This window comes from Gossypium hirsutum, chromosome D03 (assembly GCF_007990345.1).
Source record: "Gossypium hirsutum isolate 1008001.06 chromosome D03, Gossypium_hirsutum_v2.1, whole genome shotgun sequence".
Taxonomy (NCBI): Eukaryota; Viridiplantae; Streptophyta; class Magnoliopsida; order Malvales; family Malvaceae; genus Gossypium; species Gossypium hirsutum.
The window spans coordinates 3,246,647-3,318,735 of record NC_053439.1 but is presented as its reverse complement, the minus strand read 5'-3'; the positions used below and the strand labels follow the sequence as shown (position 1 = coordinate 3,318,735).

The 72,089-nt window shown below is 31.8% G+C and overlaps 2 protein-coding genes across 2 annotated transcripts; one reads left to right on the top strand and one right to left on the bottom strand.

The window, feature by feature from the left end:
- The first annotated feature begins 39,428 nt into the window (after positions 1-39,428).
- Positions 39,429-42,313, top strand: LOC107932601 (growth-regulating factor 1). Its single transcript, XM_016864659.2, has 4 exons — positions 39,429-40,117; positions 40,416-40,619; positions 40,807-41,140; positions 41,438-42,313. The coding sequence occupies exons 1-4, from the start codon at positions 39,736-39,738 to the stop codon at positions 42,201-42,203; spliced, it is 1,686 nt and encodes a 561-aa protein (XP_016720148.1). The 5' UTR covers positions 39,429-39,735; the 3' UTR covers positions 42,204-42,313.
- A 9,886-nt stretch (positions 42,314-52,199) lies between these two features.
- Positions 52,200-53,200, bottom strand: LOC107932548 (basic leucine zipper 4). Its single transcript, XM_016864593.2, has one exon. The coding sequence runs from the start codon at positions 53,086-53,088 to the stop codon at positions 52,525-52,527; it is 564 nt and encodes a 187-aa protein (XP_016720082.1). The 5' UTR covers positions 53,089-53,200; the 3' UTR covers positions 52,200-52,524.
- Between the last annotated feature and the right edge of the window lie 18,889 nt (positions 53,201-72,089).

The window sequence follows — 72,089 nt, the reverse complement described above, 5'->3', positions numbered from 1 at the left end:
AATGTGCAAATTGTATACATGAACTTTGATTTTGTGCAATTTTATACATGAAATTTTGATTTGATCCAATTCTTGTAAATTATTAACATAATTATTGATATAACATCATTTTATATTTATATATTGCATACATGAATAATTATATTTATCCAATATAAAAATAAATTGATTTTTTTATTTCTTTAAATGTGTATGATTAAATCAAAATTAAAGTTTCAAGTATACATTTGAACCACAATTAGAGTTTCATGTGTATAATTCCACCAAATTAAAGTTCATATATACAATTACACATTAAATCAAAATTCATATATAATTTTGAAATTTATCCAACATAAATTGACCTATTCATAAACTGTTTCTTTTACCATTAAATCAAAGCCTCATTTAGTATTTATATCATTTTTTTATAAATGCATTTATTACATAATTTTGTTCTTTACTTACATATTAGGTGTGTCGTACTCTAGTATTTATTACAAATATCGTATTCATATTATGTTTTTGTATTTGATCTAAAATCTTATTTTCAAGGTTAAAAAAAATTAAAATTATTAACGAGTGGTTGGAACAAATAAGAATAGACTTCTTCCCAAATATTTGAACTAAATTTAAATATTGAAACTGATGTTATTACGAGAGCTTTACTTGAATATCACATTTTACTATAAAAAAATGGGGACAGAAAATCAAAATTCCTAATTAAAATATAACGGCACGTGAAGAAGAGCTGGACCCCACGAGCTTGAGCACGTTCATGAAAGCGATTCTTGCTTCCAATGCGAAGATGTACTACCTTAAGTGAAATGTCGTAAAGGCCCTTTAAAGTATTGGACTTTCTTTTACTCCATTCTTGACCAGAATATTTCAGAACTCGTCAAAAATAAAAAATAAATTAAGATTTTGATATAATGATAATTATAAATATTATATTGTGAAAAAATATTATGTAAAAAATATATTTTTAAAAGAAATTTATATAAAATTTAAGTTATAATAGTAAAGTTGGTGTCTAAAGTTTATATCGCTATTCTTTTAGAAAATATTTTCATATTAATATTTTATTATTTTATAAAAATAATATATTTTTAATTATTTTTTTAATTGAGCATTCACATTTAATTAGAATTATTAATATAGTAAAATACACTTTTAACTATCTCCGATTTAATGTTAAATATGCTTACCCTTTATGGTTTAAAAATACATATCTATCCTTCAATTTTGGAAAAAAAAATCTCATAAATCCTTTAAAATTTAGAATTCCTAAGAGTTTTTTTTTTAAAAAAATACCATTATTATTTATTTATTCATTTACCTTTTCTATTATTAAATAATGAAAATTTAATTATAAAAGTAAATATATTTGATTTCTTTTATAAAATATATATTTAAATTTAATTAGAATTAGAATTAAATATTTTAAATATATATTTAATTTGAGTTATAGAATAACCTTGCGAAGAATTCATTGAATTATTTTGAAGGTTTTAATATAAAATAAATTGATTACAATATAAAAATTAAAAAGTAAATCCATCTCAAACTTAAAAGTTATAATTAACAAAATTAAAATTTAACACATATTTGCATAAAAAATATTTAAAAAGGTAAAAAAAACTATTAATTTATAAAAATAAACTTATGGCTAAAGTTAAATACTCTAAGAACCTTGAGATATTATAGAGGCTCATTTTGTATAATCAATACGTGGGTTTTCAGTTCATATTTATGTTAGTTTATGTCTTACTAGATGTAGGTTTTATATAGATTTATTTTTATTGAAGTCTGCTTAGCGATTGGATTCAACTTTACGATGATTAATCCTAATTATAAATTATTTAAATGTATTTTTTTGCTGAATTTGTAACTTTAAAAAAATTTATACATATTAATTGAAAAAATATATATTATTTTTAACACAAAATTATATTAGAATATAATACAATTTACAATTAAAATATTGAATATAATTGTCGAAACCTTTTTTTTAAATCGACCTTTTATTTAGAAACGAAATGGGAGTTGCCACCAATCCTTTTTTTTGAGGTGTGATCGGTTCACCTCATAATTTGATCATTTTAATAAACGCTTTGATTTACTAAAACAACGATTTTGGTCTACAAAATTTAGGAAATGGGTTCGGGAGTTGGTTACGCACGAGGAAGGATTAGCACCCTCGTAACACCCACAATTGGTACATTGTTGATTAATTAGTGTCTTAGTGTCATGAATTGAAAATTTGAAAAGAGTTTAAAACAAGATCCTTTTTGTGTTAAGGCACTATCTAACTAAAGTAATTTTTGCAAAAAGGGTTTATTTCAAGTTAATCGAGAAAAAAAGATCATGTCCCATAAGTTAGGACACAATGCCTCAAATCCTCGAAAACGAGAATAAACACCAATTGATCGTTATTTAAATCTCATTTTTATTTATTTTAAAGTAAACATTCGACTATCTCGGTTTTAGAAGGAAGTCATATTCCGTAAATTAGGAACACGACTTTTCTAAATTCAAAATAATGAACGTTTGCCTCGGTTTAAAAATTTTCCTTTTTATGCATTGCTGAAAAAAATAAACGTAACACTTAAGATGATATGTTTTGAAATTTACTCGGCCGTTATATACAAATGGATAAATGATTTAAACTTAATGTACAGTATAGTGATAATAAAATAATTTAAAATGGTTATGTGGGTAGAATGATAAATAATAAGTAAAATAAAAGAATATAATAATAACATAATTATAATTATAATATTAATATTAATAATCATATTGGTAATAATAATTAAATGAAGTAATTTAAAGTAAATAAAAAAAATAAAAGCTGCATGATTAAAAAGATAAATGGGCATAACATGAAAGTGCTAAAGAAAATAAGAGAAATAATAAAATAACAAGAACACGCTAAAAAAATAAAAATAAAATAATAAATGACAACAAAAATGTACCAATAAAAGCATGTATATACAATCTAATTCTTAAGTATGTATAAAAAATGAGTAATAAGTAAATAAATAAATAAATAGATAATAAAAATAATAAAATAAATAAACGAATGAATGCTCGATGAAAAGAAAATAAAAAAAATCAATTTTAAATATAAACAAAAAGTAAAGGAATAATAAATAAGCAAATAGGTAAATAAAATAATTAAAATAAATAAAGGATTTAATCGTAACTTAAATTAAATTAATAGGATAAATTGGGGTAAAATAAATAAATAAAAGACTAAAATGAAAAGCGCGAAAACAAACGAGGACCAAATAAGTAATTATCCCAATCCTCAGGACACCCGTCCCTTCTCTAGGAGATCATCGAATCGAGGACTCAATTGAAAACAAGGTAAACTTAAATGGCAAATTTTATAAAAAGAATATAGTAAAATTAGGACTAAATTAAAACAACTCAGGAGGCGAAAGGACTAAAGTCGTAGATATCCCTCTGAGAAAAAAACACGTGGATCTTACCCACTTTCAGGTCGAGTCTCGGGTTTAAGTCTAAAAAACATCATTTTGATGTCTGAAAATCGGCCCAAAACGGTGTTGTTTAGTGCCACATATTTAAACTATAAATTAAAAAAACATTTCTCCCTTCAATTTAAAAAAAATTGAAACCCCTTTTTTTTCTTTCAAAGTCTCCCCACGTCCGGCACCAAGGTCTAGCGAGTCCTTGCGGCGGTCGCTGGCAATGGGCTCCGTCGTTTTCGGTGGCTAAAAAATGTAAAAAAACCCTCTTTTTTTGGGCTATTCGGCTCCCAAAACTCAGATCAGGGGTTAACTCTTCCAAAATGAACATCAAAAACCTCAAAATCCTTATAAACCTTTCGTTTTCTGGGTTTCCAAAACCTTTTCGTGTGAAAGAAGTCATCTTTCATCCGAGATGACAGACCTCGGCCACTCACAGCGGTGGAATACAAGAAGTTAGGTGCGTTTCAACTCTTTTTTCTTTTTTGTTTTTGATACATAAAAATAGATTTAAAAAAAATAAATAGAAAGAGTCACATTCTAAATGTTGCTATTCTGTTCTATTTTTTATTACTTTATTTTGATGTGTAAAAAATTACATGGATTGTTGTGGCTTTTATAGCTGATTTACATGTTATATTTTTCTATTTTTTGCTACTGTTTAGCCACTATTCTTTGCTCTCTTTTTTTGCTTTTGTGGTCCTTTTTCTTTCTCTTTTCTTGCAGGTACCAGCACGGTCAACGGCGACGGAGAGGCAAACCTTTGGCTATTTTAGTGAAATTGTAACAGCCCAATTTTCAGTAGTGTCAGAACAGTGATTTGAGATCACTAAATTCGATGAAGAAGTTAGAAATATTTTTGAATTAGTGAATTTTGTGATTTAAAAGAAATTATTAGGTAAATTGGGTCGAAAACGAGGTATCGAGACCTCGATATTATAAACTGAGCCGTAAATATTTTTATAAATATTTACGGAGTGTCAATAGGATAATATTAAAGTTTCGTTAAGAAATTTTAATGTTTCGATAGTTAATTATGAAAAAGGATTAAATTGCAATAGGGATAAAAGTTTAATTATAGATTAAAGAAAAGTTAAAAGGACCAAATAGGCAATTATGCCTTTTTCCAAAGTTGAGGCGGCATAAGTATAAAAATCTGAGATTTTTATGTGTTAAAAAATATTATTATATTATAGTAATGATTATGTTTTTATATTATATTATCATTAATATATTATATTATATTATATATATACATAAAACAAAAGAAAGAATAGAAAAAAAGAAAGAAAAGAAACAGAATAGAAGAGACGAAACAGAGAAAGAAACAGAGAGCAAAACGGGCAGAGAAGGAAGGAAAGAAAGAAAGAAAGAAAGAAAAAGAAAAAGGGAAATTTAAGGTTTTAAGGTTCCAAGCTCAATTGATCAAGAAGAACGAAATTCGGGAGTAGATCGGGGAAAAGAAAAAGTAAAGGACTAAATTGTAAAGTTTAGTCACATTTTGTATCAAGGTAAGTTTACAGTAAATAAATGCAATATTCTTTTATTTTACATTATTATTGTCAATTTCCAGCATTTATATATTTATGTTATGAAAATATTTAAAGTCGAATTTAAGGTGAAGTGACAGAGGAAAAGTGTTAGAAAGCCCCGGTTGAACCCTAGGAATGTTAGGATATTAGGGTTGACAGGACAGAACAGAAATGAGCCATGTAAGTCCATATTAGAAATATGGCTTTGGAGACAGGATTGAGCCATGTAAGTCCATATTATATATGGCATTGGAGACAGGAATAATTCATGTAAGTCCATGTCAAAGACATGGCATTGGCAGGGTATTGATAGACAAGAATGACCCTAGTATCCTTAGTATTCCGAGTGGTTCAACGGGTCAGAATACGAGTTAAATTACAGTGAATTAACAGCAAAGGAAAAGTAGATTATATTTATGAAAACGGAAAGGTCAGGTAAGAAAGAAGGTAAGGGAATAAAGAAGAAGATAGAAATTGAGAAGTAAAGAAATTTATGATGTTAGATGATATTATGCATAATTATCCATTATGTTGAATGTTGTGATTTATTTGCTTGTAAGCTTACTAAGCCTAGTGCTTAATCTCTTTATTTTCTTCTTCTTATAGTACTTATCTAGCCACTTGGGGATCGAAGGAAACGTCGGAGGCCGATCACACTATCAAAGAAATAACTCGGTATAATTAGACGTTTTGTTTTGTGTATGGCATGTATAGAAACTTAGCTACTTTTGGTATAATATGAACAATGAGTGATGTGTAAGTAGTTGATGATGTATGGTTATTAAAATGATTAAGGATGAAGGTGTTTGTTGTTATGAAAGATTAGGTGATAAATTATGCATGGAAATCATGAAAGGATAAAATTTTGCAAAGAAACAGAATTTAGGCAGCACAGTGATGTGAATTTGAAAAATCACCCAAGATAGTATAAAATGAATTAGAGGGTGAATGATATATGGAATTAAAGCTTGTTGAGTCTATTTTCATGGAAAAATAACGGTGTAGAAAAAAGAAATTTATATTTTAAGATATGTGAATTTTAGTAAGATAGGGTCAGAACTGTTTTTTGGAGTCCCCTATTCTGAGTTTAGAAAATAATTACAAATTGTACAAAAATGGTTATGAGTTGAAATTTACATGCTTAGATTCCTTAATGAGTCTATTTTCTATAGAAACAAGTAAGAACTTCATATGAAAATCCTATTGCGAGAAAACTTATTTTTAGTGACTAGAGGTCAGGGCAGTCTGGTGGTGACACAGGGGAGACTTTAACTAATAAACTGTACAGATTTGCTGCGAATAATGAAATAAATTTTCAAACCTAGTTTTTATGCTCTGAACTGGTAAGATAAGCTAAGTAATGCCTCGTGCTCGACTCCAGAAACGGTCTCGGGTAAGGGGTGTTACAGAAATGGTGGCATAATGGGTGTGTCAGGCCTCGGGACGAGGCGCCTTGAGTGGCGCGCGTGCTAAGGGAGGAGAGGTGCAAAGGGACTTAGTGATTTTTTGTTTTCTGAAATTTTTTAAGTTGTTGGGCCAGTGGGCCGTTACGGTTTTCTTTCATTTTGGGCCATTTGGGCCTTTTTTGTAATTGGATTTGTAATTATTTATTTTTATTTGGTTTGGTTTGGGCCCGGGCAAAAATTTCCTATTACAACTGCCCCTCTTTGCTCGTTGACGTGTAACGAGAATGGAGTAAATACCTCAAAAAGGGCCAATTTTGCCTAGTCTTGCCGGATCTCGACTTTTTTGATGTTTCTCTTTTCCAAGTAGTCTCATTTTAACCCACAACAACTTCAGAGTTATAGGGTTTGTCACTCTAATCTGCTCCACTACAACTTTAGGGAAATAAGACTCATAGCTTCAATCTACTCCACTGCAATTTCAAGGTGATAAGATTTGTAACTCGTAGCTTTAATCTGTTCCACTGTAACTTCAGGGAGATAAGACCTGTAACTTGTAGCTTTAATTTGTTCCACTGCAACTTCAGGGAAATAAGATTCGCTATCTTTAATCTGCTTGGCTGCAACTTTAGGGAGATAAGACTCGTAGCTTCAATCTACTCTACTGCAACTTCAGAGAGATAATACTCGTAGCTTCAATCTACTCCACTGCAACTTTAGGGAGATAATATTTTTAGCTCTAATTTGCTCCACTGCAAATTCAAGAAGATAAGATTTGCTGCGATGACTTCAATCCGTCCCACTGCAACTTTAGGGGTATAGGATTTTTGATTTCACTGATCTGTTACGCCGTTCTCTAGGGAACATGACTTGTAGAATCCATTACATGGGTCTATATTTATGCCAAGAAATTAGGATGTCATGATCAGAATCAATCAAATGCTCATAACTAGATGTATATGAATAATATTTGCATGAATGCAGAATGCCATTTTTTTATAATGATTCCCTTTTTAATATTTAGGTCGACATTGTTTTTTTTTGTCAAGGTTCTGCCATTGATGTATTGTTATGCCTTCTTGTTCAAATCTGGTATCTTTGACAGGAAATTCGAAGAACTAATCGTAATTTAACTATTCGTTCCCTGATATTTCTAACCCTAAAATTTGGTTAGTTCTAACTAGTGATCCTGTTTCAAGTCATTGTACTATTTAGAAGCATCTCAGAGCAATAGCAAAAATCCTTTTACTTGAATATTATTAGTCCATTAATCATTATTTCAAATAAAAATGCTTGAAAAAGATCGTAACAATTGACAAGATTGGAATTTATTGGGAGCAAAGCTCGAAATGAATAGATTAATCAAAATAGCAAACTTTTCTAAAATACAAAATGAGTAAGATGAAAATAGGTGCCTCAGATATCGTAGTATGAGCTTCTCCGCACAAACTTCTCAAGGACCATTTTGAGCTTGCTATGTGTTTAGTAGATCTATAGTACTTTGTTGATGCCCCGATATGTAAAGTTTCTCCTCCTTGTTTTGTCTGAGGGAACAATACTACCACATACCCCATCTTTAATCAAAATTTGAGTTGCCTTTTTGGGGTTTTCAACCCAAGACCCTTTTGGTCTCAACATTCTTTTATCATTCTTGGTTGCTTGATCAGGGTATTTATGATTCTTCACATATCGCAGTATATCGTGGTACCAAGAGTGGTCATCATTTTATTCTTCCTCGATGTTGTAACAATTGGCTGGAGCCTCATAGATACTTATCTCGATAGGTTTTACATCCTCTTGTTTGTTCACTTTGACCATGGAAGCTAAAGTAGTCAGGGTGTCAGCAATTTGATTTTCATCTTGCGGGAGGTAGCAGGGGTGATGTCATCAAACTCCTTAATTAATTCAAGGACCAGCCTTTGATAATTGGTCAACTTCAGGTCTCTTGTCTCCTATTTTCCTTTGATTTGATAGATTACTAATGCAAAATCCCATATACCTCTAGTACTTTGATCTTGCGTTCTATGTAACAGTCCGATTTTGGGTCTAGTAGGAACAATGATTTCGGGACTACAAATCCGATTTTGGGTCTAGTAGGAACAATTATTTTAATATTAATTTTGGTATTTAAAGCATGTGATTATATATGTGTAAAAGTTACGTAAAGAAATTTTACTGTTTGAATGCTTAATTCGATAAAAAGGACTAAATCGCGTAAAGCATAAAAGTTGTGTTCTATAAGCTAAAAGTGTCTAATAGCTATAAAACATTAAAGTTTAAGTTCTTATATGGTAATTAAACCATTAATGGTGATAGCGGAATGTGTTGGCTTGGTATTTTTGAAATTAGTAATATTTTATAAGGTTATAAAGGTAAAATAATTAATAATGATAAAATAACATAAGAATTATATGTCCATCTTCTTCACAAAAACACTTCAACTGATTCTAACATGGAGAAACCATAGCTAGGGTTTGACCATGCTTATTTTGCTTGATTGGTAAGATATTTTGTCCCATTTTTAATTATTTCTATATTTTTGAGATCGTTGCTTCGTGTTCTAGCTAGCCCATGCCCTAATTTTTGAATTGGTTGATGAATTTGTGAGTTGCCATTGATGATAGCTCGATGTTTTTGAATGTTGATGATGGAAAATGAATAATTGTTGATAGATTAATATGTTTTGTAAAGTGATTTTTGACAAAAATGTCAAATAAGGATTAAATTGTGAAATATGCAAATTGAGTGGTTGAAATGTGAAATAGTGAAAGTTTTGGGCTGCTAGGGGCACTATAGTAATTTTGTTAAGCTTGGGTTATATTGGATTGTGTGAATTTTGTGTATTTGTGAAATAGTGACTAAATTGAATAAATGTGAAACTTTAGGGGCTAAAGTGAAAAAATGTCTAAATAGGTATTTTTGGATGAAATTGAATGAATAGGTGATTAAATGAGTTAAATTTGAATTCATATAGATCAAAAAAGAAAGAAATCAGATTTAGATTGGGGGAAATCAAAAGTTGACGAGTAGTTGATCCGATCCGTTCGTTTCCGTACAAGGCAAGTTCATAAGCAAATTAATGTTTTTGAATTTAAATGTATATGTTTTATACATTGCCGAATTTGATTTGTATATATATACATTGCCGAATTTGAATTGTTTATAAATATACATTGTCGAATTTGATTTGTATATGATTATACATTGCTGAATTTGATTCGTATATGGATATATATTACTAAATTGATTTGAGCATTGGATGACTGATTCCGTGCATGAATTGATTTAATTACGAAGTCGAATGCTCCGAATGAACCTTAGTAAATGTATTAGATATTGATGTCATGATATTAGGACTTCCGATGTGTGATTTCGTGTAAGACCATGTTTGGGCTATTGACATCGATTTGAGATTTCGTGTAAGACCATAGCTGGGCTATTGGCATCGTTACAAGATTTCCATGTAAGACCATGTCTGGGACATGGCATTGGTACGATACATTATGTATGAATTTTCCCAAGTACCCTTAGTGTTTTAAGTGGTTCAACGAGTAATCCAAAGATTATGTCAAAGAAAAGACAATGTATGATCATGTTGAAAGGATACAGGTATGTACGAAAAATTTAGGAGTAATGAACTCGATGTATATTGGACATTTTGGCAAGAATGTAAATGAGTAAGTCATACTTATGAGAATGATCTTGTGATGACCTTGTGACTATAGGTCTATACTTTTGAGGTATAAATATGTGGTAAATTTGATTGATGAATGTGTGAGTCTTTTAGGCCAAATTAAATTGAGACATGATATGTTTAAGCCTTTTTTGTTGATGTATAGGTGAAATTGGCCAATGAATGACATGTGAATATATGATAATGATTAGCTATTGGAATGGTTAGTTATGGATACGCTTTGGTGTTATATGTGTCGAAATAAATGTTAATACAAAGAAATCATGAAAGAGTAAAATTTGCAATAAACAGTTTTGGACAGCAGCAGTTGTATAACTTTGAAAAATCACCAAAAATTATGAAAATTGCATTAGAGATTGAATAAGACATGAAATTAAATCTTATTAAGTCTAGTTTCACATAGAAGAAATGGTGTAAGTAAAAGAATCTCATATTATGAGATATTTGAAATTTTGTGAGATAAGGTCAGAGTGATTTTGGAATCCCCTATTCTAACTTTGGAAAATCATTAAAATTGTATAAAAATAATTATGGGTTATAATTTATATGATTAAAATTTTTAATGAGTCTATTTTCAAGAGAAACAAACAGGAGCATCATCTGAATTCCGTACTAAGAGATAATTAATTTTTAGAGAACAAAGGTCGAAACTGTCAGATAGCAGAACAAAGACGACTTTGAAGAATTAACTGTACTTATTGACTAAACCAAAATTTTTGAAAATTTTATGGTAAGAAGATATATGAGTCTAGTTTCGGGAAAATCAAGCAGATCTTAATTTGAAGTTCTGTAACATAAGATATAAATAATTTAGTGATTATGACTCAAGTAGACAACTTGATGTGAACATGAGTAAATAGTGGAACTATGTGCAATTATGATTGTATTATCTTGAGAACATATTGTGAGGATTTGTAAAAGTATGTTAACATATTTCTTATTATTTACATACCAACTTACTAAGCTATATAGCTTACTCCCTTTCTTTCTTTTTCCTATAGTGTCACAGATACTAGCTCAGGTTGGAGATCGTCCGAGATTCTATCACACTATCAAGCTATTGATCGATATCAACATATTCAAACATTTTAAGTTTATGGCATGTATAGGGACTCAATCATTTTGTGTATGAGTTATTATGTTTTGGAAAAATGTTTTGGCTTGTAATGGTTAAATGTTTGATTTATGTGTAGCCACGTAACTTGGCTTATATTGGCTAATTGGTTGTAAGCCTATATATATATTAATTATATGTCAAAATCTTGTGATGTGAGTTGTGTTTGCATGATACATGATGAGTTGTGGGACCCTCATTTGTTGATAACATCATAAGTAGAGAGTTACATGGGCGTGTCCCGAGCAACATAGTATGTGACCCTCCAAAACATGAAAATTTTCTTAGTGTTTCAAAGTTTTCGGTTTAGTTTCGAACCACTTCCAACGTATGTTTAGGGCCTCATAGGCCCTTATAAGGGACGATATGTATGTGTATAAATAGTTTTAAATTGAATGAAATTTTATGGCCCGATTTTGTATGGTTACTTGTGTTTAAGACCGATAATGCCTCATATCCTATCCCAGCGTCGGACATGGGTAAGGGGTGTTACAATGGCTGTAAGGATACCCATGATGCATGCTTCGTATTCTACCATATTATTTGTGCAATCAAAATCCAATTTACTAGTAAAAGGATAATGATCTCCATTTGGGGATACCAAGACTGCCTTGATTCCGTTACCCATAGCGTTTGATGCTCCGTCGAAATTTAGTTTCCACAGATGTCCTTCTTGAGCATCTTCTTCAGTGGTTGCAACATACATCAAATCTTCATTCGGGAAATCAAAGTTCAAAGGCTTGTAATCTTCTAGAGCTCTACTGGCTAGAAAATATACTATTGCGTTCCATTTTACTGCATTCTTATTCACATAGACTATATCAAATTCGAAAAGCAGAATCTATTATGTATTTTAGAGGGTCTATTTTTTGAGATTAGCCAAGTTGTATGGTACAGCATGTACTGTCTTAGTCTCCGGGTGGTTTAGATTAAGGCGTAACACAACTTTTTAATTGGAATATATCTTGTCTCACATGCAGTAAACTTCTTACTGAGGTAATATATCGTTCTTTCTTTTCTCCATGACTCATCATGTTGGCCAAGCACGCATCCCATGAAATTCCCAAATACTGCCAAATACAGTATTAGTAGCTTATTTGGACTAGGTGGCATCAGTACTAGGGCACTGGACAAGTAATGTTTGACCTTGTCAAAAGTCTTCTGGCACTCTTCATCCCACACGCATAGATCGTGTTTCTTAAGGAAACGAAATATGGAGTCGCATTTCTCAATTAGTTGTGAAATAAACCGGGCGATGTAATTTAGTCTTTCTAAAAAACCTCGAACTTCTTTTTGAGTACACGGTAGAGGCAACTCCTATATAGCCTTAACTTTCTCTGGGTCACTCTCGATCCCCTTTTCGCTAACTACGAATCCTAGCAATTTTCTCGATCTAATCCCGAAAGTATATTTTGCTGGATTGAGATTTAACTAGAATTTTCTCAACCTCAAGAACAATTTCCTCAGGACTTGTATATGTTCCTTTTCTGTTCAATATTTTGTGATCATATCATCGACATAGACCTCGATTTCCTTGTGCATCATATCATGAAACAAAGTTACCATGGCCCTTTGATACATTGCTCCCTCATTTTTCAATTCGAATAGCATCACTTTATAGCAAAATGTCCCCCACATGGATACGAATATGGTTTTTTCCATGTCTTCAAGATACATCTTTATTTGGTTGTAACCGGAGAAGCCATCCATGAATGAGAACAGTGAATAACTTGTCGTATTGTCCACTAGGGTGTCTATATGAGGCAACGGGAAATTGTACTTCAGGCTGGATTTGTTTAAATCCCTGTAGTCTACACACATTCATATTTTCCCATCTTTCTTAGGGATAGGAATTATATTAGCTACCCATTCCAAGTATTTAACCACTTGTAGGAAATCAACATCGATTTGCTTCTTGAACTCTTCTTTTATTTTTAATAGGACGTCGGGTCTCATCCTTCAGAGTTTCTGTTGAACTAGCTTGCATCCTTCCTTAATGGGGAGCCGATGTACCACGATATCAGTATTTAGCCCAGACATGTCTTGATACGACCATGCGAAGACATCTTTGAATTCTTAGCGTAACTCAATTAGGACTCGCTTTGTCTCTACGACGATGCAAACTCTGATATTCACCTCTTTCTTTTCTTGTTTGTCTCCTAAGCTCACAATTTCTATTGACTCTTTGTAAGGTAGCATTTTTTCTCATATTGTTCTACCATCCTTAACAAATTGGGAGATAGGTTACAATCTCGATCATCTTCAAAATCTTGAGGTTCCTCTGGACACATATCTTGCTCAAAAGGAGATTTTGAGTCAGTAGCAGCGTTGCTCATATCATTGATATCTGGAGACCTATTATAGGAACGAAGGAAGACCCAAAGAACAAATGGATCTAAGAATAATTATCTTTTTGGTATGAGTATGAATAAAATGGAAAAAAATAAAAGAATATTTGCCAAAATGAGACACAAAAATGTATTTTATTGAAATAAGGATATTGGACATATGCCTATTTCACAAAAGGATTCTTATTGCTCCCAGGCTTAGAGTAATAAATATGTTTTGAAGATTACTCTGAATTAGTTCTAAAGATTATAGGGATCTTTTCTGCGGTCCAATTGTTCAGAACACTTCTGGGGATATAAGGACAAATGTCTGATAAGTTTTCCCTAATTCCTTATTCAGATATAGTGTTGATGCTTAGATTTCCCAACATTTCTTTAGTAGTTTCTTTTCTTGACGTCTTTCGTTTAGGATAAATGTTTTCTTCTGACATGAACGTTTTGGATATATGGGGAAAGGTCATCGGTTCCCACTTGACCTCTTCCCCACTCAGTCGCGCTCTTCTTCTTTCTTGCTTCTTCTCCAACTCCTTCTTTCTTTGCCTTACCTCTAGCTTGTATCCTAAGTCAAAGCGATCTCGTTTTTACATAAGTATTGGTGCATTGACTCTCCCTTGGAAGTATTTCTCGAGTCTTCTTCCACGTAACTCTTATTTCCCAACCGTCAACTACAGGCTCATCTTTGTGGTTTTTCATATTCTCGATACTGGGATCTTGTTTCATTCGATAATTAAAGTTGCAGTAACAAATTCTAGTGATCGAAAGGAACATTTTATTACCTCATCATCCGCTCCTATGTATGATGTGTTTCTGGTTACAGATGCAGTGATATCCTCTTTGGCGTTTATCGTCACTAGTCAACCCTCTTTTACCAATTTTAGTTTTTGGTGTAGTGATGATAGCATTGCCCCAGTTGAGTGAATCCAAGGTCTACCCAGCAAGCAATTATAAGAGGGCTTGATATCCATCACCAAAAAGTCTACCTCATATGTGTTCAAACCAATTAGGAGAGGTATTTAAATCCTTCCCATTACCCTCATTTCCGTATCATCGAATGTTCTCACTATATTTTGACACATCTTCATGTGAGAGTTATCCACTGGTAATTTATTCAATGTGGATAGAAGCAAGACGTTCAGTGTAGATCCATTATCGATTAACACCCCTAGCAACGTGTATCATTTGCAATGTGTGGTGATGTGTAGAGCCTTCGTGGATCTCATGCCCCCTGGTGGTATCTCATCGTCATTGAAAAAGATAAAATTGTCGACACTCAGATTGTTAACCAGACGGTCTAGCTTATTCACAGAGATATCATCAGCGACATAAGTTTCATTTAACATCTTCATCAACGCGCTACAATGTGTCTCTGAGCTCAAGAGCAAGGCTAGTATTGATATACGAACTGGTTATTTGTGTAACTGTTCTAGAACACTATACTCACTATGTTTCAAGAATTTTAAGAATTTCTTAGCCTTATTCTTAGTTACCGGCTCATTAACAGGTGATTCAAGTCTAGCCGACTTTTCTTTCTTGTGCTCAACTGCTAAGGTTTTTTCTTTAACAGGCTTGATTTTTGTATTTGCAGGATTATAGTGCCTCCCACTGAACATGTAGAAGCCAACATCCTGGCCCTCTTCTGAAGTGCTAACTATGTGCTCCTATCTTGGGATCATCACGTTGCAATCATAATTCTATGGAACCTTTTTGTTATCCCTATAGGTAAAAGCCATGGGTTTCTAAATTATGACTTTTGGCACAGTTTGTGTTCCCGCCTTATTACTTCTTGGTCGTGAAATGATCACCACTGGGTGATTAACCTTGTAAAGCTTATCTATCGATCCCTCCTCTTAGGCGCACACATCTCCTCCTTCTAAGCCCTTTACTTCTTCAGAAAATTTGATTTTTTTGTTATCCATTAGACTTTGCACTACAGCTCTGAATTCAGTGCACTATTAGATTTCATGACATTCTTCAGCGTGAAACCCACAGTAGCTCTCCATCCCTTTGGGAACCTCCTCCGAATCCTGAACGATTAATCTCACGTCTATTTTTTTTTCCAAAACTCATTTCAGTGGGGTTTTTACTTCTGCAACATTGGTTTTGGTTCTCCTTTCTTCACTCTCAATTATCGGTTTACCCATTGATCTGAATGACCGAATAACGTATTTCCTGCCACATTAGGTCCTGGTGGATCATCGAACCTTACAATTCCCATCTTGATGAACCTTTTAATTAGCTTTTTGAATACAGTGTAGTTCTCAATTGAGTGTCTCGTTATTCCTGCGTGGTACTCGTATTGAACATTCACATCCTACCATTTTGGGAACGGAGGTTGCATAGGTTTCAAGTAAAACGGGGATACTACATGCGCATCAAACAGATTCTAATATAACTCCCTATATGTCACCGAGATGGGTGTGAACTAGATTTTTTTGTGTTTGGCCTTGAGTTAGGTTCTTGCCTTGAGGGGCCTTGATGGCTGGTTGTTACGGTCCTTGGTTGGCCTATAGTGACCAGTTTTGAATAACTTTTATTATACACACTTGCATTATTCATTTCATTTTTCTTCTTCCTCGGGGCTGATCTTTTGACATTTTCACCCGCGTCTATTTTCTCGCTCTTTACCACGTTTTCAATTATCTCACTGGACATTACTATATCTGAGAAGCTCTTGGTAGCGCTTCCCAACATATGGTTAATAAACGGGGCTTTTAGAGAATTTATGAAAAGTAATGTTGTTTTCTTCTCTAGAAAAGGTGGTTGGACTTGTGTTGCCACCTCTCTCCATTTCTATATCTGAGCGTACTGCTTGAAGCTTTCACTTTGCTTCGTTTCTATATTTTACAGCATAATTCTGTTAGGTGTCATGTCGGTCACATGGTTGTATTATTTCATGAAAGCCTGTGTCAAATCTTTCTATGAGTTAATTTTGGCACAGCTCAGCTGGTTGTACCACTTGGCAGCTGACCCGATCAGATTATCTTAGAAGCAGTGGATTAACAATTATTCGTTATTGACGTATCCTATCATTATTCAACAGAACATTGTAATATGAGCTTCAGGACAACTAGTCTCGTTATACTTTTCGAATTATGGTGTCTTAAATTTTGGTGAGAGTACTAGATCTAGGACTAAACTTTAATCCTTAACATAAACCCCGTAATGGTAATCAGCATTATTCATAGCTTTGAATTTTTATTTCAACCACTTACACCAATATTCTAGTTGTTTTGGAAGTTCTACCCTTATTTTATCCATTTCTGCCATGTCGTCTAAATCAGGAACAACTGGGTTGGTCAGATTATCCCCGGGATTGGAACCTGGACCTGTTGGGTAGTTCACCAGTGCTGAGGTTCCGACTTGATATTGTTGAGGTTTGATGGTAACTGGTACCCTTCATGGATATGTATCTGGTTGAGCCTGGACATTTATCGGGGTAAATCCTAAGAGATAGGTAGGGTCTTCATTATCATCGCCCGAGTTAACAATAGTACTTTTCCCTTTCTTGATCCCTCCAGCCAACAACTGTGTCAACTAACTTATCATACTTCGTTGGGATTCTTGTATTTGATCCCTCATGTCTTGTTTTACTTTAGCTAATTGTTCATGCAGCTTCGCTTAAAACTGATCTTACATGTCCTTCTGAATTTGTTCTAATCTCTCTAACTTTTAATCCATTGCTTTGGTTTTACCGCAAGTACTGTAACAATATTCAGTTACTAGATTCTTGTTAGTTTCCAAGGTAACTATCATAATTTTGATTAATTAGGGTTTTTTTTGTGAAATTTAATGCATATGATGAAATGTAATGCTGATGAATGAAATGAATGAAAAAAAAAGACATTGATTCTTATTCAATTCTATTAGAATAACTTTACTTGAAAACAAATCTCTTTACATAAAACAGATATTTTACATATACGGTCTTGTCTTAATACTCAAAGCCTTGACTTTCCTAATATGCCAAGCTAATTCTCAACCCCGATCTGATTCTGACTCGTATCTCAAGCTTAGCATGTCAGCCTGAACTGCTAGGGTTTGCAATTGATCGACTACTTCCCGTACTTGAGTCATAGCTTCGCCCATGATGTGATCTCTATCCCTAATCTGACATTGAGAGCGTTGGAGTTACTTTTTCGAATGTTCATTGTCTCAAACTCTTATATCTGACCCTTAAACTATTCGATTTTATTTAGGCTTGCTTTTAACTCAATTGCAAAATTGCGACTACGATATTGATGCAGTGACCTTTCTAATTCTGCTATCCGGGTTCTTAATTCAACCTTTTCATCTCAGATTTCTAACAAATCTTTTTCTAGAGCATTTCCTCGAACTCGAGCATCTTGAAATTTCTTTTACCACTGATCAGCCCTAATTTTTTCTTCTTTGATCTCTTGCTACCATTGTTTCGATGTTTTTCCCAACCCGACAGTTCTTATTGACAAACGCAACTTCTTATAATCTATTTTTAGACTGTCCAAATCTTCCCTAGCCTTGTTCTTTCCTTTTCTCATTTTATCGGCTTCTAACTTCTAGACGTTGACATCTAATCCTAGCTGTATCTTTTCCTGTTCCAACTGTTCTATATTTTTCCCCAGCTCTGATGTCCTCTTTTCAAAATCTTACTTTATGATCTCTAACTCAGATGGGATCACTTGTAGGTGTCCCTCTATTGTCTGAATGTTTTCTTGACTTGACACAGAGACATTTTCATTGACTCTTTGACCCTACCACCAATCATATTTGGGGGTCATCATCGAATTTGCGGCAAATCTTTTCATTTTGTGGGGTTGGTTTCAAGCGTTCGATATTTCACGAACTTTTTTTTTGTAATTATCACCCTTATATGCAAACTCACACTGAGCCAATCCTTGCGTTGTCTGTATAAACTGCCTTGACCTATACTGCCTTAATACAAGTAGAGGGGCGTATCTAATAGCTCTCCATATCTTGAGTAGAATGACCGAATTGAAGTCTCCACATCGATACTAAATCTCATCATGAATCATCCAAGGAGCTCCCCATTCAACGTTTTCGTCTTGAAGACTTTAGAGAATTGTCATCCACTTTTCTTTTGAAATGTTGTCTTGCCTTGGCGTAGCCACGAGTTCTTTCAATGGAGAGTAGTTCTCGAAGGATACTCGATAAGAGACATTTTTTACATTCTAAAAGTGGTTATAGAACCAAGCTAACAAGAGTTGTGCACACTCGATAAATCTTCATTCACCTACTCTCAGGCATGCATTCAAAGATCTAAAAGTTTCGGCCCAAATTATCGGGATGGGCATGGCCCTTTTGCCAAGCTGGTTGAATAGATCTGAAACTGCCTCATCTATGTGCCCGGGTACTTTGGGAAAAATAGCCAACTCGTAGATATTCAAGGAGAAGAAGTCAACTTTTTTCTTCGTATTTGGATGTGCCAAGATCAAATCCTACAAACATTTCCAAGGGATGCATTTACTATCACCTTTTTGTTTAATTTAGGTCGCGACCCATTCCTCACTCATCCCCGTAATGCTCATTAGCTTCTTTAAGAAAGTCGAAATGTTGGGGGCTCTAGAATAAGCTTTGTCAACTTGAATCCTAGGGTAACGGTGTAGAGTTGTGTATTCTTCTACGGTAGGCACCAAGTCTACGTTCCCAAAAGTGAAACAGCTATAGGTGGAATTCCAATACTGGGCAAGTGCTCGGAATAAGTGCTTATACATCTTGACATCGAGTAAATAAGACAAATCACCATAGTTAAAGTAGAATAACTGCTTGGTTTCATCATCCCATTGGTCCCATACCTCTTTCAACTCTTGGAGGTTATTCTGAGTCACACTTATGCGAGTGAAATCTCATAATTCTGACATATATCCCTCTGTTAGGCGATCACCCTTCTCTTATTGTGTTTTCTCAAACCATATCCAGACGGCCGCATTGTCTTCCACTTTATCAAAAAATCTCTTTTCCATGACAAGCTCTCTATTTAGCAACTGAACTCGAATCAACACCCTTTTTCTACGATGAAAATGCAATGCAATCACAACCAAAACAAAACGAAACAAGTTAGTACATTTCATACAAATCTAGAATTCAAAGTAATAAATAATAAATAAAACACCTAATTGGGTGACCATTAAAGGTTCGCTATGGTTCTACCTAGGGTAGGCTCTTAGGACTCATTATTTGCAGTTCGGTTCTAGAACCAAGGGTACCTGAACCAACAGATTCCTCGATCCTCACCCATTATAGGCTCATACAGACTGAGTTCGGTTTAGGAGAATACATTTCCCTATGGCTATACAGAGGTGAAAATCTCACAAAGACATAGGTACGGCTGTATCCCGAAAGTGATCCACAATCCTATACGGAAGTGAAGACCACACGAAGGAATAGCTTCTCACTCACACTTAAGAAGGGCAAAATCGAACGATTATGTAATGCAATATGCGAAAATATACCAAGAGACTCAAACTAATAAAGTGAACATATTATTATGTAACAAAATGATGAAGACCACAAAAATGATAGATAAAATGCAACGAATGAATTGTGAATTTAAACCAAATTATCAATTTTCGACAAAAAGACCAAAAGTAATCAACTCGTAGCTTGACTCTTTTATTTTGTCCTCAGTAGAGTCGCCAAGCTGTCGAAACCTTTTTTTTGAAATTTACTTTTTATTTAGAAACAAAATGGGAGTCGCCACCAATCTTTTTTTATGAGGTGTGATCGGATCACCTCGTAATTTGATCGATTTAATAAACAGTTTGATTTACTAAAACAACGATTTTGGTCTACAAAATTTAAGAAATGGGTTCGGGAGTCAATTACGCACGAGGAATGATTAGCACCCTCGTAACGCCCAAAATTGGTACCTAGTTGATTAATTAATATATTAGTGTCGTGAATTGAAAAATTGAAAAGAGTTTAAAACACGATCCTTTTTGTATTAAGGCATTACCTAACTAAAGTAATTTTCACAAAAAAAGGGTTTATTTCAGGTTAATCGAGAAAAAGGATCATGTCACGTAAGTTAGGACACAATGCCTCAAATCCTCGAAAACGAGAATAAACACCAATTGATCGTTATTTAAATCTCATTTTTATTTATTTTAAAGTAAACATTCGACTATCTCGGTTTTAAAAGGAAGTCATATTCTGTAAATTAGGAACACGACTTTTCTAAATTCAAAATAATGAACGTTTGCCTCGGTTTAAAAATTTTCCTTTTTATGCATCGAGTGAAAAAAACAAACATAACACTTAAGGTGATGTGTTTTGAAATTTACTCGGACGTGGTATACAAATGGTTAAATGGTTTAAACTTAATGTATAGTATAGTGATAATGAAACAATTTAAAATGGTTATGCGGGTAGAATGATAAATAATGAGTAAAATAAAAGAATATAATAATAACATAATATTAATATTAATATTAATACTCATATTAGTAATAATAATTAAATGAAGTAATTTAAAGTAAATAAAAAAATAGAAGATGCATGATTAAAAAGATAAATGGACATGACATGAAAGTGCTAAAGATAATAAGAGAAATAATAAAATAACGAGAACACACTAAAAAAAAAATAAGTGACAACAAAAATGTACCAATAAAAGCATGTATATACAATCTAATTCTTAAGTAGGTATAGAAAAAGAGTAATAGGTAAATAAATAAATAAATAGATAATAAAAAAAATAAATAAATTAAATAGATGAATGAATGAATGCTCGATGAAAAGAAAATTAAAAAAAAACCAATTTTAAATATAAACGAAAAGTAAAGGAATAAGCAAATAAGCAAATAAGTAAACAAAATGATTAAAATAAATAAAGGACTTAATCGTAACTTAAATTAAATTAATAGGATAAATTGGGGTAAAATAAACAAATAAAAGACTAAAATGAAAAGCGCGAAACAAATGAGGACCAACTAAGCAATTATCCCAATCCTCAGGACACGCGTCCCTTCTCCAGGAGATCAATGAACCAAGGACTCAATTGAAAGCGAGGTAAACTTAAATGGCAAAATTTCTAAAAAGAAAAATAGTGAACTTAGGACTAAATTAAAACAACTCAGAAGGCGGAAGGACTATAGTCGTAGATATCCCCCTAAGAAAAAAACACGAATCTTAACCACTTTCGGGTCGAGTCTCGGGTTTAAGTTTAAACGACGTTGTTTGACGTTTGAAAATCAGCCCAAAACGGTGTCATTCAGTACCACCTATTTAAACTAAAAAATTTTAAAAAAAAACACACATTTCTCCCTTCAATTTTTTTAACTCTTTTTTTTTTCTCTCAAAGTCTCTCCACGTTTGGCACCGAAGTCCAGCAAGTCCTTACAGCGGCCATCGGTCATCGGCGACGGGCTTCGCCATTCCTGGTGGTCGAAAAACGCAATAAAACCTCTCTGTTTTGGGCCTTTCGGCTCCCAAAACCCAGATGAGAGGTTAACTATTCCAAAATAAACTTCAAAAACCTCAAAAATCCCTAAAAACCTTTCGTTTTATGGGTTTCCAAAACCCTTTCGTCCGAAAGAAGCCATCTTTCATCGGAGATGACGGACCTCGACCACTCACGGTGACAGAATACGAGGATTCAGGTGCGTTTCAACCTTTTTTTTTTGATATATAAAAATTGATTTAAAAAAATAAATAGAAAGAGTCACCTTCAAAATGTTGCTATTCTGTTCTCTTTTTGATTACTTTTTTTTTGTGTAAAAAATTACATGGATTGTTGCGGCTTTTATAGCCGATTTATAGGTTATATTTTACTATTTTTTGCTACTATTTAGCCACGGTTCTTTGCTATTTTTTTGCGTCCGTGGTCCTTTTTATTTCTCTTTTCTTGCAGGTATCAGCGCGGTCAACAGCGACGGAGAGGCAGACTTTTGGCTATTTTGATGAAACAACAACAGAATGGGTATGTCAGGCCTCGGGACGAGGTGCCTCGAGCGGCGCGCGTGCAGAAGGAGGAGCGGTGCAGAGAGACTTAGAGTTTTTTGTTTTCTGAAAAATATTTATGTTGTTGGGCCAACGAGCCGTTAGGGTTTTCTTTCATTTTGGGCCAATGGGCCTCTTTTGTAATTAAATTTGTAATTATTTATTTTTATTTAGTTTAGTTTAGGCCTGGGCAAAAATATCTATTACAATAACAAAAATATGTATAACTACATGGAATGGATTTTTTTTCTACCACGCATCAATCATTAAATAAAACCAGAAAAAGAAAGTTGTTCTGTACTGGATAACTTATGACATATATAAATGTAATATATATATATATATATATATGTATGAACTGAGTTAGAAATAAAAGGAGAATAGTAAAAGTGATATGAGATCCAACATATTTATTTTTCCATGAATTGTTTTTAATTTCCCAACACTCTTCAATTTATTTATCATAAAGCATGGTACATGTAAATAAATTGGGTTAGAAATAGGTTTTTATTTGTCTTTTTTTTTGTGTCAAATTTAGTAAGATTTTTAATGTGGTTTTTGTCGGTGGCTGGAGGATTTTAAAGGGTTTTATTACCCAATCTTTAAGGTATTTTACAACTAAATTAATATACTATAAATTAGCAGTAATGTTATATTAAATACAATAATTAGTAATTTTATTTATCAAATTTATAGGTATAGTGACCTTTATTTTCTTTAACCCAAGCCTAAGTTATGACTGACTCGAAAATTCATATTAAATTTAAATAAAATATTTTTAATAAAAAAATTACATTGGTCAAGCAGGATTTTCAAAATTTGTGTTAAATAAGTCTTCATGTATTGCATTTACAACGCAAAGGAAAATATATATATAAAATAATCATTTTATATAAATACAATATTAAAAAATTATTAATTAAATAATAAAATAATTGGATTTCTCTCCTCTTAAGTTGATCGTCGAAAGGTGGAATCCTTCACGATGTGCTAAGCGGTTTAAGTTTAAGAACTGGTGGTTAGTCGAGGATGGATTCTCTGAGGTTGTTGCTCGCGGGTGGCGTGAATGTGGGCAGACGAGTGTGTTGGATAAGCTGCAATACTGTGCTGCTCGTTTCTTGAAATGGCAACGTTCTCTAGGGAGTAATTTTGGCAGTCGTTTGAAGGGAGTCAAACGTCATATTGAGTAGGTGCTTCCGACGGGAGGTAATGATGGTCGCCTTTGGTAATTACGGAACGAGTTGAACAATCTGTTGCTACAGGAATCTGTTTATCGGGGTAAGTAGGGGGATTCCGATTGAATTGAGTGTAATTTTTTTTGATTTAATCAAGTTGATAAGTCATATTTTATCAAAATCTTGATAGAGTATAATTAATTTCATTTTGAGCACGTAAATTTGAAACCATGTATATTTGATAACTTTTTTAAAACAAAATAATAAGAAAATAGATTTTAGTACGATAAACTTGAATAATTAATTAACTTATTTAGGTTTCAAAAGTAATATATTTGAATTGTTTTAAAAATATAAATTTTAGAATTTTTATAAATATTTTGAATTTTTGAAAATTATTTTGAATTATTTTGTAATTTTTATTGAGAGAGAGATCAATTTGTTCGTTTTCAAAATTGATAGGGACCAAAAGAGTATTTACACCAATCTGTTATTCGAATTATTCGAGTTATTCAAATTGTAAAATTCACTTGACTTGAACTCGAAACTTGAATTACTTATTTGAGTTGACTCAAATAACTTGAACAACTCAATTCAATTAACTCAAAATTCAATTTTTTTTTCGAATTTTTAGAATCGAATCGAGTTTTGCTCACCCCTAAGCGTCAATGCTCAAAATTGTTTTGGATGCATTATGAGAGATCCATTTCCGAGTATTTTCACACTCAGACTTTCAAAAGACAAAGGACTAATCACATCGCGATGCTACTTGACGACTTAAAGGTGCTGTGTACAGACAAGATGGGCATGGATAATATTGTTCTGTCGTACTTTGAGAATCTATTTCCTAGTTTGGGCACATTGTCTCTTGATGCTTTTTCTAATTTCAGTTCGGTTGTGTGTAATGAGTACAAGGAGTTATTAGTGGCACTGTTTTCTGTTGATGACTATATTGGATTTTATGCCCTAAGTGTAGTATATTCGTTTTGTAAACTTGTAATTTTTTTCAAACATATAGGTTAATACAATAATTCATGAATTACATTAATATACTTTGTATAATGTCCTCGTGTGGTTTTTGCATGCAAAGAAAAATAGAAGCAAATATTGACTCACTGGTTGTCTAATATTTAAACTAATATAGTATTACGTGGTTGGATCATAATATGGAAAGGCAACTTATCTTGAACATGTCCCTAGTTTAATTGGAAATGAGGAAACTGATTGAAAAACTAATATGACATCTATCAAGTTCAATTGAGGAAATGTCTTGTCTTAAGTACTAAAGCAGATGACTCCCAAAAGATAGAGATAAAGATGTGACTGACTGGACTGACTGGACTGACTAGACTGACAGTATGTTGGACTAGATCTAAGAAGAATAAATCTTGAATTTTTAATGGATTTATTCACTTGTGACGTTCAAAGTATGACATACCTTAATCTTTAATGGATGACGGACTATGTATGCGTGACTCACATACTTTGATGTAAGTAAAAGCTTGAGTTCAAATAAATAAAGAACCGAAAGCTAGTGCATTGGGTATACAACTTTTGTAGTATGTAGCATCATTCACAATAGTGGAATTTATAGCCCGAGATATGGGCAAATGATATACTCTCATTGGTAGTACATGGTTGATGAAAAGTAAACGTGGTATTGGGTCATTTTTCTTCGTGATGAAACTATTTGATATTAATTGACTTTTCATTAAAGAAGATATAATGATTACTATGAAATAAAACAATATCATATTGAGAGAACGGATTTATCCCAAAGAGATTAAGGATATTCTATGAGGGTAACACACTTATGACAATGTTATTGAACGAGCATTGGTTGAGTTGCTTTTGTAAGGGTATGTTGTTGGGGAGAGCTCATTCACAAAGTCATTCCACTATGGTATCATTCAAGCCCTAGTCATTTGAGTTTATAATTAATATGTGAAAAACTAGAACTTAATTATAAATCATTTAAGCCCTAATCGCATATGTCCAATCAGTCCCTCCACTAGGTCGATGAAACTAGAAATGAATTGCATATTTAATCAAATGAACAGAAATGGATAGAAATGGTGAAAATGGAGAAATGAGAAACATTTGGAAATTAATATAGTTTTCTCCTAAATGAAAATGAAAATGACTTGGAAATGAATTTATTGTTTTCGAATTAAATAAAGTTCGAAAATGGAAATAAATCATTTGGTCACAGTGAACCTATTAAATGTAGAAATATTAAATATATTTTCTCATAGATTATTTTACGATATAGTCATCATGATTTTAAAGGAATTAGAATTGGATTGAGAAAATTATTTAATTTAGAAATTAATCTATTTAAATTAATTTGGGATATTTATTTTGGGAAATAGAAAAAAAATATCAAGTTGATTTGAATTATCAAGTACTGGGTTAAAAGTCCAGGAAGTACTTGTAATTGTACTAGATATGGAAGAGGCCCAAAAGCCCCTCATGTTAAAGAGATCGGCGACAATTCATTTTTTTCTATTTGAAATAAATTTCTATAATTCAACAAGAGTTTTACTACTTACCCCTATAAATAAATGGCACTGGTAGGGATAAATACACAACTTTAAGATATTGTTACTCTGCCAGAAAATAGTCAGAGATTATTCTCTAAGTATTAAATCTATTTTCCAAAATAAAAATTCAGTTGGTTTCTATTGAGAAGAGATTTTGTTTTCACACTGAAAGTAAAGTTTCCTTATCTCTTTGTGCTTGTGGATTGAAGGAGGAAGAGTAAGACTCTCAAAGCTTTTGTATAATCTAAGGTTGTGAGTTTCTAAGGACTGACCACCATTAGATTAATCGATGAATGGTTGTCATTGCTTAGCTGTCAAGTTAAGGAAGCTTTGGCGTTTGGACAAGCTAACCTATTAAGGATGAGGAAGAAAGGTGAGTTTTTGCGCCATGCCTTATGGTTGGCAATGCGGTTGTGAGAACTTGACTATTAGTTGCGCATCATTTATTAGTATGTAGCTGTGGAATGGTTAATTGGTATGATGCATGCATAATGATAATTTTCGTGGTATGCATGATCATTGTATGCTTGGTATGGAAGAGAAACCATTAATGGAGATTAGATGAAGTTAGGATAGGAAAAAAAATAATTTTGTTAGATACTGTCATATGGTGTTGCTCTGTACAATCCGTGATGGTGAAGCTTCGGGCCTTGCGGAGGGGACACTATGGTGTTCAAGCATTAAGGTTAGGATGGTGAAATGGAAGAATGGGAGGAGAAAGAGGAGAAATGTTAGAATTCCGTTAAGATCCTATCATCCAGAATTGTTGGGAGCAAACCGTGATGTGCGATGCTTCGAGCCTTGCCGGAGGGACACTTTGGTGTTAAAGCATCAAGGTTGATATAATATATGATGATATTGATGACTATTAGGTTCCATAGAGCAACAGCACGACGGCGGTAAGGTCATATAGGGTGACACCTAAAAAATGTATAAGGTGTAAGACCATAGCTGGACTATGGCAACTAGTATGGTCCGCTGGGACAGTAAACATAGGGTAGTTCGTCGGGACAACATACTTGTGGAACTTCCGCTAGTGCAGAAGGAGTGGTAACGTCCATCTGGACAAGATTCATGAGAACATCTGCCAGGACATTCAATTTGGGATAAAATAGTGTAAGACCATAACTAGGGTATGACATCATGAAGAATTACCGAGAAGGTGAACACGAGAATCATAAGACGTAAGACCCTAGTTCGTCTACAGCAACCATTGGAGTCCGTCTGGACATTTTACAAGAGACTATACTATTGTAAGATATTAGCTCGGTTAGGGTGATTGGTAAATATCCCTTCTCATATATGTTTCAGAACGTCCCCAATCAAATGTGGATTGCCAAGCACTAGAATTTGATGTCATTCCCCAGTAAGTATGTCCAGAATTGAACATCGACCCACCGAGGTGCATGTCTCATCCACTAACGAAGTGTCTTGTAAGGGTCGTGTATTCCATCCTGCCACAAAAAACAGACGATTTCGTGTCCTGCCTCCCACTAATGGAGTGTCAGGTAGGGGTCATATTCCTCTTGAACAGTAGTAGATGTTGAAGTCGCAAGTGCATTATTTGGCCTTGAAAATTCCACATATAACTCAAGATAGGGTGATCCACTAGTGAGGTGCATTTGCAACATTACCTTCAAGCCACGATTACCTTTGATATCAAATGAGTCATATGTCACAGGATCAGTTAAAGCACAAAATTGATTCTTAATAGACGAAACTCTCATTGGCATTGTTCTGAAGAATTTATGCCTAATTCTTTTATAAAGTTCTGTCAATTCTATGTTCTGGTTAAAAACCAGTCGCGTTGTTTTCTCCGATAAAAAAATAACGCCGTTCTCGGTGTAACGAACCTCACTATCGTAGTAAATAACAAAACTAATACATCAATTCATTTTCAATCAAATTATCTGTCAAAAGAAATTCAGAACAAAAAACATTATGCAAAAATATAATGATTCGTATGAATATTAACATGATAAATCAACTTATACCTTCTCAACTTCTTCAATTTCTATTCTTCTGAACTTTTTCAATTTCTCTTATTGTAACTTATGCAATAAGAGAATAAAATTTGGGTCATTTATAGCCTAAGGGATAGTGGGATGCACTCTCACCAGTATTACTAAAAAGAGCGTCCAGCTGGGAGCATTTTTAGTACTTTTGCTGACAGTGCATCCTGCTTGGAGCATTTTTCAACCCGAACTATCAAAATTTTCGGGAATCCCGAGATATTTTTTCAAAACCATCTTCTTTAAATTATTTTTTCAAAATCATTAGTACAAAAAAAACGTCCAGCTGAAAGCTTTTTCTGTATTATTACTGACTATGCATCTTACTTAGAGTGTTTTTTCAAAAAAAAAAATCTTGTCAAAATAATTTTTTAGAACACAACACTTCAAATTTATTTTTTCTTATCCCATCTTGTCAAATTTATTTCTTCTAGAACAATACTTAGCAATTAAAAAATTAAACCCTAAAACCATAAACCATAGTCCCTAAACCTTAAGCCCTAATTTATTTATTTTTTCTCTTAAACCTTAAACAAAACATAAACCATAAACCTAAGCCATAATTTGCAAATAACCCAAAAACGCTAATCAAACATAGGGAAAAGCGCGTCCCTATCAGCGCTTTTTACTAAAGCACGTCTACATTAGTGCGCTTTTGCCTAACACAAGGAAAAACGTGTCAAGTTGTAAATAATTTCAGAAATGGGCCTTTATTGGTACTATGCCCTAATTTTATAATTTCTCTAAACTTTTGGGGTCAAGTTGTAAATAACAAGAATATCTTTAGAAATTTTCTGAAATAATTTATTTAGAGAATTTTCTCTCCACAACTTTTCTTAAATACAAATGTATGTGAGTAATGACTCAAACTTTTTATATAGGGAGAGTTTAGAGAGAGTTCAACTAGGATTAGAATTAACCACATTAATCTTAAATTACTAAAACATTATCTAGATAAATATTAAATTAAATTTAATATATCATATTAATATTAAATTAATAAAATACTATCTAGATAAATATTAAATTCATTAAAACAACATTATATTTGAAAAAGTTAATTTGAAATAAAGTTACCTGGTAGAGTCCCACTAAGAGTCTAATTTTCCACTACTCTACGACCAAAGAACCACTACAGTCGACCATCTGTTGGTCACCGGATCGTCGCCATTGCAGCCTTTGAGCCTGGTAGTGCCATCGCCGGCGCGACTCCCCCAGCACCCTAAACCGTTGTCGTTTTGCCTGAATGGGTCTAGCCGGTTTGATTGTTATCGGTTCGGTCCGAGCCAGTGACGACCTGACCGGTCTAGTCCAGCCACTGGTAGGACCATCAACCCAGTTTCATACACATGGCCAACCGATTTTTGGGTTTAAGTCCTGGGTTTTGGTTCTTGGGTTCAATTTTCGATCTTGGGTCCAATTTTCAAATTCAATTACCCACTAAGCCAATTGTTTTACTTGAAAATTAATTTCCAAAAATATCATATTAATTTTAATTAATTTGATTAATTTAATTTTACTTGAACAAAATTAATTTTCTCAAAAATCACTAAGATTTTCCAAATTAATTTTTTAAGAAAATTATTTAATCAAATTCTTTAGTTGAACAATTCTCACGACCACCTAATTTAATTTCACATCAAATAAATCGACTTAATTAAATTATTTTCAAAGTCATAGAATTTGTAATACCCCAAAAATTTCTATAGTAAGGAAAGTAAGATAATATCTATGATATAGTAAAATAAGGAAATAAAATGATAAAAAGGGTAATTTTGAGTTATGTCAACATTGGGAAGTGTATTATGACATATTAATTCAAGAAAGGATTAAATTGCAAAAGTGAGAAAAGTTTTGTTGCCCAAGAGTAAATACTCAAAATTTGAGGGGTTAAAGTGTAAATATGAAAAATTTGAAGGACCAAAGGTGTAAATATTTTAAGGGTGGAACAATCTAGAAACTAAGGAAAATGGATGAATTAGGACCAAATTGAAAAGGTGAAGAATTTTGAGGGACTAAATTGTAATTTTACCAAATTAAGTGATGCCTCAAGGATGGAATTTTAAAAGATTATAAAGGGAAAAATGGTCAATTAGAAGAGAGAGAAATCTAGAAGGAAATGATGAGGTTGGTGATATTTTAGATTAATTAATTAATTAAATATTATTTTATTAATATTTTAATTTGATTTTTAAATGATATTTTATTATTTTATTATTAATTTATTTAGTATATATATATGTGGAAAGAAAGATGAAAAAGCCACCATCCCACCATCTTTCCATGCATTTCACGTTAGAAAGGAAGAGAAGAAAGAAAGTTTTGCTTTCTTTACAATTTGGTCCTTCTACCAAAAATTTATCATTTTCACCTAAAAATCAAAAGAATTTTCATATCCCTCAAGAGAGAAAGATAACAAGGAGACTATGGGGAGCTAAAATATCAAGTTAGATTCAAGAAATAGAAGCTGGAGGAGAGAGAAAATCAAGTTAAAGGTTGAAACCAATAGGACAAGGTAAGAACATCAAGATTTAAATATATTTTTAAGTTTAATATTATTGAAAAAGCATGGAAATGATGTTATAGTAGAGTTTTCTTATATAAGGTCTTATGTTCTTGATATATTAGTGAAGGGAAATAAGTGAAAGTGATGGGAAATATTATAGAGAAAAGGAATAAGGGAGCTATAAACTTAGTAATCAACATCTTGCACTAAAACAGTTTTGAACAGCAGTAGTAGGTTAACTTTTAAAAATCACCATAAATATTAGAAATCGAATTAGAGGATGATAAAAATATGAAATTAAATCTTATTAAGTCTAGTTTCTTATAGAAGAAACATTTCAAGTAATGGAATTATAAATCATGAGATAAAATAAATTTTGTGAGACAAGGTCAGAATAAATTTGGGTTCCCCTGTTCTGACTTTGTAAAATCATAAAAAATTGGAGAAAAATAATTAGGGGCTTAAATTTATATGTTTAAATACTTAATGAGTATATTTTCAATAGAAACAAACGATAACATCATTTGAATCCCGTACGAGGAGATAATTATTTTTTAGTGAAGAAGGGTCGAAACTGTCAGACAGTAGAATAGAGGTGACTTTAAATAATAAACTATACTTATTTGCTAAACCAAAAATTTTGAAAATTTTATGGAATTAATAAATGTGAGTCTAGTTTGATATAAAATTTTCAGATCTCAATTCGGAGTTCTGTAGCTTAAAATATAATTAATTTAGTTACTATGACTCATGTGAACAGCTTGTTATGAGTAAACAAGTAAATAATGTTATTATATATATCAATGATGTGGAATGGAGTGGAGGAGGAGGAAAAATATATGTAAATATTTAGCTAATATGAGTTTATATTAAAATAGCTAATTTACATGTTATAGGTTCAGGGACTAATTGAATAAAAGTAAATTTTTAGGGTAATTTTGTAAAAATGTCAAAAATGACCAGATTGCATGAAATGAATTGTTTTATTATTTAAGTTAATAAATTGAATGAAATATTAACTTAGATCAAGATCGGGTAGAAAATCGAGGGAAATAGAAAATTACCAAAATGCCATTGTATCTTGGTATTTCTGGAAATTAACCTGGTAAGTTCGTATGAACTATATTCTGTACAATTTCGATTAAAGTGAATGTTATTTGGTGATGAATAATATATATGTACATGTGTTTGTATTGAATTGAATTTAGAAAATTGAATGGAATAAGAAATATGTGTTAGTATTGAATTGAAATTTGATTCGTGAATGAAAAAATGAATTTGATATTGAAAGTAACTTTTGGAATGAATGTGAAATTGAATTGAGAATTGAAAACCCTATTAACTAGTCGGACTGAGTCGGATATAGTTGGCATGCCATAAGATTGGAAGAGTAGGGGATTATCGGCTATGCCGATCAGGCACTTTATGTGTCGTATTTCAGGCACTTTATGTGTCTATTTCAGCCACTTTATGTGTCATATTTCAGGTATTTTATGTGTTGTATATCAGGCGCTTTATGTGTCGTATTTCAGGCACCTCATGTGTCGTATTTTAGGCACCTCGTGTGTCGTATCAGGCACTTATGTGTCGTATACTGATCAGGTATTATGTACCGTTTTAGGCACAATGTGCCGTACTAGTGTGTTTGGTTGGAATCCACGTATCCGTCAAAGCCCAAGTTTGTTATTAGGGGTAATTAAATGAAAAGTTAAATCAAACAAATGAAATAGTTGAGCTATTGAAAGGAAACGTGATTGTGAAATATAATTTGAAAATGTGAATTGAATATGAAAATGTGAATAGAAAGTATGAACTAAATATTCATGAGATAAATAATGGCTCAATGTGATAGTATATGATATTAACTAATGAAAGCCAAATCGAATTGTTATTGGAAATATATTATCGAATTTAATACTCAATTTAGATTGAACGCGGGATTGAGTACAATCGTTCTGTGGCAAATGATGAATTGACGGATAAGACCATAACTGGGTTATGGCACTATGAATGTAAGACCATGGTCGGGCCATAGTAGTGTTTATATGTGCAAGACCATAGTTAGACTATGGCACCAAAGAACGATGTACTCATATCCGTAAGTCGTTCTTCGATACAAAAAGAAACGGTAAAAGACTTATGTGGTTGAATTGAAAGGTTTATAGATTATTATTGGTATTGATCTGAAATAAATGTAACCATTGATATTTAAATGACTTATCATGTGATCAATTCGAAAAAGACTTTGGTTAAATGCATTAGCTTGTGACTGTGGTTGAATGATATGTTATGACTTGTGTGTCACGCATATGGAATAAGCATGGAAAGTAAAGAAATGCAAATGAAAATAATGAATTTATGAAGAGTTAAAGTTATATAAAAATCCTACTAAGCTTGGGATAATATGTTTAAGTGATACTGTGGATTTATTCACCTTGTGAGTTGATGAATAAAGCTTCACGAGTATTATGGTATTAGTATTGGATTGTTCTTGATATGTATAGATTTCATATTTTAAATGAACTAATATGATTAAAGACTACACGAGCTTACTAAGCATTCATTGCTTACGTATTTGTTTATTTTTATTTACCCTACAGATTATCGAAGCTCGATTGGGTTGGAAGCTTGTCAGAGATATATCACACTATCCATTGGTTCTATCGGTAATTTTGGATGATTTGATTCTGGTTATATTGGCATGTATAAATTAATTTGGCCAACATTGGCTCATTAATGTTTTAATTTTGATTGGTTTTAAATATGAATGCTAGATGAAATGAAATGTCTGATAATTAATTTGAAAACTCTGGTAATGCTCCGTAACCTTACTTCAATGATGGATTCGGATTAGGAGTGTTACAAAATTTTCTTCTAATTCAAATACAGCCTAATCAAGCTTTTGTTGAGCTAACAGAGAGACAAATCAGATATATACAATTAGGTCGAGTAATTGCAATTATGTCTAGAAGTATCGTTCCAATAATTCACAATTTACTTAACTATGGAGTTAGTCCGCAAGAAGTACCATGATTGAAAACTTCTTATTGTATTCTCTTTACGAAAGCAATTTATCCAACTGCTTTGTCCAATGACCTCGCCATGCATGTGTTACCCTCATATGATATTCTTAATTCATTTGAGTTAAATTCGTGCACTCAATACAATCCTATTTTATCACATTCTCACCATTTGTCTTCTTAATTATTTATGATCACTGTCAACTAATAACTGTGATAAATTGATCATTCGAGAAAAACCAACCCGTAGCCACATTTCATATTTATCAATCCACACAATGCTAATGAGATGATATCATTAACTCTTTAATCGAGCTATGAATTCCATTGTTGCTAGTAAAGTCATGCCATACACAAGTCATGTACCCAACATACCAGCTATCGACTTGATCATATTTAGAGCATAATTCTCCACTTATATCAAAGAACATAAGTTACATACGCATGATCAGTGGCTAACTCAGGATTTAGCTAAGTCACACCATGAACGTCACAAGTGAATTAATTCACAAACAGATTTAGAATTAATTCAACTTGAGTCCAGTTCAATGTATCATCCTTCCAATGAGTACATTTATGTCTCTATCCGTGGAGTCAATTGCTTCAAGAGCCCAGACTAGCCATCTCCTTAATTGTAATTGCAGCCGGCATAATATCTTTCTGAGTATTTGAACCAAATGCTCACTTTGATTATTTTACGGGATTATGAACTTGTTTAGATTATCTATTGAAGCAAGTTGTCTTTCTCACAATGTAAACATTCTTACAGTGTCACTTATCATCAGTTTGAACTTAGACAATCAATGAGCTAACATTTGTTTGTCACAATTTCGCTCTGTATTCAAAACATGAAAAACAAAAACACAAAAGATATAATAGTGAAATGTTAAATTAACTTTATTTATTTATTCATCGTTCATTTACATAGAAAATAGTAACATGTTTACTACAATATGGACACATTTTCCAACATATATATCTTAGCAAGTTCGGAAGTGACCAATTGGTTTTTACTACCAGAAAATGAGCAGATTTCGTTAATCAGTCCACTATCACCCAAATAGCATTTCTTTTGTTCGGTGAGGTTGGCAAGACAATGACAAAATCCATCGCAATTCGTTGACATTTCCACTAAAAAATCGAGATAGGTTGAAGCAGCCTAGTGGTAACTTGATGCTCAGTTTTTACTCGTTGGCAAGTCAAACCTTTAACAACAAACTCTATGATTTCTTTTTTCATCCCAAGCCACCAATACGATTCTTGTAAGTCATGCTACATTTTTGCACCACCAAGATGCATAATGAAAGAACCATCTTGAGCTTTACGCAAAATCAATTTCTTTGGTTTAACATCGCTATGAACACAAATTTGATTGCGAAATTGAAGGCTTTTTATTCACATCAATGCTGAAATTCTTGTTATTTCTAGTTAAACAAGCTTTATTTTCTCCACTAGCTTAATATTTGCAGATTGTGCTTCTTTTATCTAATCAATCAACACATACTTTATTTTTAATTCAACTAACAAGCTGTCATCCCCACAAATTATCAACTAAGCGAATATTGCTTTCAATTCAAATGCTAACTTTCAACTTAAGGCATTAGCCATCACATTTGCTTTCCTAATATGTTAATTGATTATGCAATCGTAATCTTTCAACAACTCAATCCAGCGACATTATCTTAGATTTAACTCTTTTTGGGAGAGACGATATTTGATACTCTTATGATTTGTATAAATATAACATTTTTTTACCATATAGATAATGTCTCCAAATCTTTAGAGCAAACACCACAACGACTAGCTCTAAATCATGCGTTGGATAATTGCATTCATGTGGCTTTAGCTGTCGGAACACATATATAATTACCTTACCATCCTGCATCAGAACAGAGCCCAAACCATTCAGACTAGATTCTGTCAAGATTTGAAAATGTGACTAGTGTTATTGGAACACGACTGGATTAGACAGATCAAGAATTGATCAATATAATTGTCTGAACAAAGGGGTTGAATCGATTGACTAAAAAATTGCTTGAAATTGGTAAACTTGAAAATCGGGGAAAAATCAACAGTTGAATTGGTTTAAAAAACTTTTTTTTTATGTTTATGCATTTTTATTTATTTATTTATTATTGGTCTAGGGTTGAACTGATCAAATTGGTTAAACCAGGAACTGGTTGTTTGACCTGTTCAATCACTGATCCAATTATTAAAACATTGAATATGACCCTATGATATTATACCACACTATCACCAAGAAATTCATATAAAATTTTAAATTTGTAAGTGATGAACTTCTATATTTTTCAATTGCAATGATCAAAATGGACATAATTATTAAGTTTAAATACTCAAAAGAATCAAATAAATACAAGTATTATAATGAATCTAATTGTCAAATTTTAAGATAAAAAATTATACTCTCTAATTAGAATTATTTAAGTCTAAAAGACATTTTTGTTGGATTGATATTATTATTAATACGTTAATCAATAAAGGGTGATGATGACAATACATACAATTAATGCGCGTAAAGCATTAGGTATTTTAATTCAAAACCCATTAATTACGAAAACCCTACCTATTATTGAATGAGTTGTCGATCTCAGTTGGTCCTCTAATCTTTTTCGCATCAACATTATTGTTTACAGAGTTTTGATTGTGGGATATTCACATTCCTAGTTTCATATCTTAGGGCTAGTTTGGATGGGCGGTGTGTTTACCTCCGGTGAGGTTAAAAACAGCGGTGGCGGTGAGATTTGTTACTGTAGCAGTGAGATTGGATACTGTAGCGGTGAGATTAGAAACAGCGGTGGAGTGTGTGTTTGGATTCAAACGCAGCTGTAGCGGTGAGGTGAGAATAAAAAATGACTATTAAGGACATGAGATTAGAATTGATATAAAATAGAAGTTTTTTAAATTATTTTACTTTTTTAAAAATTATTAAAATATGTGAATTTATAAATTCATTTAATAAAAAATTAAAATGTATCTTCCAATATTTTAATAAATTATATAATTAAATTAAATTATTTATTAGATAAAATGATAATTATTTTTAATTTTTTTAATACTTGTTATTGGAGACTTTTAGTTTGAAGATATTAAGACAATTGCATGTGCGTAAAAGTGCAAATGTTTTAAGTTGAAACCTCAAGTCAAAATTTTGGATGCTATTAACAAAGCTCCTATTTTGGTTTTTAGGAATCCAAAGCTCAGTTGCTGTTAACAACAATGCATCAGATGATGCAGATGAGGGTAGGAGAAAGGGATTTTTTTCTTTCAACCTTGTCATGCAATTTTTTTCTTTCATCTCTAATTTATTTCTCTTTGTTGGTTTTAAGTAGATAGGTTAACTCTCCATCTTTCTCTCTCAATTTCCCCCATTTTTCTCACTGCTTTATTAGTGATGTTTTTTTGTTCTTTGGCAGAAAATAAGTTGCCACAGCCTAGCAGCATGGGAAACAAAGCCCTTACTGTCAAAAGGTAAGTTTAGTTCTATGGATAATGATGAGATTGAGAGTTCACAGAACCTGTCTAAGCAACCCAATCTTGTTTCATATCTAAAAACCAAGCTCAATGCTCAAATTCAAGTCTTATTCAGCCAAAGATCCTAACTTTCAAGCTAAAAACGATGAAATAAAATCAAGTAGAACTCAGCAAATCACAAGAGCCCAATCAATACAATAGATAATTGAACAACTCCAGCTGTTGGCTGTGTTTTTGTCTGCAAGAAAACTGTTTGCAAGAAAACTGGATAAAATTGTAAAATAATAAATGAAAATATGGGCATTTTTGTCTGCAAAAAATCTATTTTGCTGGCTGTGTTTAAGCTGGAGGTTTTACCTCCAGTTGGAAATGAGGCTGCCAGTGAGATTGAATTCTTCAGTTGCACCTCACCGTTGTTTCTCCAAACGTCATCACAGTGCAGGGAAAAAGAATATTCCCTCAAAATCCCATCTCACCATGGCTGCATTGGCATCCAAAGGAAGCCTCAGTTGAAAAGAGAATAAATTTATACTCATACTTAATATTTATATTGAATAAAATAATTAATATTTTATTATTATTTGTTTTGGTAAGAGGTAGTTGGCTAGTGGAGTTAGGGATTGTCCCACTAACCAACGTTAACCCTAGATTTAAGCATACAAATTTCGTCTCCCCGTTTGATTTAGGTGTTTGGATTTGTATATTTTAAAGATGGTGGTAACAATAAGATTAATTATTATAACTGTGAGTTAAATAATTTTACTGCATTATAGAAAAAGCTCATCTAAATAAGTCCATAGTTGATATTTCTTTATTATTACATTGAGTAGGTTAAATTTTATTGGTAGTTTTTTATCATACAAAAGTTGTCAAGTTAATCATTCTACTCTAATTTAATCTTTTTCTTTTTCTTTTTTACTTTTTGAATTTTGAAAATTTAGTACTAATCTAAACGGTAGTTACTAAATTCCTTAAAATAAATTATAGATTTAAGAATATATATATAACAAAAGTAAAAAGCCTAATTTAATTATTTTTTTTAAAAAAATTCACATGTATCATTAAAATTACAAATAACTAAATCATAATAATTAAAAAAAACAGATGCATAATGGATTTAAGTCGTAATTAAAAAAATTAATTTCACAATATGTCCTCAAATTAAGATTTAAAATTTAAATTGGTTCTTAAATTTAAAATCTTTTAATTGAATTTTAAAGTATCAATCAAGTCTTTCAATAAGCTTAGTCATTAGGGACGGATCCAAAATTCTACTCTAAAGAGGGTGAAATTTCTAAATCTGAACCACCTTTTTTTAACATAAAAAAGTGTCAATTTTTTTCAGATATTTTTTTTCTTATCAAACAAATCAATTTAATATTTTTTAAAAAGTATGAAAGATTTAACTATAAAAAATTAAAAGAAAAAAATCACGCAGTATAAAATTAAATATTTCTTTCCAATATGCAAAAAAGAATAACTAATACTATGCTAAAAATTTCATAAATATCATTATAATTCCAAAAATTAAATTAAAAAGAACTTGGCCTTAGTCCTATTTCTCAATACTAAGCATCCTAAATTGTACATTCCATTTTTCATAAGATCGAACTCATCAATGTTAGAATCTGTTGAAAAATCTCTAGCTATCTCTTTTTCGATGTATGCCAATAAGTAAGTTAAAAGAAAATCATTCTTCATTCTATATATGTATGGGTATGGGCTAAATTAATTAATTTTAAAATTTGACTTTAAAATCATATTGGGCCTCTAAGTTTCAAATTATGTTTTTATTATTATCTTTTTCTTTTCAAGTAATATTTGATTTAATTATCATGTGTTTTAGTCTAAACTGGATTGAAATGTGTGAAAAGCTTTTATTTATATACTTTTATTAAGGTTAATCTTGAAAGGTTTAACCATTATGCAATGAACTAAACTCAACAAAAATATGGGTTATAGTGTTAAATCATATTACACTCTTATATTATTGAGAAGAAAAACCAAATATCTCAAAAAAAAACTAATATAAAAAATAAACTCGAAAAGAAGGAAGAGCTCTTAGAACAAGGAGAATTTTGTAACTTTGACCTTTCCTTGAAAGCAACGGATGCTTTTTTTTTTTTCACTTTAAAAGAAAAACCATGGATAAATATGTGCTAACATGTCTGGGATATATTGGCGTAGTGTGGTACTATATTATACCCTTGTTTGCTCCCTTTTTTTTATATAGTTTTTGCTCATAGTCTCTAAAATTGTGATACTTCCATTACAAAGATGAACCCCCCCCCCCCAAAAAAAATCTGATCTGAAACAGTGAAAGAAAAAACCCAAAACATAACACCTTTGTCCTTTTAAAGATGCTCCTCTCTTTCTCTGTCTTCAAACACTTGTTTTTATCCAAAGCTTCAACTTTCAACCCTTCCATGTCATCATCATCATCAACAACAACTCATGCTTTTTAGAGCCCTGTTTTTGTTTATTGGTTCTATATGGATTTTGGGGTTCTGGGTTTGGATGGTATTGTGGGTCCTAATAATGGAGCTCCATCTCCATCTCCATCTCCATCTCCATCTCCATCTCCACCAGTTGAGTCCAAGCCTAAGCTTTTCGGATCCGGGTTTACCAAGCAAGAAAGATCCTCTGATTCAGCTGAAGAAGAAGATCACTGGAAAAGTTGTAAGGTACCGAAGACAATGCCATTGCACCAAGGCATTCCTTTGTTGAGATCTAATGAAACTCCCCAACAACAACAAGATCATATGATTAGCTTCTCTTCACTCAAATCTGAACTTCCTTTTATCAGAAAAGATGGTAACTTTATGGAGAAAACTACACAAAGCAACGACTTCTCTATGTATACTAGAAATGCAGGTAATGTGTTTGAAAGTTTATGTTTTTTATTTTTTAGGTAAAAGAAAAAAAATTGGTACTTGGTGATATGATTTTGTTCATTAAAATGGGGTTTGTTTAAAGGGTTTAAGCATATTTGTTTCAATGTGATTGTGAAGGTCTTTTCATAGGCACTTACTTTATTCTTAATCCCAACATTTCTTGCTATTGGGTTCATTGACATTATTAAAATAGTTGGCAAAATAAGGACAATGGACATATGTAGCAAACAGTAAATGTTGCAGACAAGTGATTATAACCCTTAAATGTTTTGTTTCAGGATATGGTAGTGGAAACCTTAATGCAACCATGCATGGGGTTTTAACTCCATCTCAATGGATTGAGCTACAACACCAGGCATTGATCTACAAATACATCATGTCTAATGTGCCTGTACCTTCTAATTTGCTCACTCCTTTGAAGAAATCCCTTTACCCCTATGGCTTCACCAGTTCATCTGTTGGATCCTTGCCTTATAATTCATGTAAAGTTCTTATCTTGTTTGGTGCATAAACGAACAGTTTTGTGCAGAGTGATCTGTTTATGTTTTGTAGAAAGTTTTATCCAAAGCTATAGGTATCACAAATGAAAAAAAAAGGTGATTTTTAGCTATAAAGTAATTTTTTGCTTGCTTTGTCTTCATCATTGATCATTGTGTGGCTTTTATGTAGTGGGATGGGGTTCTTTCCATCTGCGGTATACTGGCAGCACCGATCCTGAGCCAGGGAGGTGTCGTCGAACGGATGGAAAGAAATGGCGTTGCTCCCGGGATGCCGTTGCTGATCAAAAGTATTGTGAAAGGCATATAAACAGGGGCCGCCATCGTTCAAGAAAGCCTGTGGAAGGCCAGACCGGCCACACTGCCACTAATTCAAAGGTGGAGTCGATGTCTTCCTCTATGTTGGCATCGGCAAAAACCAGTGGTGGTGCAGCCAATAGTCTCGCAATTGCACTGCAGCACCGGTCTGGTGCTGCTGATCCTTCTTCAGACACCCTTGTGAACAGGTAAAAAACTTGCTTTATGCTTTTGAGGTTGCTTTACTTGCTTACATTGATATTAATAATGATTATGCTTTAACTGTTTGTATACATATATTTTTCTGTTCCTTTCTCTTTACTTTAAAGTAGGACCCTATTGTGCCATCTTTACTTTTGGTGACATTGGCCACACTTGTAGTTGGGACTTAGGATTCTCCTTGCTAGGTACCTTGGTCACTCGGTTGTATAGGCTTGGATTTAACTCTTTTTTTTTTGTTGGGATCTTTCATTTTGTTCATTGCGGTTATGATTTATTCGTGGCAGAATACAAGATCAACGGGGGTTTTCGGTGTTGTCTTCCACCACCAACCTGAAATCTGATGACTCCACCACATTCACCATTACAAAACAAGGTGTTCCGTTTGTAGAATCATCTCTATCGGATTTTGGACATGTTGCTTCCGATTCTCTTGTCAATCCGTCGCATAAAAGCTATTACATGAACTCTAAGGAGTATGGTCATGGTCTGTTCCTAGACTTCACTGGTCAAGAAACACAAGATCAAACACCGCCTCACCAATTCATTGATAACTGGCCCAAGGATCAGTCTAGTCGTTCTATTGTTACTTGGCCAAATGAGTTAAAACCTGACTGGACTCAACTCTCGATGTCTATTCCTATGGTAACATCAGAGTTCTCATCAACCTTGTCCTCACCAGTGAAAGAGAAACTCGACCTTTCATCTCTTAGGTTAGTTCAGGAGTTCGATCAGATCCAAATGGGTTTAGGAGTGAACAATGACATCACTGAACAAACCAAAAGGCAACCTAACTGGATACCAATATCTTGGGGAGGTTCAATGGGAGGTCCATTAGGAGAGATCTTAAACAACACGACGAACAACGCAGGTAGCTGCCAGAACTCATCGACACTTACCTTCTTATCGGAAGGGTTGGATGGCAACCGCATACAATTGCAGAACACGCCTTTCAGTTCACTTTCGAATAGCAGCTCAGGGAGCAGTCCAATAGCTGAGAACAACAAGAAACTCCTTGGTGCTGCCTCGGTTCCTTCCATAATCAGAAGCTAATAAAACTGAGCTTGGATCAAGTTCATTAGAAGAAAGCTTGTAAGAACTTGCAGTTTGTTAATCTTTTAGTAGGAACATAGCTTTGTGGGTGTATGAAGTGATTTATGATATGATTTAAGGCCTTCGCATACATTTGAACTTTTATCCATTGAAGAACCTCCATGATTAACAGGGAAAAGTGGGGTCAAGCACTGATCAAATGATAGTGCTGAAACTTACATCATATTCATTCATACATACATACACACACACACATATATGTATAATATGCAAAATACATATTGATGATTGACTGTGATGGGGCATTATGTGGCAGACCCCTTTGACATTGTTTTCCAATTGGTAGATTGGGAACATTATTGAGATGACAAAAAGAGGATAGAGTTTCATGGACTCCTAGCAGGAGGCACATTTGTGGACTGTTCCCCACTCAGCTAACTGACCCCATTGGCTCAGGATGGTCCAGCCACTTACCCTACCCTGTGGCTTGACCTTGAATCATGATACTAATTGAAAACATGGGGACCCAATCTCTGAAACTAATATTTTGATGTTTGGTCCAGTTAGTTCTTGGGGGTTGGAATATGGACCCTTAAAATATCTGTAAGAATTTTAACAAGGATTTTGTGTCTTGAAAGAATCTAACATTAGCTGAGTAAATTCATTGGTTAACAACACAAATTTTTAGAATGTATCACTAAAAAGAAATGCTTTTTTTTTGTCAGCAAACATCAAAGAGTCTGCAAAAAACAAATATCCTTTTGTCGGCAGCTGTTAAAACAGCCTTGTAACATAAACAGAAGTGAAATTCCCTGCAAGATTTTGTGATCAATAGTTTTTTTCTTTTTTTGGATAAAAATAGGGTTTGAATGCTGTTAAAAACAGGACTCTCTGCCTTGCATGGTACAGAATTGAGTATATCATGTGATGTGCATATATGCAACATATTTTACATTAGGGTTAAATCACTTTTTCGGCTTCAACTTACAATTATTTTTACATTGAGATTTATATTATTTTTCTACAAGTCAGGCTCTGAACTCAACAATTATTTCTACATTGAGACATAAATTTTTTTTGGTCTATATTAATTCATGATATTTTTTTGAAAGCCCTAAAGTTCAAGTCATAATTTGGGAATAATTACCAAGTTTATGCTTCAATACTAGAATTATTGTCAAGTTCAATAACTAACTTGGACAAAAAAATTCAAGCCCCAATACGAGAATAATTGCTAATTTAGGCCTCAATATGAAAATAATTTTTAAGATAAGCTCTTAACTTAAAAAAAAATCAGACCTCAGTATAAGAATTTACTAAATTTAGACCTCATGATTTAACCCTTTACATTAAATGTATGACCAAATACAGTGAAAGTATGGCAGAAACACAGTTAGGGTTTTTGATGTCGAGATATACTTGCTCTCATTTATATGCCTTTAATTTTTCAATTTATCAAAATATAAAAAATATAGATATTCTTAAAATAATATTAATTATTTATCAATAAATGTTGAGTTTTATGGTAATTCACATTCCACTCTTAAAAAAGAAGATAGATTTGAATATTTATGAACTCTAAAAATAGATAGTAAAATAGACATGAAAAATAAAACCATTAAATTTCATTTTAAAAGAGGAGAAATTATAAACCAGGACAATGAAAGGCCCCAAATACATGAAAATCGGAAAACATAATGAGCCTAACAAAACCATAGCCCAAACTTTGAAAAACCCTAGTATACAATGGACCTAACATGAAAACCCTAGTAAGCTCAAGCTTGAAACTTGAGCTTAATTTCAACTGCAGTTCCACATAAACAAATTTCTAGTATAAAAACATGACATGGTAGTTTATTTGCGTAGTTGAAATGAAAAATTTTAAATAGTTGAGCGATCATTTTGTAATATTTTAAAGTTAAACGATTAAAATGTAAATTTACTCTATTATTAATATCCATAAAATTATTAACATATTTTTTTCCCCACTATGCAAGTAATCATAATATAAAATGTCAATTTCCTTGACTGTTTTTTTTCACATCTTATTGTCCAGTGATTTATTTTCCTTAAACTTCAATCCATAAATTTGCTTTCATCTTTTACAACCAAACCCCACTATTTTGATCACCTTAAACTTTCAAATGGCTACTCTTCCAATGTACAAATTATGTTCAAATCCATCTCTTAAACTAGAACTTAATCAATTTCTCTTTTATTTGTTGATTAATTAGTGAAATTCATGGCTGTTAATTAAACAAAAAAAGCACCCTCTTAGTTAATTGAAGCTGCAAATTTCAATGAACCTCTCGTCTTTGATTCATTTGAAAGCAAAAAAAAAAAAAAAATGGAAAAAGAAAAATGCTGCTTAACATTCACGTTTAATTTGCTTGTTCTTTAGGAACTGCATGTATATATATTTCTGCCGTTAGACAATATAGATTGTGTGACAAACCAATTTATTAAAGCAACAAAGCAAGCAAAAAAAAAAACAATTAGCTTTGATTTTCAATACCCTAAAAAATGAATCATAGAAAAGTTCATTCTCAAGGAAATATACCCTTTTCTTGGGAGGACAAGCCAGGGGTTTCCAAGCCATCCAAGGTCACCCATTATGGTTGCCCTATTGATGGAGGGTTGTATGGCGACGGTGGCTTGTTGACCGACATTGCGGTTCGCGACAATAATGAAGTTCCACCTCCTCCTCCGTGCTCGATACGGTTGCCTCCCCCAAGGAGAAGCACATCCTTGAAAGGCTTAAGGTGGTGGCTAGATGACCCATTTCTTGCTGCATACAAAGAGTGCACCAAAAGTGGGGAAATAAAGACTGGTGGCTCCAAATTACCTGTGAGGAAGAAGAAGATCGGGTTTTCATGCAAGAATGCTTGTGATGTTAGAGATGATAATTTGGCGAGGTTATCAAATCTCCCCACACTTCCTAAAAGGAAAGAATTGGTGTTAGAAAGGAATTAGTTTAACCACTAGAAGAGTAGTTGGTGAAAGCTAGCTTTAATTTTATGTTGTTAGTGACATAGAACTTTTAATTTGGTCATGTAATAAGTTGACAAGACTTAGAGAGGCTGCTATATATGTTTGGTTTCTTGGGGGTGTTTAATGTAATAATTTCTTTTCTATGTTTGATGGTGTGAACATTGAAAACCAGTTGTTCTTTTCTATGTTTTTTCCCTGCTATTTGAATTTTGAAGTAATTATCTCTCAACTTTTCCTTCTTGAGAGACAAAAATTATTAGTGAAATTCGTTATAGAGTCTAATAACAAAGATGGAAAAATGTGAAATTAAGGAAGATTTTGAAGACAGGCTTCTTATGCTGATAAAACAATTTTATGGTGTATTAATTTATTATTTCATAAAAAAATTATTTTTGTGACGTCAAACTGTAATTAAATAATAAATTAATTTATAATTCTATTATTTATGAGGGGACTGAATTACAATTTTTCCAGTTTTGAAAGGACTAAGTCCCTAGCTTATCCCTTTGGATTTGTCTATACTTGTGTTACAGGGTTAGAACTTTAGTCCAGCAATCCATTCGGCCTTGGACGATTCCTTTGTTTCGAACACGCCTAAATCAACCTAACTCCCACAAAGTGATAATTCTCGCAAAATTCCTCCAAGACACCAATTTATATAGTGGAAGCAACACAAGCCAAAAGAAGGATAAAACGAATAGAAAACCACAGAAAACAATACACAAGAGCTGTTCGAGTAAATGCTCTCAATTGTATTTATTCTCAAGGAATACATAAAAAATAGATACAATGGATGATTTACAACTGAGGGGGAGACTCTTTATTTATAGTTGAGCTCCTCCAGATCCAACGGTCTAGCTCCATTTACATCGACGGACGAGATGAAGCATATCTCTACAATTAAGGGGTTTGCAATATTATATAGTCAAATCAAATTTAATCTTATCAATATTATTTTCTTGAATATTCTAAGATTAGTTTCTCTATTTACTAAGGTAGCCTAATTTTTCATATCTACTTTATTGGGCCACCTAGGCTTCAAATGGACAGGCTCCTCTATCAATTTTTTGAATCGGGTCAGTTCTCGTAGGTCAAATGATCCCCATCTAACCGATAAATTTTCATGGAATACATTTTGTGCGATGATCACAGATTTTAAACCACGACTTGTGACACTTGTATAGAGCTTAGAACTCAATCCTAAGATAACCGACAACTTGCATAGATTACATAAAAGATAACCAACAACTTGCATAGATTACATAAAACAACAAGGTAACAACTATTAAAACTCATCAATTGCACCTGATGACAATAAGAAAATAAAGCCAACAAAGAGATTGGAGGTCTATGTTGATAGCAGACTTTGTTATTGTGTATAAGAGCAATAGCAGCTACTGTACATATGAGATGATTTCAATGATTATATTTGATTCTTTGTTATTTTCATTCTTTGTGTTAGTTTAACAACTACGAATTCTCCATAACAACGACAATGGAGATAGTATGAAAATAAAATAAAGAGAAGATTTTCATAAAAATAAGACTCTTACTATCGGAAAGCATATCGATTCACAGATTTCAACACTTCCATAATTCTTCATTTATAAGCTCTTACCGATCCAATAGCCCATTTCCCGAAGAAATCTTGCCTTAATGGATGAATCAATGAATAAATTAAATAAATAAAGATTAAGATAACAGCAAAGAGCTCCTAGAATTTCCCCATCCCATCACCATCATTCAATTCATAAGCAGGCCAATTCAAGTTCCACTAGCAAATATTTTTATATATAATATAATATAGGGTAAACTTCACACAAGGCCAATAAATTACTAGTAAGTTAATGTTTTGATTCTTCAACTTTAAAAAGTTACAAAATAGTCAATAAATTATTTGAAAATTTTTATTTAAGTTGCTAAGTTATTAAAAGTTGTTGTAAGGCCTTCTTTGTTCGTACTGTTTGCATTAATCGAAAGCTCTCCTTCCTCTTCTCTTTTACAGTTTAATTTTTTTCATGAAATAGTTTTGAATGTTACAATCTGCGAACCGAAATCCAAACATCTTTATTCTCCAATCTCCGATATTGTCCATCAAATCGACTTGGATCTAAGACTTGGATCTAAGATATGTATTTCTACTCGTCGATGGGTACTTATCCACAAAATTAATTATCAAATCGTTATTTGGAGCTCGCTAACCGAACTTTTTTTAAAAAATAAAAACTTAACAGCCCAGATTTAAATAAAACTTTCAAATAATTTAGTCACGTAAATAAAAACTTTCAAATGATCCAATTACCATTTTGCAACCTTTTGAAGTTGAGTGATCAAAACATAAATATTCTCATAGTTTAGTGATATTGAGTGTAATTTACCCTAAAATATAATATGAATTTATCACAACCAGGCCAGCCAAGCTTTAAAATTACCCAAAATTTTTTGATCCAACGGTTTCCACAAAACATTAATATTTACATTTAAATTCTAACAAGGTTTTGGTTATTATTAATTAGTCATTGCTTTTCCCATCCAGTAACATATTTTATCCGTGGCAAGCGCAATCATCACTTAAGGAATAACAAGGTAATTTAAAACTAAGAGATATGGTACCAAATCTTGAACAAACATATGATAAAAAGTAATTGGGTTTGATGTGGTCTAAGTTTTAGCTCGGTTGATATTGGTATTGCTGTCAGCATAGGTGGATATGAGTTTGAGTGTGTTGAAAGGCATTTATTTTTCTATTTAAGAGTTGGGTAGAGATTAAAGTAATTCTAAACATTATATAAAAAATAATAGAATTTAAAATTTATTATAATTCTTTTAAATAATCTTATCATGTTATTGTTAGCGAGAACCTCGTTTTATCCGATAATGTTAATACTTAATCATAAAATTTCATGTCATTTTCAGAAAATGGCAAAATATCTACAATGACCACTATGATCACCAAACAATATGATCTAAATGTTGATATTGTGTTTCTAGCTAAATCATGTATTAAGCGTGACAATTTTCAATAGAGGTGGGGGCATCACAATCATTTATTATATTTGTGGTTTATGTGCTTTTAGCATTGAAAACCAAGTTATAGGGTCCTAATAACTTGCTAGTGAAGAAAAGACACCTTCTTAAAAATTAAATACCCTACATATATGGTTCTTTTTAAAGTGATTTTTTGATGGAGTTCATTTCTACCTAATCCCATTGTATGGTTAACCTAACCAGCCTTTTTGTTTTCGAGCCACCCTTGGCCCTAGCTTGGCCTCATGTCTTTCAATCCAACCTTTGCTCTATTCAGTATTTCTGTGTTTCTTGCTTTTTCCACTTTATACAACTTTATTGTGGGGTGCAACTCGCATTTATCGAATACGTTGTATATATTTTAGATGAGAATCAACGACCAACTGAAGAAAAGCCAAAACAAGTCGGACATCGAGACGAGGAGCGTTGGCCTCCTTTGTTCATGGTTTTTCTTTTTTTAAGAGTTTTCCACGTAAAAAAATTTGTAGTCGTTCTTCTTTACTTTTACTAATTCGTTGTTTATACGGATCAATCCCTAGCACCTATAATATTTGTGTTCGTTGTTTATAAAAAGTTGATTAAACTACTTGTTTCCATTTGAAATTTTAAAAACAATGAATTGGATGTAGCATATATACATTTTTGTCAAAAACATAAATGGGTTTGAATCGTGTGTAATTGAACAATATTTTCAAGATAATTGATTACTTAATTTAGCAAGAAAAAGATGTGTCAAATTTTCATCAAAGCCAACAAAATAGTTTTGGAACATTAAAAAAAGATAGGCAAATAAATTAAGGTTAAATTTTAATTTAATAAAAATTGTGGATTTAATTTTTTTATTTTAATTCAAATAAATTAAGGTTAAATTTTAACTTTATAAAAACTGTGAATTTAATCTCTGTATTTTAATTTAATCATTTTTAGTTTTTGCATTTTTTTAAAAATTTAAAATTTTAGTTTTCACCAAGCGATAACTATTAAATTCATGAAGTTAAGTTTTACTATTTCACCAAATGATAATCGTTAAATTCATCAAATTTTACTATTTCCAAAATCTGATGTGTCAAACATATTATCATATTTTTAATGTCATGCCAGCTTGTTATTTCTACATATGACTCACTAAAATGCAGTTAATGGATTAACCATTGTCATCTGTGCCAAGATTGAAATTTCAAAATTCAAATAGTATAGAGACTTAGAATGATCCAATTGGAGAATATGAACTAAATCTACAACTGTACATGACTAGCAACTGAACGTAACCAAACAGATTTAACTATTACCATTTGAGTGAAGACAAAAATTTCAAAATTAAAAAAAATTTAGAGACTAAAATTGACCAATTTGATAATTACATGAATTAAAATTGATCAAATTAAAGTATAATGACTAAATCCACAACTTTATAACAGAATTTAACCATAAACTAATGATAATGAAGCATTAAGAAAGTTTTTATAGATAAATTAAGATTCAACTGATTTTAATTTAAATTCTTTAAAATCTAGTAATTAGGTTCAACCTCAATTAAATTTAGAGTTAAATCGGATTGGATATGTAAAGTGCATACCTTCCTGTTTTTCTTCGTGACTTACAATTTTGCAACTATATATAGAGAAAAAATAACACTAATATCCCTAGAAAAACAAGAATTAACGACCTAACTAATATCGTCATAACGAGCATGAAGCATATATATATATAGTTAACGATCCAAAATATATAATTTAGAACACTAATTGAAGTCTTTTAGAAGAATCCAATAGTTATTGGGGATTACTGTATATTGTGCTTGTGCATGATTGATTTTAGAGGTCCAAAAAGTATAATTATAAAATGATTCACTGTCAGTAAAATATTTCCCTTTCATTAGTAGAATTAAGATTTAACAATGTATCTTTAAATTATATTTAATTTTTTAAAAAAATGTGACAAAATCTTAATTTGGGTACAAAATTTACTATTTGTGTACAAAATAATTATCCATTATTATATATTTAAATCCAATAATATGCACAATGTTGCATAGTGCCTCCCTGTGGATATATAGTTGGGCATTAAGGATTAAATCTTACCAAAAATAAAAACAAGAAGCTTAGAGAGCATTAAATTGATTAGATTAAGTTTGGTTATTAAAAATCCATTACTTTTACCATAGGTATAATTAAGTATACAAATTGGAAAATGACGAAAGCTAATTGATTATGTAAAATGAAAAAAAGATGTTTAATTATTGTATTATTAAGAGAATAATCATGAATTTTGAAAGAATATTAGTTTTAATGTATTATAAAACGGACATGAGAAATACCTTGATCATATATAGAAAAATTATAATCATACACTTATGCAGGGGCAATGTCAGAGGACAAGCAGGGGCCTGACCCCCTAAAATGGAAATTTTTTATTTTAGCTATTTAAAATTTTAAATTAGTAAAGTTAAAATTACACTCTGTCTCCGAAAAATGATAAAATTTTGATTTAATCCTTTAAAAATTACATTTTTACTATCATAAAAATTACAATTTAATTTCGCCCCTAAATTTTTTTTTGGCTTCGCCCCTGTGGCCATGGTCCCTCCCCTAAAATGAGAAAATTTCTCTTTAACCCCTTTAAAAATTTTAAAATTTAAGTTAATATATGATAAATTTACAGTTTTGACTCTTAAAAAAATTTGTGGCTTCCCCTTGCATTTACACACTTATTAATCTAAATTATTTTTATTAAGTCATTAATATAATAAGGTTCTCTCATTTGTAGTTTATCCAAAGCGAATCAAACTATCAAAGAAAAGAAAAAGAGATGTTTTTGGAAGGAAATTTTTTGTATGGTATAATTTTATATATTATCAGTAAATTACATGTTTCATTAATGAATTAGTTGTTGATATGTTATTAAAATTTTAAAATTAAATTTACTTAAATTGATTTCTAAAAATGTAGCAATATTTGATCACTAAGAATTAATGTAGATAATTGCACCAGGCATTCTTAGGTTATGATCTTCGATTTAAATTAGTCTTTAAACTTCAAAACGTTCTAACTACATTCTTAAACTATTGACGTAATATCAATCAAGTTCTTTCTTTATTAAAATCGTTAATTTAACCGTAAAATAACATGTCAATTTTTTTGTAGTTAAATTTAAAATAAAAATTTTAAAGAAATAGAATGTTGTCGCATATAATTTTTTTTTAAAAAAATAAGAACTAAAAATAAAGTAAAACTGAACAAAAACAGTGAACAATAAAGCTTCCGTAAAAGCCTTGAAAACCTCAAAACAAAGATTTTATAAAATATATATTTTTATAATATTCATTTAAATTTTACATTTTAAATTATGTCACATAAGATTTAATGTGTTATTTAATAGTTAAATTAACAATTCTAATAACAAAAAGACCTAATTTATACCGCCTCAATAGTTTAAGAATATAATTAGAACATTTTGAAATTGAGAATCGTAATTTAAAAATATTTGATGCAATTAACTCTATTATTAATGGATAAAATAATAATCTTATTATATATTTTTTTCTAAATGTCTTTATAAATGGACTTTTTGTCAATTGCTTATACGAAGCTTTCTTTTTCTTTTTCTTTTTTTAACTTTTGAAAAGTGTACTAAGTGGAATCTTATGTTAACCCAAAACAACATTTAAGAATAAGACCATTGCTTGACTGTTAATTTGAGTATCTCCCACTTCACTTTTATACCCCAACATTCTCAATTACTGAAATGACAGCATTAGCCTTCAATAATATTTGGTTTTAGTATCATTATTATAGATGAACCATGGATAAATAAATAATTTATTATATTAATTAAAAGAATAAATTTAAATGACTCTTCAAATTTAATAGAGTCATTGAGATTATGATTATAATTATTATAAAAGTAAGTTTCACAATGATTTAATTTGATATAATGCATCAAAATGTGGCCCAAAAATGATATAAAGTAGAGTGGAGAGAACTTGGAACTTAGACCACCATTGAAAAGAAAAAAAATGCTAACAACAAACGGAAAACAACAAAAACAACTCTGATTAAAAAAACCAAACACTGACCAACTTTTCTTTTTTTACACAACACTGGTTTCTCAAAAAACAAAAATCATGTTGTCTTTCATCACTTAAAATCCCTCAAAACAAAACAACACGCCCACCATTTAATTTCTTTCCCAGATAATACCTTTCTTAATGGATAAAATCTGGGCTTCTCGAATTAGAGAGAAATTTTAATGATGATGCCATTATTGGTACGTTAAATATAGGTCTATATATATATATATGTATTTAAGTGGTTAATGATGGGATTTGGTCGGACATGGTGGCAACGTTATAACATGGCCATGCAGATGAATATTGCTGCAGTTGCTTGAATAGCAAAATTTGACGTATGTCCGATAATTTTTGTCGGAGGATACTGTATTCAGACCGGAGCCGATCATTGTCTGTCTTTACACAGTGACAATGGTACAAAAGGAACTTCAACCGGTTGTTTAATTCCCGGTTCTCGATTCTGAGCCGGTTTACCTGATTCCTTAAGTTTTCTAAATGCTTCTGTTTACGCATCCGTGACCTCCTAGCTGATTCCCGGTTCGATATCATACGCCTCCTCTTTCGTTCGTCGATGACGGAAACCAGTTGGTTCGGTTGGTCTAAACTAGAGCTCGAGTTGGTTTGGTTCTGGTTTGTTTCGTCCGAACCGGAACCGGATCCTGCTGGCTCTATTGATTGGGTTGTGGGGGGAAAAAGTTCCGAACAGTCCCACGGAGTGAAGCCGGTTTCAAAACCCGTAAATTGATCGAAATCGACCATGGAATCGGACGAGAAACCGGCCGGAATAGTGAACGACATGGCTTTAACAGTGAAGGGGAAAAAAAAGCAAGTAAAGAAACAAAGCAAAAGCTTTTAAAAGTATATGGAGATGGTAGGAAGGTGGAGAAAAGGGAAGAAATGCAGTGTAGGGGACTCATATTTATTGACAAATTTGAGGACTATTGTGGGTCCACGTGATTGCATGAATATTGTATGTTTATACTTTTATAATAAGTATATAAACCCTACATACCTATCTATATTATATATAAAATGGGTACTTGAATTAGAAATTAATCAAGTTACCATATTATTAAAATATTCTTATTTTAAAGAATAATTAATATTATTATAAAATTTTTTATCTTTTCATACTTTTATTCATATAATAAGTGAGTCTTTTTTATCAGATAATTCTATCCTCAAACTCAAAGTTTTAATCTTTTTAAAATAGTTCCCTCATTTATTGTGACTTGAGGCTAAACTCGCTTCATTAAATCCATTTGATTCAAAATTTATATTTAGTTTTATATCATTAATTTAATTATTCGTACCATTTATTTGTTTTTGTTATTAATAGATTTATTTCAATTCTAAATATAGTTTTTTTATTCGAATATACGAAAAACCTTTTGAGTCATGTGGCATTATGGTGGGGTTTTTGTAAATAACATTGGGGAGGGGCAAAAATGAGGTGACATGTGGCTATATGGGTCCCTTTTTAAAAAACAATGAATTTTCTCTTTTATTATTATATATTTTTTTATTTTGCTTAGTCATGAAGAAACAAAACAGCATGGGATGATGGTGGACACGTGGCATATTTTGATAGGGTTTGAGAGGATGCTGACGTGGAGCCATGCGTATGAGTGAGACTCCTTAAAAGTTGAACCGGATGATAAAAGTGGATTAACCTAATTTTAAGTAGAGATTAGGTCTGTTTAATGATGGAATTACTTTTTTTTTTATAATTAAAGCATTGATTATTAAAGATATATAAACTTCAATATACAAATAACTTTTTGTTTTTAATATTAGGGATAAATCCTAAAATTATACATGATCTATGATTTAATGTGCAATTGTATACATGAATTTTGATTTTGTACAATTTTATACATGAAATTTTAATTTGATCTAGATCTTATAAATTATTAACACAATTATTGACATAACATCATTTTATGTTTATATATTGCATACATAAATAATTATATTATCCAATATAAAAATAAATTAATGTATTTATTTTTTTAAATCAGTATGATTAAATCAAAATTAAAGTTTCAAGTATACATTTGAATCACAATTAGAGTTTTATGTGTATAATTGCATCAAATTAAAGTTCATATATACAATTGCACGTTAAATCAAAATTTATGTCTAATTTTAAAATTTATCTCTTAATATTAAATGAATAATAATTTGGGTTGTAGATCAGGTCAAAACAGGTTGAATAAAAAAATAAAATATTCTAGACCAAGAGTTAATTTAAGCACTTATTTGATAATCCATAAAAAAATTAGATTAATTAAAATTAATATTTTTAGCGATTTAATATTTTAAATGCGTTTAACAATTTACAATAAAAAAATTATAGAATTTGTTTTATAAAAATATGAAAAATGATAAGTAAATAAGGAGTTGCTTATCACATATAATATAGATTTTTTAATTATTTTATTTTATTTCTTTTAATATTATATTATCCTTTAAATATTTTATCATTAAATTTTTAAAATTTACATTTATCAAGTAATCTAATTATATTCCATATTTAATTTCATGTAAGATACCAAATAGACTTTATAACTTAAATTCAGTAATTAATTTTTCAATACATATTTTTTCTTTGACTTAAGGGTCAAAAAGGCCTTCAGTGAAAAATCAAAACAAAAATTGAGCTATTATGAGAAAAGTGCACCTAATTGAGCCCCTAGTATCTCAAAAAAATTAATTAACCCCTTCCGTTAACAGAAATCGCCAGTTGACTGGTTTAATCGTTAATTTTATTGACATGGCTAACGGCAGCTACCAAAAGCTTCCACATGGCAGTATGCTGATGTGACATGCCACATCAGCATTTAGAAAAAAAACTTTTTTAAATAATTAAAATCTACATATAGAATAAATCTAGACAAATGATTGTCCAGATTCATTTTGGATGAAGACAAAACTAAAAAATTTCAAAAATTATAAAAAAAATTAAAAATATTATATATATATATTTCAAATATGAAAAAACTCAAAAAAAATATTATTCTCTCTAATATAGAAGTGATTAATTATATAATTATTAGTAATGAAATTTCATTAACAACTCATATGAAGAATTAATAACGTTGAATTTTGGGGTAATTTCAACATTAATTATTCAAAAAATTTTTTTACTTAATGATAGCTTCTAGTGATTTATATCAGTCATATCAGTGAAATTAACAGCTAAACTAGTTAATTGATGATTTCCATTAACGAAAAGAGCTAATTAAAATTTTTTGAATAATTGAGGGCTGGAATCACCCATCAACTTTTCTTTTTTTCGAGAAATTTAATATATAATTTTTCTAACTTCAGTTTATCAAACATATGTTTAGATTAGACTGTAAAATTAATATAGATATGTCAGATTTTATAAAATATAAAATATTAAAATGAAAATTTTATATTAATTAAAATTTTAAAAATAAATAAATTATCAATCATAAATCGTCACCAGCGCTAAAACTGTGATTAATTGAAAGAGAAAGCTCAACTTTAAAATTGAATATCAAAATCAATGACGTTTTTACTTCACTTTTTTATTTAAAAATATTATGTAAAAAAATCCCAACTTTGTTAACATTGGTATTAATAAAGTTTAGGCCACAACTAATGATTTAATATCAAAATTGTTTCTGCATTTATGTATCAATTATTAAATGGAATGCTAATAGTGGTTAATTTGAATTAGCAAGAAATTAAAGGGGGGTTCTAAGCAAATATCATTCAACGAGAAATTAACACATCTTTTTGTTATAATTTAAAATTGTTTTTTAAATTTCATCACTTTAGTTAAGCAAGTTTTTATATTTATATTGCATTAAAATTTAAATCTTACTCTTTTGAAATTAAGCAAGTTTTATATTCAACGAAAAAGTCTTTGTACTCTTTTGAAATTTGAAATTTAGTGTCTGTATTTTAATTTTGAGACATTAAATCTTTATACTTATTTTGATTTCAAAACGTTAATCCCTTTGTTCAATTTTGCAATTATATAAAAAAAACAAAATTATTTTTTAGCCTTCAATGTTCAGAGTTTTTATCAATTTGTTCATTATTTTTTAAAAGTACATGAAAATTATAAAAAAAATTAAAACGTTTCTATATTATCAATAAAAAAAACTAAAAAAATTTAAGAAAATTATAATAAAAAAACCCCTTTCTCAAGAACTAGTTAAACTTAAATCATAACTTATATAAAAAAATTTATTTTGAAATTTAAACCCAACTACGTAAACATACTAATTCTTTCTCGAGTTACAACTGGAATAACTACAATTAACAGCCACAACACTTTCAATATATATACAAATTGGATAGAATATTTATAGGGAATCCATAGCTTACTAGAATCTATCAATGAAGCTGGAAAAGAAAAAGAAAGCTAAATAAATAATAATAGTAGTTAATTAAAAAGAAAAAAAGTAAAAAAAAAAAACCCCAAAATCCATTGGTAATGGTTAGCCTGAGGCCGACAGTCTAAAGCTTTTTTCTGTAATTAATCACAAAATTTGAAACAAAGTACAACGTTAATGTTTTGTTTTTCTTTTCTTTAATCATATTTTCCAATTCTCTTAGAATAATTAGTTTAATAAAAATGAGAAATTAATAATTAGTTGGATTGCTTAAAAATCCGACACAACCTATTTTTAAGATTTTTCTCATATTAGTTTAGAAAGGAAAAAAGAATATTCTTTGGATTGTTAGAATTTTCTTACAGAAATTGAAAGCTAGAAAGTGGGAAACTTTAAAAGTGGTTAACTTCCATTGGATGTTGGAAAAACAACAGTTTGCGTGAGACAAAGAGTCTTTGCACCCAAAGTTAGTGTCTGATTGAGATTTTGATGTTAAAAAAAAAAACCCTCAATAAAGAAATAAAGATGATGTATTTGGATATTTCTTGACAAAAAGATTCCATAAAATTATATTTAAAAATAAAGTTGTTAATGGGTAAATTGCACTTAAGGTCATTAAATTATTAGTAAATTTTTGTTTTAGTCATTGAACTTTTCAAAAGTTTTCATTCAAGTCATCGGGCTATTATAATCGCTGTTGTATGGCCTTCACCTCGCCTGCATTAATCCAATGTTCTCCTTCCCCTTCTCTTCTAAAGTTTAGTTATTTTTCATAAAACAATTTTGAATGCCACGAATTTGTTAACCAAGAATCCAAACAGATTTCTTATCCGATCTCCGACACTAGCCGTCAAATTAACTTAGATCTAATGTATATTCTTCTACTCACTGATGGGTACTGATCCACCGTATTGATTGTTGAATCGTTGTTTGGAACCCGTTAGTTAAACTTAAAAAAGACTTAATAGTCCAATGACTTAAATAAAAACTTTCGAATAGTTTAATGATAATTTTATAACTTTTTGAAGTTGAATGACTAAAGCCTAAATTTATTAGTAGTTTAGTGACTTTAGATGTAGTTTACCCAAAAGAAAACTATAAGAGCTTTGTTGCTTGTTTAAGGGTACGATAGATTCCATGTGACTAACAAATATCGGGTTCCTGCAAAAAACAGTGCGGTAGTACAAAAAGTTGAAACTGTTTCCTAAATTGGGTATATTGATCTAAGCAGTGGATTGTATAATTGAGATGTATTTGCAAAAAGGAAGAACATGGCTGCCATTTGATTGAAAGAAGAAAAGGGAGAAAGGGAAAACAAAAAGCAAGTAAAAGGAGGTGTGGCTTAAAAGTGATATCAAAGGGTAACTTTTAATTTTTATTTTAAGGTCTTTAATGGTGGTGGCTGAAGGAAGAAGAAGAAGACAGACCTCCATCATTTCCTTCACATGGATAGATTTTATACTTTGCATCTGACAAAAATATGTGAGGTTATATTATTAAGTTTTTGGTTGAGTTGGTGTGAAGTGTTAATCGAGTTCTAATTTTTTAAAAGATATAAAATTAATTGGTTTTAATGAACTAAAAGTATTATAGATATAATGATCAATTTAGTGTCCAACTTTCGTTAACATGCCAGCCTACCTAAGTGGGAAATCATGTGTACTTTTTTGTTGACATGTATTTATATTTTAAAAATTATGAATATTTTTGAATTTTTATGAAGTACACTTGGATTGTCATAAAGAGTATCATGACCGTTAAAATTTTTGTAGTCTAGTAAAAAAAATTTCTTAAGAAAATCAACTTGACTAAAATTTAAAGGTAGATGGCCAAAACGATTGGGGCCAAAGTGACAAAAATGGTAAAGGTTTGGGGTGTATTCAAATAATGATTCAGATTCTAAATTAGTTCATGAACTTTAAAGTGTTTTAATTGAATCCTCGAAGTATAAATATCACATTCTTTCGGTCAACCTAGACATTAACTTGAGCATTAAATGGCAACTAAAATCTAACGTTGAGTGTATTCAAAACATTTGAACCAAATTGTAAGCACATGTTTACTTCGGATTGATGTGTTAAAAAATAGAAATAGCCCTAATTTGCTTTATCACTTTGATCCTTAACTTTGAAATTTTAATCATATTATTTTTGGCGGAAAAAAACTGGCCGAACTATTAAAATTTAAATAGTATTGATGTGGTAGCCTGCGTGGCATTCCACGTGTACTTCACTACCAAAGTGGAAATTTTTATGAATTTTTATAAAATTTTTAAAATTTTTATAAAGTAGATTTGGATCGTCACGCAGGCTATCATGTCATTATCTTTAAAATTTTAACATTTTATCTAGTTTTTCCATCCAAAGAAAAACAAATTGACTAAAAGTGTTAAAAAAACAATTGATGTCCAGCTGACAAAAACAACAAAAATTAAAGGCTAAATTTATCATTATATATTTACTAATACGAACTAACATTTACCTAAATTAACAGTTAAATTATCAGAAGAACCTTACTGATACAATATTAATAATTGAAGTAGTCAATTTTGCAATCTAAAGATTGATATAGAATGTAGACAATTTTTAAGGACGATGCGTGGAATTAGCCCTAAATTCTATAGTAGTGCTCTCGACTTTGTATTTCTCCACTTAAATTATGTTTCGTATTATCCAAACGTCGTATCACTAAATCAAACACGCAACAAATGTGCATCCCTTTTAAAGTAGAGGCATAATAATAATTATTTTTTTCTCTTTAAAAAAGAAGAAAGGCTTTCTCTTTATTAAGTCAAAAGATAAAAATGTAAATATGCCCCCTTTTTTTAGACAAGGACTGGTGGTTAGATGTTGAAAAAAAGCTGTTAAAAATTTATCCTTTACGCAAGACTCGACCATAAAATCTCAAAATTTTTAATATTTTGAAACGTTTTTCAACTATTTATTATTAATTTAATTGATTTTCATCATAGTGTTGCTTTAACATTCATTATTATATATTGGGTGGAAGAAATCCCTTTTGATTTGAGTCATCTCTTAAACGATGACAGAAATAGAGGATAGTGTTTGTTGGACAATAGGGTTGAGCACTGAGACAGGAGGAAAGGCAAGGCTTTTGGGTCTCTGAGGAATCTCAGTAATTTGTGAGGATACCAGGATCTCACCTTAGCAGCTTCTGATGCAGAGGAAAATGGCGATTAAGGGAGGGCCAAACTGTTCATTAGGGTTATCTGTCTCTTAGGATTTTCTTTAGGACGTTTTAGTTTTTTCCTTTTTTTTTTCAAAAGCCTGTTTGTTTTAGATTTTAGGAAAAATTGTGTAAATGTGATTAGGATCCCTGAGGCACCGCCCATCCCAAGCGTTGGAGGACGCAGTGCAGGGTGTTAGGCTACCCGTTTAGTCCTTTCAAATTTTATTAATGCATCGGGTAATTAATTAAAAAAATTCGTTATTATATTTATTATTTAATATATTAAAAAGTTTGGGTTAAAAAACGTCATGTATTACACTCATTTTATTATTTTTAATTTTAAATATTGTAGAGTTGAAATTTACTATAATCAATATATCAAATAGTTATCATATTTTAAAATTAGCATTTTCATTACGTTCATAGGATAAAATGCCCATTTATCATAAATAATAATTAAGAGCACAACTTTATTATATGGTTGGAGATCAGTGTTATTAAAATCGAACCAAATTAATCGATTTAGAAACCAGTTGCTATACTAATTTGAACAAAGAGATTGAACCCGCCTTTGATCGAATTGTTTGGAACCCATAAAAAAAGGGAACAAAAAGAAAAACTAGTTGATGAACTGGCTTATAATTTTTTAAAATTTTAATTATTTATTTTAATATTATTAAATCGATGATGAAATCAATTAAATTAAAAACTAATGGTATGATCAATTTGATTATCGAACTAGGAGAGATTTTGATGGTTGTAATATTAGACAACACTGAAATTTCAATAAAATATTATTGTAAGTAAATGGATGTAAATATGGTAGATTTTTGTGATTCAATTACATGTATGAGATTTAAAGATTCTCCAATGGCGGATTAAATTGGTGGAGGAAAGACATGGTGGGTTGGGCGTTTTACCAATTTCAAAATTATTTCTTTTTTCTCAATCATGATTACAAATAATAAAAAGCAAGTCAATTTTGGGGATAAAAAAAGGGATTGTAATGCAAATTGAAATTTAAAAAATGATTAAAATCATCAGAGAAATGAGCAAGTTGTGTTTGCCTCCAGTGGCACACAATTGTCAATAAATCCTCATCCACTTAATTATCCATCAATAACAATGTTTTCTCAACATTACTCTAAATTTAAATTAAATATATGAAATTTAGTGGCGGAGTCAGAAATTTTTCAGGGAGTTGGAATTAAATTGTATATTTTTATCATAGTAAAAATATAATTTTACCATTTTAATATTCTATATATTTATAACTTTTAAAGGATTAAATCGAATTTTTATTATTTTTGAGGGGCCAAAGTATAATTTTACTATTACTAATTTAAAATTTTATAAATTATAAAAGGCATAAATAGAAAATTTTTCATTTTAGGGGGGCCGGGCTCCTGCCAGCCCCCCTTAGCTCCGCCACTAATGGAAGTACATTATAATTATAGTGAGAATTCTTAAAATGAGGATTATGAGAATTAAAATGTTTTCAAGTTTTAGATCAAAATGAATAAATTTATCTTAATATTTTTTGTAGGCGAAAGAAATTTGGATAATTTCTTATTTTTAGATTTATTTTTTTTGAAGAAATTTGAGTATTTGGTAATTGTTTTTTCTTGATAACCCTAATCTCTTACTTCACATCCTGTTGTAAATTTGTTTTCAATTTTTTTCTTAAAAAAATTAAATCTAAAACTAAAAGACCATCCAAATTTTTTTTTCCAGCCTAAAACTTGTATTACATGATGAAAAGAAAAAAAATGAAAAATTAGGCGTTGAACTCTTTATTTTAGTGAAGTAGATTAAATGTTAAACCTAAGGCTTAGATGTGTTTATTTTGATCTAAGGGTTAAAAACAAATTGGTTCTCATTTTAAGAGTTCTCACTATAATTACTGTTAAAGTTCACCACCAACTTAGCTAGTGGCCTAAAATCTTGGGCATATCAACATATGAAATATTCAAATTAGTTTCAATAAAGTTGTTAAATGGTTAGCTAAAATCATGGTTTAATATCTGATTGTGATTTTGCTTCTGAGTTATCCTAGTTTTTAGCTAAAGTTGTTGTAGCTTCAGCCTATATAAAGGATGTAAATCAGTGAATAAAAAGTGTCTTGAGTTCCTGTTTTTCATTGAGTCTTTTGTATACAAGTCATAAAGTGTTATTGATTGAGTTTCTTTTGTTTTTATTTTTTCACAGCAAATCTTCCCATTTAGTCTAACAGTGTGGTATCAAGAGTCAGGTTTGTGAAGGTAATCATGGTTGATTTTTCAGTTGTTAGAGCAGGAAAAAAGCTTAATAACCAAAATTACAACATATGGGCAACATGTATGAAGTCTTACTTGCAAACTCAAGATGTGTGGGACATTGTTAGCGGAGATGAGCCTTCACCATTGCCTCAAGAAGCTAACAGCTTAAAGAAGTAGAAGGCTATGTTTGCAATTAAAACCACTGTAGAAGGAGAAATGTTAGAGCATATCAGAGACGCTGACACACCAAAATAGGCGTAGGACACGTTAGAAGAACTTTTCTCACGAAAAAATGACACAAGGCTGTAACTCTTAGAGAATGAATTGTTATCAATGAGGCAAGGAGATTTGGCAATCAACCAGTACTTCACTAAGGTAAAAACCTTATGTCGTGAGATTTCTGAACTTGATTCTAGTTCTCGTATTGCGGATTCTAGAATAAGAAGAATCATCATTCATGGATTGAGACCGGGCCCAAGACAAATAAAATAAAAAAATTACAGTCCAAATTACAGCAGGCCCAGTGGCCCAAACTATTTCAGAATGCAAGAAACCCCCTAGCCCCTAGTCTTGGTGCCACACGTCCCTTCCCATATCAGCGTAAAAGACGCCCTTTGCCCACCTACTCCACTGCTACCTGCAAGATGAAAGAGAACACGTAACAACAGCGCAAAAAGGGGAAGAAGACAGTAATGAACAGTAGCAAATGTTGTATTTTCGGCTGTAAAAGCCAGATCGAACCAATGTATTTTTCTACGAACAGATTAAAAAGAAAAAAAAGGAAACAGAGGTGATAGGGTTTCTTTATTTTTTATTTTATTTTATTTTAGTTTTTTAAAAAAGTACGAAAAAAGGGAAAAAGGGGAAAGGAGAATACTTGGAATCACCCCGTAAGTCCCGTCGCTAGAAATCCCTTCTCTTCGTCAGAATCAGATTAAAAGGGGTGTGAAAGATCTCTTCTTCTTCGGCCTTTTGGGTCAAGAAAACTGGACCTTCGAACGGGATCTGAAACAGGGTTTAAAAACCCGATCTTCGCATCGCTCCGACCACCGCCTACGGTGAAGCCACGGCGGTGCTACAGTGGCTCATGGTGGGAACCCTAGGCCGGAGATAGGGGGAGGGGAAAAGGGTTGAGAGAACAGAGAGAGTTCTCAGACTTTTAAAAAAAATGAAGTTGAAATGTTTTTTTTCTTTTTTTTTTGTTATTTATATAGGGTGTGATATGGAGCCGTTTTAGACTTAAGCACTAGTGGCAAAACGACGCCGTTTTGCATCCGACCCGAATTCGACCGGATTCGCCTGGAAGATCCGCGTGTTTTTAACATAAGGGGTAATTGCACCTTTAACCCTTCCGCTTTTAAATTATTTTGCAATTAAGTTCCTTCTATTTTTTAAATTTCGCCCTGTAATTTATTTCGATTTATAATTTGGTCCCTTGAAGCTGTGCGTTTTGAAGGGTGGGAATTATTGCCCATTCAGTCCCTCCTTCTTATCCGCGCGTTCAATCTAGACCTTTTCCTTTTATTTATTTCTGATTTGCCCCCGAATTTTGTTTTAAAGTTCAAATTGGTCCTTTTTGCCATTTTTTTCTATGTTATTGTTATTAAATTAATCAATTAATTAATTAATTGTCATTATTTTTTTCTCTTTCTTCTTTTATTTATTTACTTATTATTACAATAGTATTATTAATTAGTTTTGCATAATTATATTTTATTTATTTATTTATTTATCTAAATATTTTAAATATAATTATTTCATTGTGTCATTTTATTATTTACTTATTTATTTCTATCTTTTTTATACTTTTAAATTTGGATTATCATTGTTATTATTATTGTCATCACTTTTAATTTAATTTATTTAATATCTTCATTCTTTTATTCGTTTGCTTATTTTTAATTTTTATTTAAATTCTTTATTAATTTTTATTTGTTTATTTACTCTTTTTATAAATAGCTTGCCGTTTTATTTATCTTATCTTTGCTCGTACTATTGTTATTTATATTAACACATTTGTTATTAGTCTGTTATGCATATTAACCCCGTGTTTTATTTCTACCAATTTGTGTTACATTAATTTTACTCGTTACATAAAGTATAACTTTAAAATAAGTAAAACTTCGTATTTTGATTCGAAAAGGTCGTACCCTAGCTTACGGGGTTTCGATTTTCTCGACGAATCCAAATATTCGAACCCTTTTTTTAACAAAAGTTTTTTAACGATCTTGGGAATTAATAAAAGACGTGTTCTAACTTACGAGACATGATTTCTTTTTCAAAACCGAGATAATCGAATATCTTTCAAATAAGTAAAATTTTCGGCATTTATTCTTGTATCGAGAATTTGAGACATTGTATCCTAACTTACGGAACATAATTCTTTTTCTTGATTAACGTGAAATATGCCATTTTTCTCAAAAAATTTCAATATTTTAACAAAGGATCATATTTTAAATCTCTTCAAAGTTTTCAATTTTCGACACTAAGACACTAATTAATCAACTAGGTACCAATTTTGGGCGTTACGAGGGTGCTAATCCTTCCTCGTATATAACCGACTCCCGAACCCCTTTTTTAGAATTTCACAAACCAAAAGCGTTGTTTTAATAAATCCAAACCGTTTATTAAACAACTGTTTTACGAGGTGATCCAATCACACCTCATCAAAAAAGATTGGTGACGACTCTCATGTTCGTTTTTGTTTTCAAAACTAAAGTCGATGACCTTTTATCAAAAAATAGTTACGACAGCTTGGCGACTCCGTTGGGGAGTAAAATAAGAGAGTCAAGCCACGTATTGATTACTTTTTGTCTTTTTGTTAAAAATTGAAAAATTGGTATAAATTTACGATCATTTTGATGTATTTCATTCGTTTTGTTACGATCTTCATCATTTTGGTTTATAATCGCTTTATTGGTTTGAATTTTTGATATGTTTCTGTACATTGCATTACATGACCGCTCGATTATACCCTTTTAAGTGGGAGTGAGAAATTATTCTTTCGTGAGGTCTTCACCTCTGTGCAAGATAGGGGATCACTTTCAGGATACCCGTACCTATGTCTTCGTGAGATTTTCATCTCCGTGCAGCCATAGGGAAATGTATTCCCCTGAACTGAACTCAGCCCGTATGAGCCTATAATGGGAGATGATCGAGGAATCTACTGGTGTAGGTACCCTTACTTTAGAACCGAACCGCATATAGTGAGCCCTAAGATCTCACCCTACGTAGAACCACGCCAAACCCCTAGTGGTCATTCGAATATGTGCTCTATTTGTTATTTATTTATATTTTTTGTACTGACTGTTTTGTTTTGTTTTGGTTATTATTGCATTGCATTTTCATCATAGAAAAGAGATGTTGATTCACGTTTAGTTGCTAAATAGAGAGCTTGTCATGGACAATAGATTTCTTGATAAAGTGAAAAATAATGCGGCCATCTGAATATGGTTCGAGAAAACGTAACGAGGGAAGGTGATAGTCCGATGAATGAGTACACGACTTTGTTTCGTTGCCCGAAGATTCAAGCTGACAAAGAATTATTCGAGAGCTGCCAACGTTTCAACTTTCTTAAAGAGGCTAACGAGCATTACAAGGATGAGTGAACCATGAGTCGTGGCTTGGATCAAGCAAAAAGGAGTTAATAAAGGCATCCATTGGAAAATTAGCGAGATTTGATCTTAACATCCGGATATGAAGAAAATGATTGATGTCTTCACCTGGAGTATGAGGGCAGAGCCGTATATATATCTGCTTTACGTAAAGAGATTTATTTTCTAGTAAAGTTGTTCTAACAGAATTGAATCAGAATCAACGTTTCTTTTTTGCATCTATTCCATTGATCTGCATTACATTTCATTATATGCATTAAGTTTCACAAAAGACCCAAATTAATCAAAAGAGTTGGAATTCTTTAAAGAGGTCATAGGCCTGGAAAGAATAGTGGAAAATCTGAACATCAATGCCATATCCGAAAAAAGAATTGGGAAAGAGAATTTATCTGGCATTTGCTCTTATGAACCTGGAAGTGTTCTGAATAGTTGAACTGCGGAAGAGATCCTTGTATTTTTTAGAGCAAATTCAGAGTAATGTTCAAAACATGCTTATTACTCTAAGCCTAGGAGCAATAAGAAGCCTTTTGTGAAATAGGCTTATGTCCAACATCTTTATTTCAAATAAAATGCATCTTTGTGCCTCGCTTCGAGCAAATATTCTTTTATTTCATTTCATTCATAATCATACCACACAAATATTTATTCTTAGATCCTTTTGTTCTTTGGGTCTTATTTAGTTCATACAACAGGTCTCCAAATTTCAATGATATAAGCGACATTGCTATTGACTCAAAACTTTCTTCTGAGCAAGATATGTGTCTAGAGGAATCTAAGGACTTTGAAGATGATCAAGACTGTAGCTTATCTCTTGATTTGTAAGGATGGTAGAATAAGTCGAGAAATAAATCCTACCTTACAAAGAATCAGTGGAAATAGTGAGCTTAGGAGAAGAGAAAGATGTGAAGATCGGAGCCTGTATCACCGCAGAGACAAAGCGAGACGTCATTGAGTTACTCCAAGAATTCAAAAATGTTTTTACATGATCGTATCAAGATATGTCTGGGCTACTAAGACGTGTGGACGCTGTTGAGGCTAAGAAAGTCTTGGAAGAGGTCCATAAGGGTGTCTAAGGAACACATGCTAATGGTTTTGCAATGGCCAAGCAAATCATGATATTTGAGTACTGCTGGTCCACTATGGAAGGGGATTGCATCAGTTATACCAAGAAATGCCATAAGTGCCAAATTTATGGAGACAAGATTCATGTGCCTCATTTATCTCTTCATATTATGACTTTTCCATAGACTTTCTCTATGTGAGGCATAGATGTCAGTGGGCCGATCTCGCCAAAAGCTTCTGGCAGTCATCGATTCATTCTTGTGGTCGTCAATTACTTCACTAAGTGGGTGAAAGCTGCTTCATATGCCAATGTTACAAAGTTGACAGTCAGTAAATTCTTGAAAAAAAATCATATGTCGGCATGGAATGCCAAAAAAGATCATATCTGACAATGCACTAAATTTGAACAACAACACGGTATCAAAAGTTTGTAGTCTGTTAAAGATTAACACTATATCGCCCCAAAGTGAACAGTACAGTGGAGGCAAAAAAAACCTCTACCAGGGCAACTCCTTTCTCATTGGTATATGGAATGGATGCAGTTTTACCCATCGAAGTTGAGATTCCTTCTCTTCGAGTCTTGTCCGAGTTGAAGATTGGATGAAGCAGAATGAATCCAATCCCGATATGATCAGTTAAATTTAATTGAAGAGAAAGGTTCAAAGTTATCCGTCATGGTCAAACGTGCCAAAAACAAAAGATGTGAACTCACCAAAAAGTTTGCCCCAAAGAATTCTATAAGGGGGACCTGGTATGGAAGAAGATCCTTCCCCTACAAAAGGACTTCAGAAGAAAGTGGATGTCAAATTAAGAAGGACCTTATGTGGAAAGCCTTATCTGGAAAAGTGTTGATTTTGACTAGAAGGGATAATAAGAACTTGCCCAATCCTGTGAATTCTGATTCAAGCAAAAATACTTCATTTTAAAAAAAAAGAAAAAAGAAACGAAAACAAAAAAAAAAAGAAAAAAGAGAGGCCAAAGTAAAAACCTGCAAAGGGAGCCTTGAGATTAAAGGGGTTTTGAATTGAAAACCCAAGAAAAGGGCAATTCAAATTTTTTATCAAATGTAGGGCATGTGGTAGTCTTGTCCTCTCCGAATTAATAAGAAGGAGGGATGCTGCATCTTGGGGCATCAACAAAGTCTTCTAGGACTTCTAAACACGTATCAAGTTTAAAGGGTTCACGAGAAGTTTTGTGCAGAGAAGCTCTTGCTACGATATCGGGGGCACCTGTTTTCATCTTATTTATTTCTTATCTTAACAAAATTTGCTATCTTAATTAATTTATTCATTTTGAGCTTTGCTTTCAATAAAATTCCATCTTGTCTATTATGATAACCATTTTCAAGCATTTTTCATTGAAGTAACGATTAATGGACTGATAATATTCAAGCAAAATGAGTTTTGCATATTACTCTAAAAGCTTCTAAATAGTACGAGAACCTGAAACAAGGCTATTATTTAGAACTAACAAAACTTAAGGGTTGGAAACATTTGAGAAAGAATAGTCTAAATTGTGACTATTTCTTTGGGTTTTCTGTTGAAGATACCAGCTGAATAAGAAGGCATGGTAACACATCAGTGATAGAACCTTGATGAACAACGAGCAATGACAACCTAAGCATTAAAGAGGGATCATTCTCAAAAAATAACATTCTGTATTCATGCAAATATCATTCATACACATCTAGTTAGGAGTATTTGATTCATTCTGATCATGAAATCCTAATCACTAGGCATAAATAGGTCCATAAATTGGATTCTACAAGTCATGTTCCCTAGAGAACAGATTAGTGAAACCATAAATCTAATACCTCTAAAGTTGTAATGGGATGGATTGAAGTCATCATGGCGAATCTTATCTCCCTGAAGAGGTAGTGGAGCATATTGAAGCCACTAATCTTATCCCCCTGAAGTTGCAGTGGGGCAGATTGAAGATACAAGTCTTATCTCCATGAAGTTGCAGTCGAGCAGACTGAAAATAGCGAATCTTATTTTCCTAAAGTTGCAGTGGAATAGATTAAAGCTATAAATAAAAGATCTTATCTCTCTGAAGTTGCAGTAGAGCAGATCATAGCAAAATTTATCTCCCTAAAGTTGCAGTGGAGTAGGTTGAAGTTACAAGTCTTATCTCTCTGAAGTTGCAGTGGAGCAGACTAAAGACAGCGAATCTTATTTCCTTGGCGTTGCAGTGGAACAGATTAAAGCTACAAATTATGGCAGATCTTATCTTCCTAAAGTTGCAGTGGAGCAGATTGAAGCCACCGATCCTATCTCCCTGAAGTTGCAGTGGAACGGATTAAAACGATGAATCACATGCCTCTGAAGTTGCAGTAGGTCGGATTAAATCTATCATATCAAGTTTTATCTCTCTGAAGTTGCAGTGGAGTAGACTGAAGATAGCAACTCTTATCTCCCTGAAATTATAGCGGAGCAGATTGAAGCTACTAATCCTATCTCCCTGAAGTTGCAGTGGAGCAGATTAAAACGATGAATCCTATACCTTTGAGGTTGCAGTAGGTCAGATTAAATCTACCATAACAAGTCTTATCTCCCTGAAGTTGCAGTGGAGCGGATTGAAGCCACTAATCTTATCTCCCTGAAGTTGCAATGGGGCGGGTTGAAATTACAAGTCTTATCTCCCTGAACTTGCAGTGGAGCAGGTTGAAGTTACAAGTCTTATCTCACTGAAGTTGCAGTGGAGCAGACTAAGGATAGTGAATCTTATTTCCCTGAAGTTGCAGTGGAACAGGTTAAAGCTATAAATTACGGATCTTATCTCTCTGAAGTTGCAGTAGGGTAGATCATGTCAAACTTTATCTCCCTGAAGTTGCAATGGAGCTGGTTAAAAATAAACCAATCTTATCTCCCTAAAGTTGCGGTGGAGCAGATTGAAGACAGGCTACAGATCTTATCTCCCTGAAGTTATAGTGGAGTAGACACGAGTAAAAAGAGGCAGCTATAATGGGCTTATTTTACCCGGGGCCAAAAGAAATAAAATAAAAATATTACAATCCAAATTACAGCAGGCCCATCTAGCCCAAACCAAAAAAACCCTAGAGGCCCAGTGGCCCAAACTATTTTAGAATGCCAGAAACCCTGGGGTTTCTGGCGCTGCACCCTAGCCCCTAGTCCTAGAGCAGTACGTCCCTTTCCACATCAGCGCAAAAGATGCCCTCTGCCCACGTGCTCCAGTGCTACTTTCAAGATGAAAGAGAACACGTAACAACAGCGCAAAAAGGGGGAAAAGACAGTAATGAACAGTAGCAAATGTTGTATTTTCAGCTATAACTGCCAGATTGAACCAATGTATTTTTCTACGAACAGATTAAAAAGAAAAAAAATACGAAATAGAGGTGATTACCTTTTTTATTTTGATTTAGGGTTTCTTTGTTATTTTATTTTATTTCAGTTTTAAAAAAAAGTGAAAAAAAAGGGAAAGGAGAATACCTGGAATCGCCCCGTAAGTCTTGTCACCGAAAATCCCTTCTCTCCTCCTTTTGGGGTGTGAAAGATATCTTTTTCTTCAGCCTTTTGGGTCAAGAAAATTGGGCCTCCAAACAGGATCTGAAACAGGGTTAAAAAACCTAATCTTCGCGACGCTCCGACCACCGCCTATGGTGGAGCCACGGTGGTGCTACGGCGGCCCATGGAGGGAACCCTAGGCCGGAGATAGGGGGAGGGGGAAAGGGTTGAGAGAATAGAGGGAGTTCTCAGACTTTTTTAAAACAAAATGAAGTTGAAATGTTTTTTTCTTTTTTTTTTTGTTATTTATATAGGGTGTGATACGGAGCCGTTTTGGACTTAAGCACCAGTGGCCAAAACGACGCCATTTTGCGTCCAACCCGAATTTGACCGGATTCACCTGGAAGATCCGCGTGTTTGTAACGGAAGGGCTAATTGCACCTTTAACCCTTCTGCTTTTAAATTATTTTGCAATTAAGTTCCTCTTATTTTTAAATTTTTCCTTGTAATTTATTTCGATTTATAATTTGGTCCCTTGAAGCTATGCATTTTAGAGGGTGGGAATTATTGCCCACTCAGTCCCTCCTTCTTATCCGCGCGTTCAATCTACTCCTTTTCCTTTTATTTATTTCTGATTTGCCCCCAAATTTTATTTTAAAGTACAAATTGGTCCTTTTTGCCATTTTTGCTATGTTATTATTATTAAATTAATCAATTAATTAATTAATTGTCATTGTTTTTTTCTCTTTCTTCTTTTATTTATTTACTTATTATTACTATAGTATTATTAATTAGTTTTGCATTATTATATTTATTTTATTTATTTATCTAAATATTTTAAATATAGTTATTCCATCGTGTCATTTTATTATTTACTTATTTATTTCTATCTTTTTTATACTTTCAAATTTAGATTATCATTGTTATTATTATTGTCTATCACTTTTAATTTATTTTATTTAATATCTTCATTCTTTTATTCGTTTGCTTATTTTCAATTTTTATTTAAACTATTTATTAATTTTTATTCGTTTATTTACTCTTTTTATAAATAACTTGCCTTTTTGTTTATCTTATCTTTGCTTGTACTATTGTTATTTATATTAACACATTTGTTATTAGTCTGTTATGCATATTAGCCCCGTGTTTTATTTCTACCAATTTGTGTTACATTAATTTTACTCGTTCCATAAATTATAACTTTAAAATAAGTAAAACTTAGTATTTTGATTCGAAAAGGATGTACCCTAACTTACGGGGTTTTGATTTTCTCGACGAATCCAAATATACGAATATTTTTTTAACATAAGTTTTTTAACGATCTCGGGAATTAATAAAAGATCGTGTTCTAACTTACGGACATGATTTCTTTTTTAAAACTGAGATAATCGAATATCTTTCAAATAAGTAAATTTTTCGACATTTATTCTCGTATCGGGAATTTGAGACATTGTGTCTTAACTTACGAGACATAATTCTTTTTCTCGATTAACGTGAAATATGCTTCTTTTCTCAAAAATTTTCAATATTTTAACAAAGGATCATATTTTAAATCTCTTTAAAGTTTTCAATTTTTGACATTAAGACAGTAATTAATCAACTAGGTACCAATTTTGGGCGTTACGAGGGTGTTAATACTTCCTCGTACATAACCGACTCCCGAACCCATTTTTAAGAATTTTGTAGAGCAAAAGCATTGTTTTAATAAATCCAAACCATTTATTAAACAACCATTTTACGAGGTGACCCGATCACACCTCATAAAAAAAGATTGGTGGCGACTCTCATGTTCATTTTCGTTTTCAAAACCAAAGTTGACAGCCTTTTATCAAAAAAAAT

Excerpts from the sequence above, each read along its gene's own strand:
- LOC107932601 (XM_016864659.2), top strand. The coding sequence starts at position 39,736 with ATGGATTTTGGGGTTCTGGGTTTGGATGGTATTGTGGGTCCTAATAAT. Across the intron at positions 40,118-40,415 it reads TATGTATACTAGAAATGCAG|GATATGGTAGTGGAAACCTT; the intron begins GTAATGTGTTTG and ends GTTTTGTTTCAG. Across the intron at positions 40,620-40,806 it reads ATCCTTGCCTTATAATTCAT|TGGGATGGGGTTCTTTCCAT; the intron begins GTAAAGTTCTTA and ends GCTTTTATGTAG.
- LOC107932548 (XM_016864593.2), bottom strand. The coding sequence starts at position 53,088 with ATGTCGTTCACTATTCCGGCCGGTTTCTCGTCCGATTCCATGGTCGAT.